Genomic DNA, 72,089 nt, shown 5'->3' with positions numbered 1-72,089 from the left:
AAACTTCTAGTTCAATCTCCTTAGCTTATAGATCATACAACTCCTAATAATTCCATTTCCTCTAATGATAGTATTTTACAATGACATTTATAATAACCTTATATTTTTTAATTGTTCTGTGATCACGGTTCCTTCGCTTTAATTTTTTAGCTGAAACTGAAGTCATGCAGAATGTTCTTAAGAACTTTGGTATAATTTTTGGTTTATGTGAGAATAGAGAAATACCAGATTTTGATTGCACAATAAAATCCTGCTTATACATTTTCTATTGGAAAGTATGTATATATGATATGTTAAACTGTTCAATTGTTTATCTATATAAATAAGTATATATATTTTAACATATATATGTCAAAGAATAGGAAGCCTCTGGCCAGACAGTCTTCATTCAAGTCCTATCTCTGTCATTTAGTAACCATGTGTGATATAAGGCAAATTATTTACTCAGTAATCCCAGATCTGTTAATATGAGTTAAAGAATACCTAACTCAAAGTAGTTCATTAATTTTAAGGCAGATCACATAGGTGAATGTGCTTAACACAGTAATTCTCTAAACGTGTCTGCTCAATAGCTACGTTTTAAATTTCTTCCTTCCACCACTTACATGTCTTCAGCATTTCATTATTTCTAAATGATGTATTAGTGCTACTTTCCTGAAAACTATAGGAAAAAAATTAAAGACCTTAACATGGATTAAAAAAATAAGTTTGAACATTTCTGTTTTTAGGGTGAAATCAAACTTTTCTATTTGAATGTTTCTTTTCTGGGAGAAAAAAAGGTTCCATGAATGAGCATTAGAATTTGAAAAAAAACTCATTCAAACCAAACTGTAGTACTTTTCTCTCTTGCTTGCCCAGGGAAAGGGGATTGTAAATAATTCATTACTCTTTCATCCTGAAGTCTAGTCAAATTAGCATCAACTTCATTTCAACTTTGGCTCTAAATCAAAGGAGGTTGGTGTGGTTAAAAATGAAGAGAAAGAATTCTAACACCTTACATGCATTCTAAAGTTTAGAAGCTGCCTTCATAGCCCACGGAGAGAAACTACACTTTGCTTTTTTAATTCTCCACAAATTCTGTGCATCTTTAAAATGAAATATTAGTAATTTATTAATATCATTATCTTGAATCAGTTTAGCCACTTTAAACTTTCTTTTTGAAGAAAAACATGGGTTTTTTTTTCGTATTTATACATTAAACTGATATTTTATCTACTTAGTGCCAGGTTCTGTGTCAGACACAAGGGATCCAAGAATCAAAAGTAATAATCCCCCAAGTCTGGTGATAAGAAAAACAAACACAATGAAAGTCTTACAAGGTGACATTGCTAAACTGAAACAATGCCTACCTTTCTGATCTCATCTTTATTACTCTCTTCTCTTGTTCACTACACTCCAGCCACATTATTTCTTGTTTTTTTTCTCTTTTTTTTTAAAATAAATTTTTATTAATGTTAATGGGATGACATTAATAAATCAGGGTACATATATTCAAATAAAACATGTCCAGGTTATTGTGTCATTAAATTATGTTGCATACCCCTCGCCCAGAGACAAATTGTCCTCCGTCACCCTCTATCTAGTTTTCTCTGTGCCCCTCCCCCACCCCCTAACTCTCTCCCTCCCTCCCTCCCATGTCCTCCCTCCCCCCACCCCTGGTAACCACCCACTCTTGTCCATGTCTCTTAGTCTCGTTTTTATGTCCCACCAATGTATGGAATCATGTAGTTCTTGTTTTTTTCTGATTTACTTATTTCACTCCGTATAATGTTATCAAGATCCCACCATTTTGCTGTAAATAATCTGATGTCATCATTTCTTATGGCTGAGTAGTATTCCATAGTGTATATGTGCCACATCTTCTTTATCCAGTCTTCTATTGAAGGGCTTTTTGGTTGTTTCCATGTCTTGGCCACTGTGAACAGTGCTGCAATGAATATGGGGCTACATGTGTCTTTATGTATCAATGTTTCTGAGGTTTTGGGGTATATACCCAGTAGAGGGATTGCTGGGTCATAAGGCAGTTCTATTTGCAGTTTTTTGAGGAACCACCATACTTTCCTTCATAATGGTTGTACTACTTTACAGTTCCACCAACAGTGTATGAGAGTTCCCTTTTCTCCGCAGCCTCTCCAACATTTGCTATTACCCGTCTTGTTGATAATAGCTAATCTAACAGGGGTGAGGTGGTATCTCATTGTAGTTTTGATTTGCATTTCTCTAATAACTAATGAAGCTGAGCATCTTTTCATAAATCTGTTGGCCATTTGTATTTCTTCCTGGGAGAAGTGTCTGTTCATGTCCTCTTCCCATTTTTTTATTGGATTGTTTGTTGTTGAGTTTTATGAGTTCTTTGTAAATTTTGGATATTAGGCCCTTATCTGAGCTGTTGTTTGAAAATATCATTTCCCATTTAGTTGGCTGTCTGTTTATTTTGATATCAGTTTCTCTTGCTGAGCAAAAACTTTTTATTCTGATGTAGTCCCATTCATTTATCTTTGCCTTCACTTCTCTTGCCATTGGAGTCAGATTCATAAAATGTTCTTTAAAACCCAGGTCCATGAGTTTAGTACCTATGTCTTCTTCTATGTACATTATTGTTTCAGGTCTTATATTTAGGTCTTTGATCCATTTTGAATTAATTTTAGTACACGGGGACAGGCTGTAGTCGAGTTTCATTCTTTTGCATGTGGCTTTCCAGTTTTCCCAACACCATTTGTTGAAGAGGCTTTCTTTTCTCCATTGTGTGTTGTTGGCCCCTTTATCAAAGATTATTTGACCATATATATGTGGTTTTATTTCTGGGCTTTCTATTCTGTTCCATTGGTCTGAGTGTCTATTTTTCTGCCAATACTATGCTGTTTTGATTATCGTGGCCCTATAATATAGTTTAAAGTCAGGTATTGTAATGCCCCTGGCTTCATTCTTTTTCTTTAGGATTGCTTTTGCTATTTGGGGTTTTTTATAGTTCCATATAAATCTGATGATTTTTTGTTCCATTTCTTTAAAAAATGTCATAGGAATTTTGATGGGAATTGCATTAAATTTATATATTGCTTTGGGTAATATGGACATTTTAATTATATTTATTCTTCCTATCCAAGAACAAGGAATATTTTTCCATCTCATTGTGTCTTTTTCTATTTCTCTTAACAATGCCTTGTAGTTTTCGTTATATAGGTCCTTTACATTCTTCATTATGTTTATTCCTAGGTATTTTATTTTTTTTGTTGCAATCATGAAGGGGATTATTTTTTTGAGTTCGTTTTCTAATATTTCATTGTTGGCATATAGAAAGGCTATGGACTTTTGTATGTTAATTTTGTATCCTGCGACCTTACTGTATTGGTTTATTGTTTCTAGTAATCTTTTTGTGGAGTCCTTCGGGTTTTCGATGTATAGGATCATATCATCAGCAAAAAGTGATACCTTTACTTCTTCTTTTCCGATATGGATGCCTTTTATTTCTTTATCTTGTCTGATTGCTCTGGACAGAACTTCTAGCACCACGTTAAATAAGAGTGGAGAGAGTGGACAACCCTGTCTTGTTCCTGATTTAAGGTGGAAAGTCCTCAGTTTTATGCCATTTAATATGATGTTGGCTGATGGTTTATCATATATGGCCTTTATCATGTTGAGATATTTTCCTTCTATACCCATTTTGTTGAGAGTCTTAAACATAAAATTGTGTTGTATTTTATCGAAAGCCTTTTCTGCGTCTATTGATAAGATCATGTGGTTTTTGTTTTTTGTTTTGTTGATATGGTGTATTACGTTAACCGTTTTACGTATGTTGAACCATCCTTGAGATTCTGGGATGAATCCCACTTGATCATGATGTATTATTTTTTTAATATGTTGTTGTATTCAATTTGCCAGTATTTTGTTTAGTATTTTAGCATCTGTATTCATTAGAGATATTGGTCTGTAGTTTTCTTTTTTTGTGCCATCCTTGCCAGGTTTTGGTATGAGGGTTATGTTGGCCTCATAAAATGTGTTTGGAAGTATTGTTTCTTCTTCAATTTTTTGGAAGACTTTGAGTAGAATAGGAACCAAGTCTTCTTTGAATGTTTGATAGAATTCACTAGTATAACCGTCTGAAGCCACATTATTTCAATCATACTCTTCCTATCCCTTGAACAGCCCCGTAGATTCAGGCTTCAGGTTCATGCCTCTGCACTTGCTTTCCCCCTTCTGATGGGAATGCCTCTCCCCCAGATTCTTCAATTGCTGGCTCCATCTCACTATTCAGGTCATAGCACAACTATCAACTCAAAGAGGGCGTTGTTGAATATCCCTCCCCTCACTCTGTCCCAGGCCCTTTTTGCCACATCCCTTTCTATAAACATTATTATTTATCCAAAAATGCCTTACTTACTAGTTTGTTTACTTGTATCTAGAATTTGTTAATGTAATTGTAGAATTAAGTTCTAGGACAGTGCCTAGGTCTATCTGGGTGGTGCTCTATCTCCAGTGCTTAGCACTTTGCCTTGAACATAGTAAGCACATACTCAATAAATACTAATTGAATGAAATCAATGGTGTCATGAGGAGTAACTAGGACCTTGACATAGGATAACCCCAACTGGGGACTGACAAAACCAAGATAAGGAAGGTTTCCACCTTGTGTGAAGGGATATGCGGGATTGTGACCGTTTGTATAAACAGAGAACAAAAGATGTTCCCAGACTTCCAAGGGAAGTTATAACTACAGTTTAGGCTAATATGAGTTTATGGTGCCTTCAGGCCATTCAGGTCAGACACTTAGACAAAGGACAGTATGTCTGTGTTAGAGACAGGGATATCTGCTACTGTTTACCTTGTAAAACCACCAATACAGTTGTCAGGGAACTAATTCTGAACAGAGATTGGTCAGGGACAACTTTAACAAATAAGTTCCTTTTTATCCTAATTTGCTGCACTTTTTGTGAAAATTACTGAAAATGTGCTGGTTAGACTTTAAAACATAAAACTAGGCTTTGAAAAGCTTAAATCTTGTTCATCTCACCTATTTGTCTCATAAAAATCTTTCTTCATATATGTTCCAAAAATATAGTTCCATCTAACCTCAGTTTGGCCTACTTCACACCGAAGTATCAAATTTCTTGACTGCTTCAATTCCTCAGGATGAGGATGTGTCTGTATATCACCAGAGGAGGCTTTGCTCATGTGCATCTTTAAATCCCTGGGGTAGGGAGACACAAAACTAAATTACACCTTATAAAAAGTGAACAAAATAATTCAAGACACTTAAAATTACAAAACCAGAAAAGTAAATTTATTGACAGAAGACACCAAGAAGTTTATAATTTTGGCAACCAATGAAGAATTAGCACCCTTACAATTTATGACAAAAAATAAAAAATTTCTCCCTTGTCAAGCTTTTCTAAAAAGAAGGCACTTACCCACCTGTATAGCCAGTAACCGTGGCCGCCATCAAAGCCACCTGGCCAACGCAAGTTCAGGTTTGATTCAGACCAATGGTAATGAAACAGTTGAGCCAAAAGCTGGCGTTCCATTGTCTTTTATTCTAGACTCGCACTCGGCAAGTGAGTAAATACACACACTGAGCTCCAAAACCCACTCATTCAGGGCTCCCAAAGCTACTGACTCATCCGAGTTTTCCTAGAATCAAAGGCTCCTACCTCACCATTCTTATTCACCTCAGTTCCCCATCTCCTTCTCCTCCACAAACTGGCTTCTCCTTCCCCATTCTGCCATTTTGGCTGCCTCCTCCACGTGGCTTCCTTTCCCTGCTCCACCACAGGATCTTCCTTTTACAAGAACATGATCACTCTCCCCCAAATGGCCTCCTAGCTCCCCCTTTTAAAATCTTTTGGTGTGAAAGCCCTCCCCCAACACACATTAGCACAACCACGCCCCTTCCCAAGCAAGAAGGACATTAATATTATTGCCTGGGTGACAGGCAGTGCCATCTTTAACAATAAGGGTGAGAAAAAATAACTTTATCTTCCCATCTTCCCAACACCACCCTTTGGCCCCTCTTCCACACCAGGACTGGAAGGAGACGAAGCTCCATGGAGGACAAATCAGTGGACTGCTAATTTGAACTCGAGGTTGTGAGAAGGAAGCAACAGAACTCCAGGAAGTTGAGAGGAGGAAGAGAGGAAGAGACAAAGCTCTGGGTGGAAGGAGACCTGAGAGGAGAGGTTTCAGATGTGCACTGGAATGAGCTCAGTCTGTGGGAGGCAGCTTGAAATGGAAAACAAAGAACCCCCTTGCATCACACTCCACCCTTGTGTTCTTGATTGCAGAACCCTAAGATTTTTCTCTCTAATGAGTAGCTAAGGCCTTTAACCCTTTTGATCCTTCAAGGCATAGATAAGGAATTACAGCTTTAAGGCACTGATCTTTTGGTGCAAAATGAGGCAAATCCATGCAAATGAAAACCTAGTAATTTTTTGTTGTTGTTGATGTTGTTTGCTTTGTTTTTCTGGAACGGTCCTGATTCAGTTTCTTCAGGTCCTCATTCTCACAATTATCAGGGAAGTCTCATGGGTCTTTCAATTCACAGAGTCAAATCTCACTGTTGTGTTATTGATGCTTTTAAGTATCAACAAAAATAAAACTTTATACAGTTTTTAAAAAATGACTAAGACATACTTTTTAAATCCAGCGAGCTGTTTAGCATGTCAGGGCTACATACAACACCAAAACCAAGATTAATGTGAATTTATGAAATCTGTGCAGTTTTAAAAGTAACTGTAATGATAGATACATAAATGAACATGTGTGTACAGACTGGGAAGAGAACCTTGGTGGTTCCGTTTTGTTTTCTGGCAGTACGTCATTACTAGTGTTTAGTGGAATAATTGGCACATGGTGTCATTCAAAACCATAAATTAATCATCTCAAAGAATCACAAGCTGTTTTACGGATAATTTAGTTGCCATTTTTACAAATTGTTTTGCCTGCAGAGCCATCTCATTTCTATAAATTTCCAGAATTTATGGGATAGAAAACAAAAGGTAAATCTATAGAAAAGTCAAAGAAGAGGCCAGAGACTAAGGCCCAGAAATAAAGGGAGTGAAGGAGTTAAGGACTGTCCACTGTCTGTCGGATTTGAATATTCCGAGGCCTCAAGGCACAGCAGCAGAGGTACAAGAGCATGGTGGCTAAGAGTGTGGTTTCTGGAATCGGAATTCCTGGGTTCAAGTCCTAGGTTTACTATTTATATTGTGTTAAATAATTGGTTGGCTTAACCTCAGTTTTTCATCTGTGAGGTCAAGATAGTGATGTCACAGAACTGATGCAAGGACTAGATAATCCAACCGCCTACACATAGGGAATGCTTGTTTCAAATGCTATTTTCTGGGAAATTGAGGGCTTTTAGTAAAAGGGAATGAAGTCTAGATAGTCCAATCAGTATGATCCTAATTGACTCCATTTCCTCATCTGATTCTTGTGGCTAACAATATATATAAATATATATTTAAATAAAAATATAAGTATTTTTACAAATTAAAAAATAAAGTACAGTGGCCCTGGCCGATTGGCTCAGCGGTAGAGCGTCGGCCTGGCGTGCTGGGGACCCGGGTTCGATTCCTGGCCAGGGCACATAGGAGAAGCGCCCATTTGCTTCTCCACCCCCCCTCCTTCCTCTCTGTCTCTCTCTTCCCCTCCCGCAGCCAAGGCTCCATTGGAGCAAGGATGGCCCGGGCGCTGGGGACGGCTCCTTGGCCTCTGCCCCAGGTGCTAGAGTGGATCTGGTCGCGGCAGAGCGACGCCCCTGGTGGGCGTGCTGGGTGGATCCCGGTCGGGCACATGCGGGAGTCTGTCTGACTGTCTCTCCCCGTTTCCAGCTTCAGAAAAATACAAAAAATAAATAAATAAATAAATAAAATAAACAAAGTACAGTAAATAGGTGTGAAATTATTATTATTGTTAGACCCACCCAGCTTCATTATTCTTTCATGTGTATTTCCATGAATTGAGGGGACCACACTCTCTACGTCTGATGTTTCTGTTAAAAATTTACCTTCTTGAGTATCTTCACAAGAAGAGGCAGTAAATTGCCCCAAACTTTTGAAATAGAGAACCTTATTCTAAAGGCAAAGAGCTGTCTCATCCACCCAACTGTTTCTCTCTTTGGTCAGCCTCCTTCCATTTCTACTGTTCAATGAGTGGTCAGGCAAGAAAGGTGCTGAAATGAACGTGCCCCAAACTGGAACCTGGATACCTCCACATCTACTGAATCTTAGAGTCTGGGGATGACAAATCCCAATGTAATGGGAAAGAACTTTGCTCAGCTGTCAAGATTCTTGAATTAATTTTAAAATTAGATTGAGTATATATAGAATTTTATTTTAACCATGACACTGAGTCAAGGGATATAAAATTCCAGAAAGCTTTTTTGTTACTCCAACATCTTGAATGATAAGACAAACACTCCCTTTATATAACAGAATAGTATATATTTTGTTAGCTCCTTGGAAAACATTCTTGCACTTCCCCAGAGTTATGGAGAATAGCTATTGATTCCTTTAATCAATTTAAAAATTCTGACTTTCCCATGAGAAAAAAAACATTCTTCTATTTTAAGGCTAATTAGCTAACACACAGAGGCACACACACACTGGGATTTTAAAATAATTTATTTTTACTTTTTTGGAACAGCATTAACTACTAGGATATTTTTGAAGTTTTGTGTCACCATTCAGATAAGTTTTAAGGCAAGCAGAAGGCTAATTTTAAAATGTGTTTCATGTGGTCTATTTTGCGTGGTCAGATAATCGAATAAACCTTCCTTTGAGACACTCCTTCCGTTTATCTCTTTGTTTCTGCAACAACCAGCTCCTTCTTCATCTCCAGGAGAGCTAACTGGACTTTTCCAGGGATTTTCAATTATTTCCAGATGTTGGAAAAAATGCAACATTGAGAGTACCATAATTTTCAAAAGTTTCTCACCTCTTATATTTGTCCTTTATTATTTTTTAAATGCTGTGTTCGTCATTATGTTTTATAGGGAAACATAAGTGATATATCATTCTATATTCACATTTACATTCAGATTTCACAGTTTGCTAAATTTACTGCCATTTTTCCTCCTTTCATTACCCACGTCCCCAGCATCGGTGGCTCAGTTCTTGGTGTTTTGTCTTCCTTTCTGAGACTTACTGAATTTCTCAAATAGGAAGGCACTTTTCTGAACCTATTCTCAGTGTGGGTTTCTCAGTGGTGAAGTGGAGAATCCTTCTCATCTGTGCTGCCTTCAGCAGCTGTGTAAATACAGCTGGAAACTTGTAAGTGGACAGGCTCGATTGTAAATAGGTGTCCTTATGTGTTTTGGAATGCTGTTCTGAGAGCCACAACCATGAATTTCAAATAAGCCTCCATGACTACAGCTTTCATCCAAATACGGAATGTGACTTTCTGGGTTGGGACAAAACCTTTTTCTTTATAATTTTTTTTTAATATTTTATTTATTCATGTTAGAGAGGAGAGGGAGAGACAGAGAGAGAAGGGGGGAGGAGCTGGAAGCATCAACTCCCATATGTGCCTTGACCAGGCAAGCCCAGGGTTTCGAACCGGTGACCTCAGCATTTCCAGGTCGACACTTTATCCACTGCACCACCACAGGTCAGGCAAAACCTTTTTCTTGGTGGACATATTACTTCTTTAGCTTCCGGATCTTTCTTGACCTTTCCATTTTATGATATCCAAAAAAGTCATAGCCAACAGAAATTTTACATATTCTTTAGTTTTCTGAATGTTTCATGTAAGAGAGGTATATTAGTTTGCTAGGGCTGCCATAACAAAACACCACAGACCAGAAGGTTTAAAGAACAGGCATTTATTTTCTTACAGCCGGGAGATCGGTGTTGGTGTCTTTTGAGGCCTCTCTCTTTGGCTGATAGACGGCCTGTATCTTCACTCTTGGCCTTCTTTCTGTGTGTGCCTGTGTCCTAACTGCCTCTTTTTATAGGGTGTATATTAGGGCCCACCCTCATGACCTCATTTGACCTTAATTACCTCTTTAAAGATCTTATATGCAAATACAGTCACATTCTGAGGTGCTGGGGATTAGGACTTCAATATAGGAGTTTTGGAAGAGCCACAATCCAGCCTATCATTGGAGGAAAGCAAGAGGAAAAGGGAGATGGTGATAAGAAAATTACTCAAGACTTGCTGTTGTGATATTGAACAAGTGAGTTCTACACTTAACAGATATAAAACTAAACTCATTATCACCTCCTTCTCCCAAAACCACTGTTCTTCCTGTATTCTCCTGTTTCAGGGAAAACCAACATCATGTAAGCAGTCACAAAGCCAGAAACCTGGGATCATCTTGGACACTTTTCTCCTCCGGCTAATCTTCAGTCCTATTGAGCCCCTGGCGAGTCATGCAATTCTACCTCCGTGATGTAACTTAACTCCTTCCCTCTTCTCTTTTCCCATGGTCTTTACCTTAATTCGAGCCATTTTTAGTTAATTACCTGGATTATTATAAAATTCCCTTAATGGCTCCACTTCCTCAATTCTGCCCCTTCTCTCTTCCTGAAACCATCCTTCAAATTGCTCTAAAAATAATCTTTTTAGGGAAAAAGGTCACTTTCAGAATAAATTTCTTCAAAAAGTTTTGTTTTGCTTTAAGCTTAGAATTGAATTTCTAATCTGAAGCACGCAATAAAATTATTTCCCTTCAGTCTGATTGGTTGAACTTAGGCCACATGCTAATTTCTAGCCCATTATCAGACCCAAACACTTCAATACACTGATTGGCTAAAATGATTAGGATCTACTCCTTGGGGTCCCCTTCCCTGGAACTTGTGGGCAACAAAGAGAAAGGATGGAGACCAGCACAAAATCGGGGTTTAATTAAGAAAGAGCAGGAGGAAAGAGACAATCAGTGTTTGGCAGATAACAAAGTCTACTACAATCTGTTCCTTTTGACATTTACAATCTATTGGTGAAGACAGAAAAATGAAGCCAAAGTTACGGTGCAGTGTGGTAAGGACAATTTTAGAGCCCTGCACAGGGCACACTGTGAGCACAAGGACTCCTTTCCAAAGATCAGAGCAGGGTTTCAGAGAAAGTTTCCTAAAGAAGGGGATGCAAAATCTCCATTTATGAAGAATGAGTGAGAGTTAACACACTGAAGAAGGGGAAAGGAACATTCTGGCAGCAACAGTAGCAAGTGAAAAGGTCCACAATTCATGAAACACAATGACTCAGTGGAAAACTCATCATTCAGGCTGACCAGAGAGGGACTAAAGATGAGGCTGTAATGAGAGGCAGGGGCAGGTCATGATACATCACGTAAGTTTTATTCTACCAAGTTCTATTCTAGAATAGCCATTGCCACCATGTATGTAACGCTACCTAAAATGCCAAACACTGTACACAGTTTACATAATACAGCACTCTAGTACTATGGCATGAAGACCACTTGAAAGATGAAGAAATTGAGACTAAAAGGTTAAGTAACTTCTCCAGGATCACATAGACCTGGCTCTAACCACTTCTATACACAGCCTTTCGCCTGGAGCTCAAACTCATGGAACTTGGTACTTCAAGCAGAGACACAGGATGAAAATAAAGATAACTGTGTGAATATGTATCTGAGATGCAATTGGATTATGAAGATATATTTGAGAATGACATCTATAAGGGATCCTGAAGGAAAAGCCTATAGCTGGCATACATCTCTCCTTTTGACCAAATTTTATGATAGACTATGGTACTCATGTCAGGGATGGCAAATAAGGGTCAAATTCTGGCCCAGAGTTCTTTGATCAAATTTCCTAGCTTATGATCTGTCCTTGCCTGTGCCCAGAATATGTCCTTCTCCTTTCTTCAATCTTCTGACTTTTTTTCATTCTTCATAAATTTATTTTAAGCATCTCCTCTTTAGGAAACTTTCTTCGAAACCCTGGTCTGATTTGGAAAGGAGACTCATGTTCCCAGTATGCCATGTGCAAAGCTCTACAACTCTCCTTATCACACTGCACCATAACTTTGGCTTTGATTGTTTCTCCAAGCTATCATCCCAGACCATACATTTTATGAAGATAAGGATATTGCCTACTTCTTCCTCTTCCCTAAGAAAACTTGGCTTTTGTTCAGGTCTCTGTCACTCCTGCATTCAGTCCACATGGCTCAAGGGAGATCATCTCTTTCCCATCTCAAGGAATGGATCTGATTGTTTAAACCAGTGGTTTTCAATCAGTGGTGAATTTGCCCTCCGAGGAACATCTGACAATGTCTGGACACATACTTGGATGTCACAGCTTGGGTTTACTACTGGCATTCAGTTGGTAGAGGCCAAAGATGTTGCTAAATAACCTACAATGAACAGTACAATCCCCACCCTCCTCTACATTCTCCTACCCCATCCCTTGAGACAGCCTGGTTTAAGTCAGCGTTTCCATGACTTTGCTTCCTGACTGTTAATGTTCTAAGGATGAAGATATTCCCTAAGTAACCACTCTGACTGCAGCAAAGGATGATATTCTGTGATTGGGAAAGAGATGATAGACATGGACAGTAAAGCTAGAGAGTTAAATTGTGGTCACATTGTGGTGAGTTCTGAGTGGAAGGCTAAGTGTGGTCTTTATGCTGTAACGGAACAGTGGGTACCATGATTTGAAAGGTATTTCAGGAGAGTGGGTATCCCACACAGCCTACAGGAGAGATGGGAGGTGGCAGAGCGTGACAGCAAGGAACATTGTAAGGTAGCTATTGCTACAGCTCCTGAGTGACATGGTGTGAGTTTCTTTATGTCCCTAGTAGCTAGCAGTTTCCTACACACAGAAAGATTCAAGAATTCTCTCAGATAGGTGGATTGCAACTGTTTTTTTGGATCACAGCAGTAAATAGACTGTGATTCTGATCCAGTGTTCTTAAACAATTGATGTCATCTGTATGTCTGTGGTTACAATGAAGAAATATTAATATATAATAAATCCCACATTTCCCTGTTTTGAAAAGACATCTTAGGTAAGTTTTATATAAACACCGTTATAAAAACATGTATGTGTATGTATGTTTTATTGTAGAAGCAACTTTTAAACATATGTTCCCAGGATAGATTTTTCGTCGATATGGCAGCGTCCTCTTGGGTTTCTTTTCAAGCCTGACTGAGGTAAAAGATGAAGATCTCAAAGTTTAGGTGTACTTGACCAGCTAGCTGAGGCTTCGGACTTGCAGAAGCAGCGCCAGCCTTCTGCCCTCTCCACCACCCTACTTACTACCCAGACCTTTCTTCATCACTTCCCCGCAGATGAGCTCTGGCCCTGAAGGCATTAGGGAAGTTTAAGTTTTCTTTCTTTCCTCTGTTTCTAGCAATGGCTCCAAGGTAAGTTTTTTGTTTTGTTTTTTTGTTTTGTTTTGTTTTCAGGAAAATAACTGTTATGTTTTAGATTAATTCAGGGAAGCTCTACTGGGCCCCTTAAACAGAACACCCATTGGCAGTCTAATAAGTATTTGTTGATGTAGTGGCTTTCCTAGTGTGAGAGATCTGTGTGGTCCTAGCAACATGAGTATAGAGATTTTATTCTTTAGAATTAAGAGTGTAAAATATTGTTTTTTAAAGATGTGCTATTTCTGTACCTCCAAAATAATAAAATCTAAAAAATAAGATGTTCTATAAACATGTTTTTGTACATTTTCCTCCCCCCTTTTCTTCTGTTACAATAGAAAACATTGCTTTTAGTGATTAGAAGTAAAATGTGGATGGCAAATTTAGAAGACATTATGATCCTTTATATATTCTTTCTTGGCAAATTAATTTAATTAGAAAATGATCTTCCTGTAACATCTGATACTATAAAATGCTATTGTTTTGTTGACAAAAAAATCAGTTCGAGTTCATCAGAAAATTTTGAGCTATTACATTACTATAAAAAGATATTTTAAATAAGCAGGGTGACTTTTTAAAAAATCAGAAATGCAAAGCACTTTTTAAAAAAAGCAATCTCCTATTTTAAAAAGTACTATTTCAGTGGGACTGGAAGGGGGAGTATGCTAAATCCTTCAGGGAAGAAGAGATTACCAGGGAAGCCTGTCTTGGGCTGATCACACCAGTCTCAGCTCTTGCTGTCTGTGCACGAGTGTGTCCAAGTGTGTTTACGTGTGTGTGTGTGTGTGTGTGTGTGTATGTGTGTGTGCGCGCGCGCGCACTAGTGTGTGGCCAAGTGTGTGGGCGCAGCCACAGGGCCTCGGGCCGGCCTTCGGGCGGCTTCGCCCCTGGCTTCCCGGGAGGGAGCGGGGCGCGCGTCCCCGGTGGGACCCACCCGGGGCTGTGCGCAGACGTGTGCGGCGCCGGCTCAGTGTGTCTGTGTGTCGCTGCCGCCGCCAGCACCATTTTCTGCTTGGTTCGGGACAGGCACATAAAAGGGAAGGCGGCTGCCGCCCGTCGCCGTCCTCTTTCCCTCAGATGCCCTCTGCCGCAGGTTTATTATTACAGTACGGGCCGCGCCGCCTCTCCCCGGCCTGGCTGGCCGCCGGGCTGTGCAGCGCCCTGGCCGCCCTCACGCTTGGCGCTCCCCCAAACCGCCTCCTCCACCTCCTTATTTGTCTGAAAAGCAACCGCACGTCGAGGCGGAGAAGCCCGCCGGGGGCAGGAGAGACGGGGCCGGGTGTGTGCGCGCCGTGCTCGGAGGCGGGGCCGGGGCCAGGGCCGGTGCGGCGCGCCGAGCCGCGAGCCCCTTTGTCCCCCGGGGGCCGGCGGGCGCAGTGGGTCGGCGCGGCGCGGGGCGCGGGGGCCGGGGTGTGGGGGGCCCGGGCGCGTGGAACCCGGCCTCGCGCGCGCGCGCGCTCGGGCGCTGGCCGCCCGCCGACGGGGCCCCGAGTCGCCGATTCCTGCCGAGTAAGCAGTCTGGCTCCGCCGCGGCAGCACGGTGGCAGCGAGGCTGGGGCGCTGGCGCAGCGCCAGCCCCATCAGAATTAGCTCATTGTTCACTAGCACACTAGCCGCAGAGAGAGGGAGAGAGAGAGGGAAAGGGAGGGATACGGAGAGAGAGAGAGAGAGAGAGAGAGAGAGAGAGAGAGAGAGAGAGAGAGAGAGAGAGAGACTCTCTTAGAGAAAGACACACACACACTCTTGAAGACAGAGCACGAGGCAGGGAGACCTTCCCCTCCTTCTTTTTCCAAGGCTGCACTTCTTGGAAGTGAAGCTGGTTTGGGTTTTGTTTCCCCTTCCCCCTACTCCCTTCTCTTCCTCCACCCCTTCCCCCTCCCCCCTCCCCCAGCTGTCTTTCTAGCATGATGCCCTTTTTCATCCACATTTGTGTTTCAGGTGTAGAGAGGAGAGAGTGAACAGGGAGCGGGGCTTTTGTCTGTAAGTATATGCCATTCCCATCCTCGGCCGGGAGCGCTGCTTTCTCTTTTGTGTCCATTTCTTGCCTTTGCTCTTAGCTGGACCCTTCAACCCTGCAGAGTTCATGCTTCTTCCCTCGAAATTTTAAAAAGCTGAAGCGTGTACCTTGGGGAAATTCTGGCATTTTGGTCCTGCTGCATTAAGGCTGGAATTTAACTTGGGGGATATATATATATATATATATATATGTATATGTATATATGTATATATATATATTTAAATGCACAAGTTAAGAGGGAGAATTCTTTGGGGAAGGGATGGGGTTTTTTTTCTTTTTCTTTCTTTCTGTCTCTTTTTTTGCTTGTTGGTGTGGTTAATTTTTGTTCTTGCTCATAGAGCATTCTTAGGGACTATTTTGTTTCTTTGCATTAAGTGCACTTCGGTGCATGTACCCCCCTCCCCTTTTCTGAGATGATTTTGTGTCCTTACCTCCTTACACTTGATTACTTTTTCAACACTGCTGTTGCTGCCAAGGGTCTTTTCAGGCATTCCGTCTTGCAGCACTTTTTTTTCCTGCATTTTCTTATAAAGCAGTTGAACTTTGAGGGAAGGAGGGAGGGCTCAAAAATTAAATGATTGCTTTTTGCTTGATGATGATAATAATCTGGTTTGCATTTATATGTATGTAGAATAACATTATAAGGAAACTCTAAGAGCTTAATATACCTTTTTGGAGAACTTTTAGTTTCTCCATTCATCTTAATTTTTGCCATAACTTCTGTTAACAAAAGAATTGTATTCTGATGACATAAAGGTTCAGCAGAAAATCTTTGCAGCATGGACATTAATGTTGATTTGGTTTAAGGAGAAGGGCATAATGGTGTATATTCCTGACAACCCCCCCCCCCTTGTAGTTTTTTTTTTTTTTTTTAAACACGGAAGGTTATGTAATGCAGTGCCATTTCCAAAAATATCCACTCTGAGGCATTACACTACACGGTGCAAGGCTGATTCCTATTCTGCTGTCTTGATTGCAAATATACTGCCAGTAGTACGTCTGGGAACAAAGAGCAGCCAGAAAACAATCTATTTTTATCACTTAGTTCTACTTTTAAGTTGCTAAACCTTTTGAACTGCAATTTAAAAATGAACCAAACACTAAAAATAGCCCAGGACTCTCTACAAAGCCAGGTACCAAGGATTCCTTTGTCCCCCTTTTTAGCTTATAGACTATTTGGAAAGCTCTTTCAGAAGCCTCAGTTTTAACAATAATTTGCATGTAATTTAACCGCAGAAAATGGTTGGTTATTTGTCTGTAACCTCTAAAGAGGCATTTTTCATTTGCTGACCTGCGGTGAGGCAATTTGTCTACTGTATTTAAACATATTTTGCAGGTTGGTCTCCCTGGACTGAAGAGAAGGGAGGGCGCAAGGCCAAGACTGTTATGATTCTCAAAATGGTAAGAATTGGTCATCAGAGGAGATTCTCAGTCTTCTTCTGTCTTTATTCCATATAAAGATCAACCACCCACCTTCATCCCACCGCAGCCCTTCATTGTTCCTACCCCATCTGACCTTTCAAAGGTTCTATCTCCAGCATGTGGGAGCTCTGCAGTACAGTCATTTATGTGAATTGGATGTGGTGAGTTAGATCTTTTAATATTCAATCATTTTGAGTAGAAAACTGAAATTGCTTCTTTCAGAAACGAAGATTTACTGAACTTGAACAACAGATACCATTCTCTTCTTTAAGAAGAGTGATGTGTTTTGACATGCATGGAAAGGGTGGCAGCACGAGGGCTCAGACAAAGCAATGGGTCTGGGATTAGAGATAGCCAGAACTCACCCAGAAAGTATGGTGGCCAGCTAATCAAATTGCTATAGTATCTGCTATCCTTAAAGGCAATATATATGAGTAATATGAACTTTTACATTTATACACTCCGTCTACTGTATCTCAAATATAATTAGCATTATTTTTGGTTGATTTATAACCTTCATTTATGAAAGGCATCCATTCAGTTTTGGAAGTCAAGCGTGTTATCCTCTAAATGAAAGTGTGACCATTTCCGACAAGCATTATGATCCACAGAGAAGGCAGTTGAGTGTTTGATGGCTGGTTAAATAATTAGGTAAAATACACATTAAATATAGCTGAATAAGTATATTAATTTTCTATGATAATTTCCTCTTTGGAAAAAAAGTTGAACTGAAAAAAAAAATAGAAATGTCATGAAACTTTTCAAATAAGTACAGCATATCCTATTGCAGATGTTTATACTCTTTAAAACACCTCTTTGCCACTTAGAATGTGTGATTTCCAAATTCAGTTTTAGTTTTTCCTTTTAGACGAGAGTGGAATTTAATGAATCAAAATGGAATCTGATGTACCTGATGTTTTCTTGGAGGGCAACCCAAGTATAAGCTTCTATGGAGAAAAATGAGTCAGAAGCAATTAAATGAGTTCAGTTTGAATTCTGTTATCAAATAGGCTATTTTTTGTATATGCTTCACCTGTCGTTTCAATGGGTGGATTTCGAAGCACCAAATAAAATAGCTCTTGCTGGAACTTTGATAATGATCAAATTGAGAAACTTGAGGTAGAAGAGCAAAAGGGTGAACAGAAAATTAAACTGATCAAGGGTTTTGTGCGAATGGTTCCTAACTTAATATCACATTCCTAATTAGCCATTGTCCCAGAGTATCAGGATGGTAATAAAATGAGCTGCTGCAAAGTATTTTTATTTTTTTTAATTATCTTTTACTGTGACTGGCCACATCACCTTGCCTTTTAGCTCTTTATTCCAGATCCTTACTCTCTGTGTCACTATAGATGGTTGTAATATGTCAGGTGATAAGTTTGGTTAAACATAAATTTGACCACTGACCCTGCCAAAACCAGCCGTATAGATCAAGTTCAGAGAGTAAATATCATGTTTCTGTAGTAGTGAGTGGAATGAGCTTTGCAAAAAGCAAGCATATGTGCCAAAGCTGAGAATGAAAGTTGGAATGATTTGAATCCCGAAGAGCAAATTTGAATTATTATTACACGTTGTTAATTTCTTACAGTTGTCGTTTATGTATGGTGGCAGAGTGAGAAATCACAGTTTGTTGCTCTTGGAAGGATTTTTACTCATGGAGAAATTCACACAACTTTTTGGTGATCCTTTCATCAAGATGTCAGTCCCTTTTGGCACAAGCCCATTGCCTGAAATGAAACCACCGACCGTTATTGTCTGTGGGTGATTCCAAGTAACTTTCTAGCAATTCTCTTATTCTGGACAGTCTGAGCTCTTAAAAATCTTTCTACATATTAATGTAAAAAGAAAAAAAAAGTTTCAATTGTGTTTTTTTTTAAATTGGTATTAGTGGTGTTTTGTACCTCCACTTTTTCCTTTTTGGCAAAATGAAGTTATTTTCTTTCCTCAATTAAAAATGAAATTATTTTTGCTGATCTGTAACTGGTTTACTTAAAAAAACTTATCTCATATACAATAGAAACCACCTCTGGGAAGCAGATTTGCAGACTTAATTAACACCTGGCGATTTCTAGAAAATACATAAACTCCTTTTCTGTTAAACATGTTATTTCATTTATATAATTTAAAACACTAAAGAGGATCTAATTAATGTCAGTATATTTAGCCTGTTTAGTAATGGCTTAATCCAAATACAAGTTTATAATTGACTCATTCCAGTAAAAGAAATTAACTGGTAGACTCCAAAATTCAAAATAGAGTGATTCAATATCAAGACATTTTATATATCCTAAAATGATAATATTTCACAGCAGTAGTTTGAAGATTCACTCATGAATCCTAAAGTGCCTTTTGCCTTATGAAAAAAATTCAACCACTTTATGTACTCTAAGAGGCACTAATCACCTTGTATGCTGTGTATGGGACTCTTGAAACACAACTCCAGAGTACACCATTCACATAGATTACAGTGCACCTGGGATTATGCAGATCAGGAGTGCTGTGAAAAGTTTTAATTTTGAGTATAGTTTGTCATGTCTTGGTTGAAGAGAACATTCTTTTCAGTAACTCATTTCCCAGCTTTTTAAGTTTTTCAGTAAACATGCCTTTTTCCAGATGCCCAGTTGTTAAAAATGCAATTAATAAGGTATTGTGAGTCTTACAGAGATCTTCAGCATTTCTTTAATTTATATTTGGCTTTTTACTACATTTTAATTTCTGAGATGACATTTTGTATGGGTCCTTGGTATTTACTTGGGTGTTTTAAAGTTACTTGCCTTGGATAGGTCAGTGAGAAGAAAATACTTCAGAATACACAGATGTTCTTATTGACTAGTTTGAAACAATAAATTATTTAATCCAACGTCAAGGTTCAATTCTCATTTCCAACCTGCCTCCTTTCTGTGCAGTAAACTTGCCTCTGAATATGTGTGTGCCATGAACTCACAGTAGCATAAACCATGGGTTCATTATGTTTTAACAAAAACCTAGGAATTGGAACAATTTAAGTTCTCTTTAAGGCTGATGCTGAGCTTTTAAAAAAGATGAGTTGACTCCATTGTACAGTTCATAGAGCTCTGCTTTCTGTAGTCTGTGAAGTGGCATTCATGGGTTTACAAGGAGACTCTTTGAATAATCTCTCCATTAACATAAGGTTTTTCTGTTTAAAGAAAAAAAAACAGAGATTGAGGAGGGATGTGGTCCTATTGTTAGCTGTGCCATTGGGCTTTAGAATGTCAGTTTGCAAGTTGCTCACAGTGATTCTTGATTGCGGAGATGCTGAAGAGTGCCTTGGAGGGTAATTTTATATGGTGCTATCTTCTCCTTCACCAGGCCTTTCAGCACACTGTACGAGGGAGAATTGGGAATTGTTTGGGGAATTAGGACAGTAGGGATGGTCTATCTGGGTTTAACCTCAATCCAGCTTCCTTTTGAGCTATATAGATAATTCAGTCAGGAGAAGGTATATTAGCAGTAATCTTGGAATAAACAGCTATTCAAAGTATCATTCTGTTTAACCTGATACAAGTCTTAAAAACGTGTGTATAAATCAGATCATCATAAATACACTGAAGGAATTTACTTTATTTTAAATCCTAAAATGAATAATTCTAAAATAGGAAAATAGACTTCTAAGATATGAATATTTTACTAAACTAAATGAGTAACTTCCAAATTTCTAGTTTCATACATTAAATATTCATCTACATTGGACTGACAAGTGAGCCTTGGAGTGAAATACTGTGACTTCCTTGGCCTCGCACTTATTTTACTTAGTGCTGTTTCTGACGGAAACATCTTTTAAGGCCTTATCCTTACAGGCAAAGTGAAATGGAGGGTTGGGATAATTATCTGAACAATTCTGCTTTAAAAAAAACCAAACAAATACTTGATTTAATCTGATTCATTTTGGTTTTTTAAAATGTTGCTGGAGTGTATAGGAATGGAAAGAATCTGTCTGGATTATTTGAATAATTCCTTTGTTCTACAAGAAAAAACTAGGGACAAAGAAATGTTATCAGCAAATCCAATTAAAATACACCAGAGCAAAATATATTTAATATACTTGGACTGTGTCATTTTGGTTGATCAAGATTTATTAAAAGATCCAATTTTAAACTTCTCCATTGCTTTGAACTGCAAAACAGGTTAACCATAAATCTCAACCCACAACTGTAGAAATTATGGCTGCTGAAAATATCACTTATTGGGTCTAAATTTATCTAAAATAGGTATTTCTAGACATATTTTGCACCTAGGGGTAGCTTCAAGAATTTCTCATCTTAGTGATTTAAAAAATAACAGTAGTACTGAAATTGATCTTCTAGTGACAAGTATTAGCAGCTGTAATGATTTAGGATTTAAACATTAACAAGGCTCTCAACTAAATTCTAAGTATCAATTCAATTATTAGCAGCAATGACTTGGTATTAACCTGGGTATGACACTAGATTATACTCTCCTGCATTATTTGTTGGTTGGATCATATGCATTTCTTTGATTGAGCAGCTAAATTATAGGGGGTTAATAACATTCATGTGCAGTACTTAATAAAATATATTAAATGTATGTTAGAAGGTCAGTAACTATTTGGTCTATGCATGCTAATATATATCAAGTTGGACTTATTTTATTTATTGTTAATGGCTTAATGATGTTTAGGTGAATGAGAAATTGTGCGTATTGAGGAAGTTGATGTGAATGCACTTGAGTTTTCACAACAAATTATTTTTCATAATTTATAACAGGAAAAAACTGTGGTTATGCCATAAAGCCACCTGCCCTAAAAGAGTGGTTTGCAATTGCTTACCTTTACCAGCTTTTAATGCCACACTCTGAGCAACCTGGTGAGATAGTAGCTTTTCCTATCCAAGGCAAGTTGGTTTGATCCAGCTGTGGTGCTCAACGCTCGCAGCAGCTTTTCCTGCAGCCATAAAAGTCCCATCTAGGATCCAGAAGGAGCTTTGCTCCCAATATTGGGAATTTATAGCCCTGATTTATTTCTAGTATGATCTGATTCTGTGATATTTTGATGATGATCCCAGGAACACAAAGATGCCATGTCTGAAAGTATTGAAGAGACAGAAGAGTTAGCTCTAGAATTATGCATCTGTTTCCATATTAATTGAACAAGGATTTTTGTTTCTTTTCAAGCATTTTATTTGCGCTTAGTTCTTTGCATTATATAAAGCACACACTTGCCATGTGTCCTCAGTGGATTTATATTTTAGTAGTGGAAGGAAGAATAACAAGCATGACAAACTTAACAATGAAATGCAGTATCATCTAGAAGAGTGCCTGAGGACTGGGGTCTGGGGATTGTAGAGGAACACTTTTTCTAAGGTAGAAATTAAGCTAGACCCAGAGATGGCAAATATATGACATACATGCCAACACTGACTCCTGCTCTACCTGTGGTAGACATTGCTACTTAACCTTGAGAGTTGTTATTATTATTATTATTTAGCCTTAATATGATTTAAAAATCTTTAGCATAGTGTACCATTAACAATGGATTGGAGTTGGCACAAAATTTGAAACCTCGAAGTGGACTGTTTACTCCCTGAGAGCAGGCACTCTGCCTTCTTCAGCTTTTTAATCCTTGGGGCTTAGCACCTGTCTTTAATAAATAGTGAGTGAATGAACAATTGAGAATATCTGGGTAGATTTAGGTAAGAGAGAAGCATATTCTAGAAAAGGGGAATACCTCTAGGTACACTCGCAAGGGTGAGCATAGTGCATTTTTCCTGCAGTAGGGAACGTCCTTGTCCACTTTGAGCCTCTTTGCTATCAAGGACAGAGCTCCCAAGCTAGACCTGGAACCCAAGGCCCTGATGTGCTGAGCCGGAAGAAGCCAGGGAGCAGGCATCTTAGAGGTGGCCTGCGGCTCTCACTTAGGCTCCAGACTGGGGCAGGTTCTTTGCCTTTTGATTGTGCCCAACAGAAAAAAAAGCACACACACTCAAACATATTTTCTAGTTGAATGTAAGCTTACTTTGTTGCTGCCTCTCACTCCCCTTGGGCTTTGGAGGTGTGGTGGAGAGAAGGAAGACCCCGAGCAAGGAGGACTTGGGAAGGAAGGAGCACACTTAATCTTTCATTTGAGAAAGTGGCAGCACTTCTTTTGGCAAATCCCAGCAGTTCAGAGGTGTGGCGCGAGCAGAGGGTTTTGCCGCTGTGCCAGCTGCCCCGGGGGAAGCACCATGCTTCCCTCCTGTGAGGCTGGCTGGTGTAGCCATGTGCTAATCAGTTGTAACCACATGTATCCCGCTGCTTCTTCCTTATTAGCCAGACATACTTACTCAGACTTCAAGCCAACACTTACATCATCATAATAAAATTGTTTACAATTTGAGACCTGCAGGCTGTTACTAATTTAGTCAATAGTCTGGTGGCCATTTAGAGGGAATCTCATATGATATGCAAAAGTTCGAGAAAGCCAAGAAGAAGGAATCTCATATGATATGCAAAAATTCGGGAAAGCCAAGAACCAGAAGGATTTTTCTGGAATTTCTGAATATAGCATATATACTCCTACTTTAGAATGCATCAGATGCCAGATTTTCACCAGGAAAGGATTTTGCTAACTCCATTAGCCCCTTCAGATGAAGTTGACTTATCACCGAGTCTCTCGATAAAAGTGACATAGGGCATTTCTCCTTGAATTCTTTCTGTCTACTCCCACTTCATACTTTCAAATAATATTTTTCCAACTGCTGTGTTTAGACCTTCATAAATTTAATTTTTGTGCCTGGACTGCCACACCAGGAATTATGTGAACTAATACTTAATTTCTGCCCATGATGGAATATATTTTCTTAGAGGAAGAGGCCACTTGTTACCCACTTGTTATTCCCATGTGCCCCAGGGGCCCCTCCTGTGCCTCTGCTCACTCACTCCGAGAAAGAATGTTCCTTTTGATGAAATACAGCTATTCTTCCAGACTGAATTTAAATGACAACTTCTCTATGAAACTCACCCCAGTTCATCCAGCAGGAACAATCTCATGCTCCTCCGTGTACTCATCACTTACAACATTCTACCTGTAGCTGCTTTCTTTTTTCTGCAGCTTTTTTTCTATCCTTCAAGATTGGAAAGTTGAACCAAGAAAACTGACCCATAGTAACTGAGCATCAGTCCTCCCTTTGGTAGCTGGTGAGGCTGTGATGCCTCACTTTTTTTTTTCCTTTTCCTTTACCAGCAGGATGGTGAATTTAAGTGTGGAAAAGTTTCATTATTGAGAGGAAACTCCAGAACAGCTAGTGAAGTTGACTGGCCTTTTCTTTCTACAAAGTGGAAGGAAATCCTAGCCTTCAGTGACATTCTCTCATGGGACCTTGGAACAGATCCTGTATCCATGGACTGGTCTGATAGCTGCTCCAATACCTACCCAGGAGGCGGCACATCCTTTGGGATCAATAAGTGTCTGTGGAATAAATGTATGAGTTAATGCTCGTGGATACATGGGGATTGGGGTTTTTTCTTAGCAGAACCAGATTGCTCACCTTGAAATTTATAACTAGTAACCACCCAACACTTTACAGAGTTGTGACAGTGTAGATTTTAAATATATAAAAACACACCAATTATGAACCTGCCATTGAAAAGCCCCTCTCCCTGAACATTTCAGAAGGCTCAATGTTAGAGGGGCTGGTGGGGGGAGAGTTAAGTGAAACTGAAGCATTTTACTAAAACAACTGCTAAATTCTGGGCTCCCTTCTTGTACACTTGTTTAGGCAGAAGAGGTCCCGAGAAAGTCCACACAGTTTGGTTTGGTCTGACAAAAGAGGAATCTCACTTTAGAGTAGATTCACACATCCAAAACGATGGCTATGGAACACCATTATGAGCGGGGTTTTTAATGGTGTTTTCCCAATAGTTCTGCACTTTGTCTCAGCAATCTGATTGAGAAATTCATGACGGTACAGCATAATCTGCTCTGGTAATGAAATCTTCATAAATAAAAGTATTGCCTGTTATTTACCTTAGAATGGTTTCCAATCTAAGTTTTTTGCCTTTGAAATGTTAGGATTATCAGGCTGGAAAGAGTTTTTAAACCCTTGGTTTTAGCCTGCTTTTTCAGTGTTCATCCTTACTTTCAAGACTAAAATACAAGTAGAACTCGTGTTTAGAAAGGAGATGGAGTAGATACATAGGAGACTGGAACCAATGAAAGGAAGGTCTGTTTGCCCCTTTTAAGCTGAAATGGGGAGCCAGAGCCATTGATTGGGAAGAAAGGGAGAATAGCTGAATAGTCGTTGCCAGTAAAAAGACAAGCCAAAGACTCATACCAATAAGTAATTAAAACAAGAGGGAGATTCATAGTGGGCACGGAAGCTTTGGTGTGGTTGCCCATTTCTAGCTCTTCCCCCTTCCCCACTCCAGCCCCTACTCAGATCACCATCACACACCACTGTCCTTTGATGACTGGGGCAGGTAACAGCCTTCCTGTCTGAACTGTATTTGATACCATTCCAGCAGGGAAAAGTACTGCAGTCCAGTAGCTGAACGGGGAGAAATGGACAAAAGTGCTTAAAATGGATCCAGGCGTTTTGAGAACTGTTGAATAAAGTTGGTGTCAGACACAAAACCAGTTCTTGGACAGGAGAGAGTAGAAATTAGGAGAAGACGTTGCATCTTTGGCAGTCAACATTCAGAACTGTCAAGGAAAAACGAGAGCCAGTAGTTAAATGGATAAAATGTATTAAGATACTCATAAACATGATCCCAAGTACGGATTGTTACTATGTACTTTCCCAAGACCTACTGTTTCCTGCCCTTCATGATGTCATGGTAGAGAAAGTTACCCCAAAACAGTTTTTTGGGGAGGACTGTGACCTCAAAACTTGTTCTTTGCACATTTGCCAGGCAGTTGCTGAATCTCAGTGTGATGTGTGGGGGTGCAGCAGCACATGGTTGAACACTTAAAGGCCTAGTGCCTGCTGCACTGTAGGGACTTCGTACTGGCTGCAAGAATGAAGACTGTGCAGGAGGAAGTGGACACACTATTTAAAACAAGCCGTATCAGGGTCTTCAGTTGTATGGTTAAGAGGGTTAGAATTAGAAAAGATGAATGAACTAACCCACTACTTTCCAGAATAGATGTCCTGGGAATTGGTGTCTTAATCCTAAAAAATATTTATTGTAAAAAAATGTGTCTTCTTTGCTACTTTAGTACTTCCTGCCCAAACTAATGTGACATACTCTTTGATAAGATGTTCATTGTATAGCTATCTACCAGATATTCACTATGTCTCAGAAAGTAAGTACTAAGTAAATATTTCTAGTTGATTAATCAATTTGGCTAATTGATTGGATAATTGAGATTATATACCCAACCAATTCAGTTAATCCAGCATCAGAAATCCTGCCCACATATTCTCCGAGCCCTTCTCGTCTTCATAATTTTGATCCTTAATTACCAAGATTTGACCGTTTTTGAAGCCTGGATGCTCTGGACCATAACTCAGTCTCTGTTTCATGCTGCGCTGTGGAGACTTGTGTCTAATTATACGTTGTGAAACGCCCCTGGCCTTGGATGTTTTGCTCACTTCTTGATAATAGAATCTTAAATTGTTCTGATCTTGTTATCAAGGTCTGGGGGCCCAGTCTCCCTCTGTATCTCTTCATTTCATCTCTATTAAGCCTATTTCCTTCTCTCTCTCTCTTTCTTTCTTTTTCCTTCCTTCATCCTCCCTCCCTCCCTTCCTCCCTCCCTCCCTCTCTCCCTCCCTCCCTTCCTCCCTCCCTTCCTTCCTTCCTTTCTTCCTTCCTTTCTCTCTCTTTCACTTTTTCTCTCTCTCTTCCCTCCCTCCCTCCCTCCCTCCCTCCCTCCCTCCCTCCCTTCCTCCCTTCCTTCCTTTCCTTCCTTCCTTCCCTCTCTCCCTCCCTTCCTTCTTCCCTCCCTCCCTTCCTTTTTTATGAGGACTACTTTTCTTTAAACTTTAATTTTATTATATGAAGCTTAACTGTCTACCAATTCAATCAGAAATTCAGTTAAATTTGTTCTTTGGTGTCATAGAAATAATTCATCTGATAATTAATATGAATTTTTACTAAATTGGTCAACTGTTCTTCTGTTGTTTGGACAAAACCAGAGGGACATCACAGTTTTGTGATCGAATGTCATACTGTACCTGTAATCTGAGGATCATATATGACTTACCTTATTTTCTATTTGGTACTTTCATGATAGTAATAATGAATAATTGGCTTTTTATCTCCATTTTTCCATTTTTCTGTCTTTAGAACTATCTGCATTTCTACTACATTAATTGAAAACTTCCAAAGGGAGTTAGTTTAAGTTTGTTTTTTGTTCTGAATTACCATTCTTAGTAGTTTACACACTGCCTCTCTGGTCTAATGAGTTTTTATGTTCTTCCTCTTCAACATGCATCACTTTATATTTTTCTGTAGTGTGTGGTTTGTATATCTGCAGGTCGTTGATGAAGATAAGATTTTAAGTGTCCTCTAAGCAGTTTGTTTTTGAGTTGGAATTTTGAAAAGCAGATTTACAGTCAACATGATTTCAAATGCATCTGATGAAAGAAGGATATTCTGAACTAGATTGTCCATGGCTAGGCCATCTGAGAGGTTGTTTGAGAGTTCATTTGGGGGTCATGTTAAAACAATTTGGTTTCTTAGCAAATGTCCTTTATAATTAACTGCAGTGATTTGTAGATATATGTATTGTGCTGAACATTTTCTTTCTGGGAAAACTGAAAGAAAAAAAAAAAAAGATGAAACTCTGATGACTAATACTGCTTGGGTTTGACTAGGCCCAAAGCCCCTGATGTGGCCGCACCGAGCGGCTGCTCTCCCCTCAGCTACTGGGAAACAGGCCCTGGGAGTGAGCCTCTGTGCTTGCAGACGGCGCTGCCTTCTCTAAGGGATGGTAGTTCTGAAGGGCAGCTAGTTATCAGAAACACAGGCAGCAGGGCAACGTGTTCTTGGGAAAATGACTCTTTGACAGTAGATGTCAGAAATCCATCTAAATTTCAACAAAAAGGCACTAAGCGGAGATGCTTAACACCTGCTTGGGGGGTTGAAAACGGGCCCCAGCACTCAGGTGGCCTCCTGGCGTCACTCCTGATGGCCGTGGGGAAACGGCAGAGACGTGGATGTTGATGGACTGTGTCCTGTGAGAGGAGGGGCTGGGGCTGCATCCTGTCTTTCCCATTGCTCGGTCCTGTGACCTGATAGAATGGGGAGGGTAGTGATAGTGACAGTTAACACAGATCCGATTGCTTGTGCCTGACACCGTTGCTAGCACTTTACATATATTGATGCATTCCATCCTTGAAATGGCCCTGTGAGGATTAAATGAGTGCAACTGAGAAACAGGCCTAAAATTAAAAAACAAAACATTATAATGAACTTTATATGCATTTCCACAAGAAACTGTGGGTCCCAAACTTACATACTCTGCCTATTGGGTTCTAACAAATCCTGTGTATTGTTCATAGTTCTCTTCCTTTGGAGTATAGTTTAGATGGTTGGTTTATGAAGGAAAAAAGACAAAAACATGAGGTCAAAGTATTCTGGAGAATGCAGTCAAGACTCGGAATAAAGGTCTGAGTTTCCATTTCTTTTTCTTGTCAGTTGGAGTAGGTGAGCCCTTTCCCAGAGAACTTTGCCTCCCTTTTTGGCATGTCTTTTGCATTTATCTTCACTACTCTTGAGGTATTTGTTTCTTCCATGACTTCCAGCCCAGGAACATCTTTCTGATTGGGGTTGGTGGCCACTGCTCAGCTCTTCTCTGCTTCCCACAGTACTGCCTGGCTGAGCCCGCATCAGCGAGAAAGAGCCTTCTGCTGAATCGGACCGTGCTCTACCCATTGGGGTTGAAAATCCAGGTTGGTGTACCGGGGCACGTATCCTAATCTTATTTGACTCCTCTTGTACGTTTAGTTTTTGCTACTTTTCTTAGAGGACAGGTTGTTGGACACCTTGTAGTGACCTCTTTGTGACCTGAGTACTTAACAGCATGGGGATACAGATCTGGTAGTATTTTTCCTTTTCTTAAAGTCAAACTTCTTAGGAGACAACTAACTAGACTCTAGTTTAAACAAATTTTATGGAGTTAAACATTTTTTGATTAATTTTTAGAGAGAGAGGAAGGTGGTGGAGAATGAGAGAAACTTTGATTCATTGCTCCACTCATTCATGCTGTCACTGGTTGATTCTTGTATGTGCCCTGACCAGAGATTGAACCTGCAACCTTGGTGTATCAGGCCAATGCTCTAAACAACTGAGCTGCCCAGCCAGGCCTAAACCAATTTTAAATACGTCTTCCCACAATAGAAACCACTTTCCCTCCAAATTCAGTTATCTGTTATGGTGCTATTTGTGGTTGAAGAAATATCTGTCTTTAAATGACCGAGACAATGCAAGAGGCACGTTGAACTGTGAACTGTGAAATGATTTTGCTGAATGATGAGGGGTTTGCAGCTGCTATCAGAAGGGGGTGCAGTGAGGGAGGGAATGAGCACTTTGGGAGAGTATGCACACTCTCTAGAAAGCTCAGTCTTGCGAATGTCAGCAAGAGGAATGTTTTGAAATGTCCACAAACTTTTCAAAAGCAACTGGCTAGATCATCATTCACCCAGGCCAAGAAAAATTCAAAATCCTTATGTCTAGATAAATAAATACATATCTCACTAACCCTTGATTAAGGGCTTTAACAAAAGAAGTCTAATTTGTGTGTGTGTGTGTGTATTTTTCTGAAGTGAGAAGTGGGGAGGCAGACAGACTCTCGCATGTGCCCAACTGGGATCCACCTGGCATGCCCACTAGGGGGCGATGCTCTGCCCATCTGGGGTGTTGTTCCTTTGTGGTCAGAGCCATTCTAGCGCCTGAGGCGGAGGCCATGGAGCCATCCTCAGCACCTGGGCCAACTTGGCTCCAGTGGAGCCTTGGCTGTAGGAGGGGAAGAGGGAGACAAAGAGAAAGGAGAGGGGAAGGGTGAAGAAGCAGATGGGCACTTCTCCTGTGTGCCTGGCCAGGAATCAAACCCGGGACACCCACACACTGGGCTGACACTCTACCACTGAGCCAACCGGTCAGGGCCAAGAAGTCTAATTTTTGAAGAAGTATTCTTCCATGTTGTTGGTGAAAGTTTTATAATATTTTAATGGATAATACAGTAATTTTAGGACAAGAGGAAAGAAAAAAACAGTATTCTTGATGAGTAGAAATCAGACTTACAGTTATTTGTAGGTGAAACCCACCATACCTAAAATTATTCAAACCAGCTAAGAAAAGCAAGTCTAGATGTTTCCTATTAACCTTGGAATGTGCTTGGAAAAAGTCCTGCTAACTCCAGATGTCTAGTATTGGAAAGCATAGCAACAGCATTACTCTCATTTGTGGCAAAGAATTTACAATTCAAAAATTCAAAGTGCAGTTTGGTGTAGGAGGGCACAATATAGTTTTCTTTCTTCCTTCTTTTCCCCTTCTTTTATCTTAAAAGTAGGGGAAACATCACAAAAATATATGTTGTTAGTTTCTTGATTGCAAATGAAAACCAATTTATATAAGGGAATAAGGTGGTCCAGACTTAGAACTCAGATGTGTTAAGTAAATATTTACTCTGGTTCCACTCCAGGGAGGTAGAAGATTTTATTAACATATTTGTTGAGGTCATGAAGGCAAGGAAATGCTTATGCTGTGCTTAAATGCCCGAGGGGCCTTTTTTCCTTTATTTTTTTTTCTTTTCTGCTAGTTAACAAAGGCCAGTATTTATTTTATTTTTTCTACTGAAAAGAGCCAATGTCTTCTCTTATTGCCTTTACTTTTTATTGTTCATTCACAAACTGCTTAATCTCAAACTAGGGCTTTAAAAAGCTGCTTTATTGTTTTCTCTTTATTTGAAAAAAATCTTTTCGTAGATATTCCTTATGAGGTTTGCTTCCAAGCTTTATTCTTGTGCTTTTTCGCCTGGTTTACTTTGGGCTGTTATCAGCTCTTTGTACTTTGTTTTGGCTTCATCACTGAAAAAAAAAAAAATTCACCCATTAAAAGTCAAGATTTGAAGTGCTGAACTTGATTCCTTGAGTCCAGTCCACAGTTTGGCTCTGATTACTGTACCAGGCTGACCTCCAGCCCAGGGGAGGGTGTCTTGGCAGAAATCTGAGAATTCCTCGATCAGTTACTCCCTTTTTTGGATTTATGGAGTCTTTAGGTGGATTGCTTTGTGCTAAGCATGTTCCTCTTGGAAAGGAATGAGTCTGGGATGAGAGGAGGAGTTTGCTCCACACGAATGCTTTTGCGCTAACCTCTGTTCACTGTGCTCCACTCACCCCCCTGCTGCTGCACCCTGCCTTGAACCCCATACCATCAAAGCTCTGAAAACTCACTGAATGAACTGGTTTAAATAGTGGTGAGAAAGCAAAGTTGGCTAATATTCTTAACCTTTTGTGGCTTGCTCTTGACTTGATCCATTGCCCTTCATGAGAGTTTTTGCTATTATTCTTAGAAATCAAATTTTAAAAGATCCAGGGCCAAACAAGCAGAATATTATATTGTGGAGCAGAGTGACTGAAAGCTCTTTGTACTGACAATTAATTTTACATATAAAAAACTTTCGTTTTGTTGCCAGGAGATTTCTTTTTCCTTTCTCTGCCTAGTTGAAATTTAGACATAAAATTGCACAGCTGTCCCATTCCCACGTATTTATCAGTGGCTTTTCAATATGGCCTCACAATGAGCAGCATGAATTTAGAGGATTCCACCGTTTTAGTATACACCGCTTGTTGCAGACACCCACATCTGACATGTAATGTTGGGCAGTATCATAATCTGCTGTGTAATATTTATAAAATATGGACATTTTCTGTGCCCATAGTGGACATAAGCCCCCAAAGCAAAGCTAATGCCAATGGGCTAAACCCCTGGTCAGCAAATTGTGGCTCGCGAGCCACATGCGGCTCTTTGGCCCCTTGAGTGTGGCTCTTCCACAAAATACCACGTGCGGGTGCTACCTCAATAAAGAATGTACCTACCTGTATAGTTTAAGTTTAAAAAATTTGGCTCTCAAAAGAAATTTCAATCATTGTACTGTTGATTTTGGCTCTGTTGACTAATGAGTTTGCAGACCACTGGGCTAAACCAACTGGTGACCTATCATCATCTTCCCGCTGAACTTTGTTGTTTCCCTACCCTATCCCCATTTCCTTTTATTTATTTATTTATCTATTTTTAGTGTTTTATTTATTGATTTTAGAGAGAGAGGAAGGGAGAGATAAACAATGATTTGTTGCTCCACTTACTCATTCATTCACTGGTTGATTCCTCCATGTGCCCTGAGCAGGGATTGAATCTGCAACCTTGGTGAATGGGGACGACGCTCTAACTAACTGAGCTACCCGGCCAGGACCCCTACCCCTATTTTTACAGGTCAAGAACGTGTCAGGTCATGAGGTCATGGAAAAGCAGAGAGTGTCCGCAGGTGTTGTAATACAGCACTGCACTAACAGGCCATCCTTTCTTTTTTGACAGGAGGACATTATGGCTGAGAATGTTTTGTAGTGTTTTCTCTGTAATTATCCATTCTTACCAGGCCAGCTCCTGTGTGTGTGTGTGTGTGTGTGTGTGTGTGTGTGTGTGTGTGTGTGTGTGTGGAGAGGTACTTAAATTAGGTCTCTCTGCATGTTTCATTTAGTTTCCAAATCAGAATGTTTGACAACTTAGGCTCCAAGTAACACTGTCATTCTGCTTTCCAATGTATCCAGAAAGGCTCCCTGCTCTGCCTGTTCACCCTTTGTCTTCTAGTTGTCACACACTTCCGCTGGTGTGTGCTCCATCTTCGTGCAGCATTCACAAGGTTAGGCAGAGCTCTAAGGCTGTCTCTAGAGAGACAGTGTATCATCTTTGGTACCGTCTAATCATTGATGTAATGCTGTTCAGAGAAAATGATCCTTGTGGCTCATTTATGGTTTCAGTTTACATTCTGCCTTCTCATGTGACCAGTAACACCTGGGAGCAGCGTGGCTTTTGAGGGAGATTCTTAATAACACCACTTCAAAGGGCATTTAAGAAATGAGGTGCGCATATATGCATGTAAATTCCCCGTGTTACAGTACTAGGTTCCACAGCCTTCCAGCCAATTAGGCCGAATAGAACATGTACACATGCAATCACACACACTGTATAATTGGCAGATTATGAAATATACTCCTTTGCTGCTCAAAGAATTAATTATGCAAGTTGGACACCTGCTGCCCTAGTTCACTTTCCTAATTACACAGGGTGGGCACCTCTCCTTGTTAAAATATAAAAGGGCCGTGTGTGTGCATTCTTAAGCACATAGAACTCCATCGAGGATAGCAAGTATAATTATGGTTGTTAACAACCAAGCCATGCAACATCTTCATAGTGGGTTTCTGAGGCAGTATGCTAACCAATTAAGTAAGAAACATATGCATGTGGTATATTTAAGCTCTGAGTAAAGCCATGACCCTTCCTTTGAGGATCAATTTCATATAAGAGTCTCCCCAAAGAAATAGAGAGTAAATAGAGAAAAAGACAAATGTAAAAACAGGTAATAAACATAATTCAAATTTTACTTGCAGTATAGAAATGATAGGATACCTCAGATTGATTCTGCGAGTGGACCATATTATTGGAAAATAAATAGCAAATTTTGAAGTGAAAAGCTTAAAAGAGATTTAAAAAATAAAATTTAAGGGATAATCTAGTTTGTATTTTTTTAGAACCTTGCAGGAGTGATCCCTGCATTTTATTTTTCTAATTTGGATACCAAGTAATAGTCATTGCCAAGCTAATTACCTTATAGGCTTAAAAAGAAGTTATTTTTCATGATGCATTGTTCAGAGAGTAAAACAAGCCTTGAAAGAAAGACTAAATGGCAAAAACCACGATCATTATATTCTCAACTGACAATGGAAACTTAAGTACTCAACCATCAAATACATTTAAGAGAGTCAGTAAGAAATAGTACTTTTTCACCATTAAACTGTATTTAATATCGCGGCTTTAAATATGTCAAATATACTTGAAAGCAAAAATTGCTTTTACCTAAGAGTTGGATATTTAAATACATATGTGTCATGATTAGTGTATATAAATCAATGTGATTTTTCATGTCAGTTTTGTTGCTTTTAAATGTAGTCATCAGTGACATAAATGGAGTATTGTAGCAAAAGGCACATTAACTAGTACATATATTCAGGCACAAGCATGAACACTCACCCTTTCCCAGAATTTAAGCAAAACTTTTGCATGTGCTGCAATTTAAAACATTTTCCTTCCCCTCTGTATTTTCACAATGTTTTCTTAATTGTTGAGGGTATAGCTTGCTTTTCTGATTTCTGACTTCTGGAAGAACAGTCTTCTAGAGTAGCAATTTTGAACCTTTTCCATCTCATGGAACACATAAACTAATTACTAAAATTCTGCAGCACACCAAAAACAATATTTTCAAAGATCTGCCCCCCCCAAATAGGTATAATTTTGATTCATTCACACTGGACAGCTATTGTGTTGGCTGTTGCTATTCGTTTTCTTTGACAGTCTAAAGGAAAAGAGGTCAGTGTCCCTGACTAAATATTCAGGTATTGCACGTTTTAAAAATTCTTGTGACACACTGGTTGAAAATCACTGATCTAGAAGGTTTTGAGGATTTTACTCGAACAAGAGCAAACACTTACTTATTTTATAAGTGGAAGACCCTTTTAGAAGGACACGTGTTTCCCTGGTGAAGATCAAGGTACACTTCGGCTCACTTACTTAATAAAACAACAGTTCTGAGGTATTTGCATGTTGATTACCCAGATCGCTTACATTTCTCAGAGGCACACCACCATCATAAAGAGAAAGTTCAGGGAAGTTAACCAAAGGAAAATGTTAGTTTAATGGCTCCTCATGAAAAATACAAACTTGAAGCCAGAAAACTGAATGAATGGAATACAGTTTAAGCCTTGTGTCCATCTTCAGAGCGTCGGTTGACTGGTACCAAGAAGAATGAGCAGCTTTAGGATCCAGCACGAACAGAAGGACTCCAGGAAGATAGATCAACTTATCTCTGTTTTCTGAACCACATATTAGCAATACTCAGCAGCCTCCATCACAGGGTGGTTGTCAGCTCCTAGTATTCTGAACGAGGTAAAAGACGGGACCCAGCAGCCTGTAGAGTCGCTTCCAGGTCAGCTCTGTGCCACCCACATTTCCTCTGTTGACAGTGCTACTGGATGTTTGGCTAAATACTGGTTTTGTTTGTTTGTAGTCTATTGATATATGTTGCAACATTTGACAGAACCTATATATATATATTTTAATTGCACTTAAAGCATGGTATTAGTTTGCTAGTGCTGTCAAAACAAAGTGCCATAGAGTGGCTGGCTTAAACAACAGAAGTTTATTTTCTCACAATTCTGGAGTCCAGATGTCTGAAGTCAAGGTGTTGGCAGGGTTAGTTTCTTCTGAGACTTCTCTCCTTAGCTTGTAGATGGTCCTGTTCTCCCTGTTTCTTCATATCTTCCCTCTTTGTGTGTCTGTGTCCTCATTCTTTCCTTATAAGGATACCAGTGTTTGGATTAGGACTATTGTAATGACCTCTTTAAAGACTCTATCTCCAATTATAGTCACATTCTGAGGTACTGGGGGGTAGGACTTCAATGTGTAAATTTGGGGTGGGAGTATGCAATTTATAGCACACACTGTAGAAATGATATTTTAGAAGGTCTGTCACCTCTGCTGCCCATTTGAGTACAAGGTAAGAACTAGATTCTCTTCTTGCAATGCCCAGAGCATTGCAGGTGACTCACAAACTGATGGTGAATGCATGCATGCACAAAGGTATTTTAAGTTATTTGAGAGCAAGGGTAATAATTGTCATAGATCTTTCCTCCTAAATCCTTCATTTAGAGTCTTAAAACACTACAGGAATAAGAAAGAACAAAGTTGTAATGTAGATAACATATATTTCCAATAATCTACCATCTTTTTCTAAAATAAAAAAGGGAAGTTAAGTTATCTAAAGTTATCTTCTTTAGATACCACATCCCAGTGATATGCTGAGTTCTTAGAGACCAGCCAGGCATGTTTTAAGAAGGTAACAGACTCCTCTGTCCCTGCCATTTCGGGTTTGAAGTTCTGATTCTGAAGGAGACAAAGAATTTACCGAAAGGCCAAAGTGGCACTTATTTTTCCTAAAGTATGCAATGATTATAATTCAAACACTAAAAAAAAAAATTAATTAGAAATGACTTTGGCAAAACTGTGGCTACATTAATGTTTCAAAAACATAAACAAATTTGAGGTAGGTGGGGAAGTTTCCTGAATCATAGGTTTTGTTATCAGATACTTGTGTTCCTGAGTTCTTTGGCAAAATATCACTGACTGTTTTACTTTAAAAAATAAATAAATAAAAAGGAAATTCTTGGAAAAATAATTTGTCAGAGTAATAATTTCTGAGAGGCAAACTATTTTTTCCCTATAAATCAGAGTTGGACAGCTTTAATATTGATGCTTTGAACCTAGAAATTAAATGCTAAAGCAGTGTGATTTTGTTAAGATAGAACGTTGCAGAAAATCACAAGAACACAGACGTAACATTTACTTACGTCTGTGTAAGTAAATGCTTTTCATTGCATCCATGTGCCTACTAATTTTTTACTTGTATTTTCATCAATATTTTGGTTTACAAGGAAACTTTATTTCTTATTAATATGTATAGTGATTTCAGTGGTACTTAAAGCATGCTTTTAAAAGTAATCATGTAGAAATGTAATTCTTTTTTATCGGTTTATAACAAGTGAATTTACGGTTAATCCCAATTTAGTATCTCCTAATATTCAGTCCAAACTGGGATCTTGTGTGCTGAGATTTTTGTTTTAAGCCTTAAAAAAAAGCATGTGTGTTTTAGATTGCAATTTTGTTTTCTTCACCCATTCCTGCCTGGTTAAAGGGCGCATCAGGGGTGGCTCTTTGTCCCAAACAAGGCAGACAGTGGAATTCTCCCAGCGGGAGCTGGTCAAAGACGGGGAAGCTGAGCGAGAGGAAGGAGGTTGGTCTGGGGGAAGCACATGTCCCGGAAAGCAGACCCAGTACAAAGTCAGAAAGCAGGTCTGTTTATTACAGGATGAGCTGTCCACTATTTAAGACCTAAATATATGTGTTGGCTGTGGACTGTAATTTTTGGAAGAGAAGTGTTAGGCAGTTAGCGTTCTGAGGTTATTCCAGAGCATTGGTATAATGGGAAGAACTGCAGTTTAGAATCTGGAAGTCAGCTTTGAGTATAAGTCCTACTCTACACTGATTGTGTGACTTTGGACAAGTTATGTGACTTTTTTGAGTTTCTGTTTTCCCATCTCTGTAATAATAAGACCTATTCACAGGCTTATTATGAATTAGCGATGAATTAGGGAATGTAAGCAGAATTACTTTGTGAATGGGATGTGCCATAAATGTTACGTTACTGGAGTAGAGCAAAGTTGTTGTTAGACTATAAGGAACCACACAACCCTCCACATTTCCTACTCAGAGCAAATGGATGGTTTGGGGCATTGCAAACATAGCAGTTAGCCCAGTGGTTAGGCTACCACCCCTGGGGCTTTCCATGCCAAAAACAACATGTAGGTCTGTTAACCTATTAATGAAGTGTGATTCTTAATACTAGTTAATAATGTGAGGCTTATTGACAGCATTTAGAGAATTGGAGCTGGAGGAAATCTTACCTCATTTCCTCCCCTCTCTTTAAGAAGGACCCGTATCAGCTGTGAATTAGCCCTGAATTAGGTTGTTAAATTCTGTTTCTCAATTTCTTCAAGTAGATTTCACATGTTTTCTCTCTAAATTGTTTTAGAAATTTAACAGTTCTTCTGCCAAGCTCTTTCTTATAGCTGACCTAAATCTGTAATTATAATTTAAGTCCTAATCCCCAACTCCGGTCTTTTTTGGAGATGGGGAACAGCTGGTCAGCAAACTTGTGATGATACACGTAGCCCTTCGCACATGTATTTAAAGAAGAGCTTCTCAGTTCGCTTTCCTCTCCACCTCATCCCACCCCTGCCCTCACCCCCAGATGGAGCAGCGAGTAATGGGAATCGTCTGTGGCGGAGCTGCCTGTCTCTCTGCCCCTCGCTTGGACACTGCTGCTTTCGGCAGCGGGGCAGTGTGTTCTCAGTGGCCACGTGGGCCTGGGAGAACGGAGGCTGCCCCTGCCCTCACCCCCGGATGGATCAGCGAGTAATGGGAATCGCCTGTGGCGGAGCTGCCTGTCTCTCTGCCCCTCGCTTGGACACTGCTGCTTTCAGCAGCGGGGCAGTGTGTTCTCAGTGGCCACATGGGCCTGGGAGAATGGATGCTGCTCCTTCCTTTCCTCCTTATTCTTAGGACATAATCTTAAGCCTTCTGAGAAATGATCAGGATAACCCCTTAAAGTGTTGGACAGGTGCATGGCACATTAATCTCACAAACGTGGGGTTTTGCAAGGATTTTTATCAAAGGCAGGCCTCCCCAGTGCCTTAGTTTGCTCAGCCAGTCATGCCATGAAGCTGCCACTTGGCCTACTACAGAGAACATTGATATCTCTGCTCTCCTGGACTTAGTCTTGGAAGACATTGAGCTAAAACTCTCCTAAGTACAGCAAACATTTGATGGGCCTCCCCAGCACACTGAAGTTGCAGGTGGGAAGTATATGATCGTTAAGGATGATTGAAGTGGATCCTGTTTTTAATCTAAATGTGTGTGCTCTTATGTCTCTTATAGGTTTATTGCCCAGAGCGCTCTGTCTGGGTCGGTGAAGAACCATTTCCAACTAAGGAAATGGAGGGAAGGCTTTCTAAGGTGAGATCCTTAGCTGCTATGTTGTTATTTTTTAAAAAAGTTTAGAAACAGTTTAAAAAAAAATCAGTAAATAAATGAAAAATTATTTTTCATTTTAATATCTATTATAGTCCACTATAATAATTCATTTATCTTATACTATTATGACCTTGGAGATAACATATACTAAAAAAATAAGTCATATCCTAAAGTCCTGTGACTCTTTTTTTTTTTTTTTTTTTTCCTTTTTGTATTTTTCTGAAGCTGGAAACGGGGAGAGACAGTCAGACAGACTCCCGCATGCGCCCAACCGGGATCCACCCGGCACGCCCACCAGGGGCGACACTCTGCCCACCAGAGGGCGATGCTCTGCCCCTCCAGGGCGTCGCTCTGCCGCAACCAGAGCCACTCTAGCGCCTGGGGCAGAGGCCAAGGAGCCATCCCCAGCGCCCGGGCCATCTCTGCTCCAATGGAGCCTTGGCAGCAGGAGGGGAAGAGAGAGACAGAGAGGAAGGAGGGGGTGGGGGGTGGAGAAGCAAATGGGCGCTTCTCCTATGTGCCCTGGCCGGGAATCGAACCCGGGTCCCCCGCATGCCAGGCCGACGCTCTACCGCTGAGCCAACCGGCCAGGGCCCTGTGACTCTTAAAAGTTCACATTATTTTCCTTTCTTCACAAATCCAAGTCTAATTTTCATTTAATAATCACAGAGTCATGGTAAATTTTACAGGTTTTTAATTTGTTTGTTTTGTTCCTGAGTAGATAAAGTAAAATATTATGCTCAAACTAAAAGATATCTGAAAAGTATAAGATAATGACAGTTTTGTCTGGTAATAATGCCTGAATGTTTGATAAGCTTACCCATGAATCAAAACAGAAAGAACATTAAAAAACTGTTATTTCTTTTTATTTTTAGGCCTAAAATATTTTCTGTTAACATATTTTCATTGTGCTGACATCTTAGATGTGACAATTCTCTGCCTTAAAAAAAAAATTTTGTAAAATTTACATTTTAGATTTTAGTACCATTTCTGAAAAAAGTCCAACAAAAACATTTAAAAATCATTTACCAGTTTTTACTATAGGTACCTTTGGATTTTGCCTGTTAGGGTAAACATCATTTGATTAAGTAGGAGGATTGTACTTTTTACCACTGACCTGCTGATTTTGAAATTAATGAAGAAAAATGGAGCCCATTGAAAGTAAAAATTAACATGTAAAAGTTTGCTATGTGTAACTGACCAATCATAGGTCTTCCAGCTAGTACTGCCATTTCAGTGTTTGAAAATCTCTCTTATTTGCACTAAATGGTTCCAGCAATTCTCTATCTTTTACTGGCAGGCAGAATTTGAAGAGATCGTGTCAATGGGCAGTTTGCACTGAAAGAAAGCAATTCTAAGTCACTTTTAACTTTTCAGAAAATTTCTGAAGGTCAAGGTTGAAGTCATTGGCAAAAAAGTAGGTGAACAAAATGCTTTTGCCTCTGCCTAAGCGAGACTTGCCCTGCTCTTGTGGCGTTGGAGTGGAAGTGAGCTAAAATACCAGGGCTTTACTTAAAGCACACCTCCACCCCGTCGTCTCACCACCAAGTGTCACCAGCATGAGCAGTGTCACTGCAGAAGTTCTTTACAGGGCCAGTGCAGGGCAGAATTCCCCGGAGCAGCTGAGGGTAAGACATGATAATAGAAGAGATGAGAGAGAGAGCATAGTTTTTCCATTAGTTCCTGCCCCAGACAGGCACCCAGAGGTCCCGCCTTTGATACTGGTGACAGCAAACAGAGAGGCAGGCGGAGGCAGGTTTCTCAATGAGGTCAATAGTGCCTCCCTTTCCTCTTGGAAAGCCAGTTCAGGTCCCAGGCCTTGCTTACGATGACATGTGCTTCAGGGGGTTGACATATTGAATCCTGTGATTCAGGTCTTCATTTTAAGTTCTGTCTTCTTTAAATATGTGAATAGTATCTTAAGCATATTATATTTGTCCTATGTCCAGCAGTTTCCTTCTGGAAATAGCACATCTTTGCATAACTATAAGAGATGTAATCTTGACTTACTTGGTCCAAGACACATTATTGACTAACTGGGGATTCATGCACTAAGAGTGAGTGTCAGAGAGGGCCATCCGGCCAGAGGTAGACCAGCTGCAGGGTCCGTGGACACATCCTTCCCCTCCTCCAGCTTTCTGGACTATAAAGTTCCTCAGGCCTCTGGGAATCATTAGATAGATGCTAGATAGTAGAAGAAGATATGATTATTTTGGCCTGAATTTTTATAAGGCCTGACTTCTGGAGAAATAAGACATCATTGTATCCCCTCTTCAAAACTCCTTCCCTTGCTATAGAAGCCTAAAATTCCTTTAGTGGGGGCAAAAAGGCTGTAATCTTGTCTTTTTTTTTAAATGAAGGACCAGAGGTAACAATTGAAATCCTGTCAATTTTGGTCTCCAAAGGGAGGCTGCACATAACTTGATCTTTCTGGGAGCTCTCTCCCCACCGGTGGGCTGGGTTGTGGCCCGTGGCCGCTTCAGGAGCGCAGCCCCGGCATGGGTCACACCCCTGCCTTACCAGGGCCAGCTGTACTTGGCAGTCTCCCGCACAGCAAGATAATTAAGGGCGGGGACTGGGCTGTGGCCCCGTGGCCGCTTCAGGAGCGCGGCCCCCGCGTGGGTCACACCACTGCCTTACCGGGGCCAGTTGTACTTGGCAGTCTCCCATACAGCAAGATAATTAAGGGCGGGGACTGGGCTGTGGCCCCCGTGGCCGCTTCAGGAGCGCGGCCCCCGCGTGGGTCACACCACTGCCTTACCGGGGCCAGCTGTACTTGGCAGTCTCCCGTACAGCAAGATAATTAAGGGCAGGGACTGGTTTTTGTCTGTTTTAATCTTTGTAGGCTTAAAATCTAATAGAGTACTCCAGCCATAATAGGTACTCAGAACATGAGTAATAAGTGAAGACATGAATGTTTGGGAGCCTCGAAAGAGAGGAAAATAGTAAAAGTGTAGATTCCCTCCTGAAATAATCTCCTTCCCATTTCTTTTTCCTGGAAATAACCTCTCTCCTAATTATCCAGATCTCACTCAACTCTTCATTCCATTTTGTGGTGTATTTTCCATGGAGGTAAAGATTAGTAAAACTGATACTTACATAGAGATATACTCATGTCCTGTATAATACTTTTGAACAGAGTCAGAACTCAAGTTAGCAGTTGGAAGCCCAGCCATGTGCAGAGGGCAGTTGTTTAGTGAAATAATACTTGGGAACTTTCGGTTTTCCTTCCTGGACCAGGACAGTTAAGGGTCATTGAATTCTTCACTTGTTTAAACCTAAGTTTCTCATCTTGAACCATGCATGCTAACTGGTAGATGGGAGAAGAGGAACAAATATTATTTTAAAGGCACCAGGATTATGGTAGATTTCTCTTTCTTTTTTTGAAAATCTTGGGACTGCATACCAAAATTTCAAGATTGAAATTATTTTCAGGTTGATGCTTTATCCACTGCGCCACCACAGGTCAGGCACTAAGATTGAAATTATTTTCACAATGCAAAGCAACTGCCTGATATAATGCTTTTGGAAACTTAGCTAAGTCCTTAAGTGTGTGTGAGTGATGAATTATATTTTAATTTAATTTTCTGCTTTGGTTTCATTGATATTTATCAATACCAAAACAACCTCTGACTCACTTCCTAAGACTGGAACATTAAAATACATACTGAGTGAACACACATCTTAAAAATGTTGTATGCGCCCAATGTCTGAGATTTCTATATGCAAAATTTAGGCACACCATATATTTAACATGAATAATCTATACAGTAAATAAAACTTCTTGAAGTTGAATTATTTGTGACATTTACTTCACCCTGGGGCTGCTAAAAAATGTATTCAGTTTCAAGTTGTTAAGAAGTTCCTAATGTCTGAATTCTTCTTAAAAAGAAATTTAAATGTAATCATTCTAATCACAAAGCAAGATTATTACTTTAATCCAAGTTCTTATATCCAAATTAGCTTATTATAAATGTTCTGTTAGAGCAGTGGTTCTCAACCTGTGGGTCGCGACCCCGGCGGGGGTCGAATGACCAAAACACAGGGGTTGCCTAAAGCCATATGGTTGAAAACCTCTGTGTTAGAGCATATGACTGATCAAAAAGGGAAAAAAAGAGACAAAAGACTTTTTTTTTTTTTTTTGTATTTTTCTGAAGTTGGAAACGGGGAGGCAGTCAGACAGACTCCCGCGTGTGCCCGACCAGGATCCACCGGCATGCCCACCAGGGGGTGATGCTCTGCTCATCTGGGGCATTGCTCTGTTGCAACCAGAGCCATTCTAGTTTCTGAGGCAGAGGCCACAGAGCCATCCTCAGCACCGGGCCACCTTTGCTCCAACGGAGCCTCGGCTGCAGGAGAGGAAGAGAGAGACAGAAAGGAAGGAGAGGGGGAGGGGTGGAGAAGCAGATGGGCACTTCTCCTGTGTACCCTGGCTGGGAATCGAACCCAGGACTCCTGCACGCCAGGCCGACACTCTACCACTGAGCCAACAGGCCAGGGCCGAGACAAAAGACCTTTTAAAACCACAATGGGCAATTTTTTTTTTCAAAGAAACTCCAGTAATTAATGGTTTGTCTAAAGGAGAAACTTGTTGATCACTATTTTCATCTCTGATCAGGGCATACAATTTATTTGTAGCAAAGTAAGACCTTGATATTGCATCACCCAATGGCAAATGGGGTTCATTTCCTCTCTCTTGCTGTTTGGTTACCGTGGAGAGCTTCTTTCCATTGGTGTTCAATGGATCATCAGTCACATTGAGGCTGGATTATTCTAGTCAGAAACACAAAAACATCACTCGTCAGGAATGTGAAGAGAGACTTCAAGCTGCCCCAGTCAGTCCACACTAGCTAATTCTCTCTTCTGGCCTTGGTTTCCCACTGTCTTCTTTATTCCTGTAACTTCCTCTGCCCCCACCCCACCATCAACCCCACAATATCTCCCTCCCAACCCTTGGTTCCACTTCTGATTCTGATTCTAAGGCCCACATGAATTGTGCCAGGGCTTATAGAAGAAGCCGAATGTAAATTATGTTGATGCAAGTTGTGACATACTTTTAAATATATTTTTTAAGATTTTATTTATTCATTTTAGAGAGGGGGGAGAGAGAGAGAGAGAAAGAGAAAGAAGGAGGGAGGAACAGGAAACATCAACTCCCATATGTGCCTTGACCAGGCAAGTCCAAGGTTTTGAACTAGTGACCAAAGCTCCAGATCGATGCCTTATCCACCACATCACCACAGGCCAGGCTAGATATTTTTAATACATAGTGGAAAATAGATAATCACTCTACTCCACTGCAGCCGTGGGACCCTTTTTTAATTTAATTTAATTTTATTTTATTTATTCATTTTTAGAGGGGAGAGAGACAGAGAGAGAGAGAGAGAGACAGAGAGAGGAGAGAGAGAGAGAGACAGAGAGAAAGAAGGGGGGAGGAGCTAGAAGCATCAACTCCCATATGTGCCTTGACCAGGCAAGCCCAGGGTTTTGAACCGGCGACCTCAGCATTTCCAGGTCGACGCTTTATCCACTGCACCACCACAGGTCAGGCCCGTGGGACCCTTTTTAAAAAAATATGTATTAATCCTCCTGTGAGCACCTTTCACCCAGGTTTGTGTCAGGTCCTATCTGATACTGGAAACTCCTCAGAAACCTGACTCCTGGGGAATGTGGACTCCCACGTGGCTGGGCACAGCCTTTGGAGAAGTGCTTGATTCTACTGAAGCCAAGGCAGCTAGTGTTTAATTACTTCACGCCCCCACAGACCTAATATTTACATTCAGGTGAACTGTATTTAAGGTGTAAACTGTTTGCAGAACATCAGGAGTTCAAGGATAAAAGGCAAAATTTTTCAAATGGTTTCCGAAGCATGACTAAGTGTGCCTCTCTTTTGTGTTTGTCTGTGTCTGGGTCCACCTGCTTTTCAGGGAAGGCTTCCTGTCCCAAAGGAAGTGAACCGCAAGAAGGACGATGAGCCTGAGGCTGCCTCCCCGACTCCACGTGGCAGCCATGAACTCCGCTCCCCGAGAATCAGTTACCTCTACTCTTTTTAATTGTAACACCTCCATTTGTATTCCTTATGGTGTATGGGTATTGATGAGGTCATGGTATCATATATGGGATTTTTTTCTGTGTAAATCATCAAGTATAAGAAGAAACTATGGGACTCTGAGCCTTGCTTTAGAGAATTTTACAGTGGACAAATAGGTATCATCAAACCAGTTTTTAATCATTCTGACTCAAGTGAAAACGCTCAGAATTTCACACTGTGAATCCACGTTTACAACCCTTACAGGTGGGCCTTCAGGCCTGGTTCGCTCCGGTGACATCTTCCACAACTCAAAGCCCCCCTGCTCTCACACAACCGGTCCACTCCTGCCTTCACTCACACAGCTGCCGACTGCTTCTTGCAGAGGCTGAGAGTCCCCATTTTTTTTTTTTTATTTAGATGTAACAAGCCTAGTAGTTTATGTTCATCAATTGTCTGTATAACTCTATATTTTATCCATGTACTCTTTTGATGTATAGAAGTAGTTTGAAACTCATTGTTTCCTTGTGGTAAGTGCCCGAGATGCTGCCACAGGACCTGAGACACTGATGAATGGTGCTATTTTGGACTTTCAACATGCTCCTTGGCGAGGTAGCTCTGACGGAGTTATTTTTTATTTCCATGTTCTACGAAGGTGTTGGTACTCTGTTTCCCTGAATGTTGTTCTCTAGACTGGATCGACTTGTTTCCCTCGTGTCTTCAGTGTGGCTTTCTTCTTCAGCATTGGAGGTTGAGTGAATGCTACCAGAGAGAGTTCAGGAGGCCATGTCTCCTCGGCCGGCACTCATGGACCCACAGTCACTGTAACGGGAGCAATCACAAAACTGTAATTTACTTACCAAATCTTGTCCTTTTGGTAGCCTCGCCTGCCTAACCTAGAGAAAGAAAAGCAATAATTGGACAGGCATTTTTAGGTGTCTCTTTTGGTTCTTTGTGTTGGAAAAATTGGGGTGGGGGGGGACTCTTTTTTTAATAAATGCCCTCTAAAAACTATCCAAAAAACTGGCATTTGAGTAGGGATAGGAAAATAACACCTTTCCCAAAAATTAGGTCAGAAAATAGTGTCTTTTCAAAATTAAAACAAAAACAAGGCAGAACATTTTTGGGGTGGTTTTGATAAGCAAGGTGTAAATTTTACATTTTTGTCCTTGCTCCCAATGGAATGGATAAAAAACAAACAAACAAACAAAAATCAGAAATACCATCTACTCATGGAATGTTGTTGCGTTAGCCAGTCTGAAAGCCCACCTTAATTTTTATATAACTGTCTTTTAGCTCCTCCTTCGGCAGCGCAGGCTGTCCTGCCCTGCCCTGCTTCCGACTGCTCAGCATTGACGATGCATGCACTGCACTCTGCTTCCCGTCCTGCTCCCCGCGGGCCTGAGTCTCCCGCGCATCCCCCTCTCCCGCCTTTGTTAGACTAGGTCTATCCGCTGTGTAAATAGAGCAAGAACAGTATCGTGCATCTGTGGCATTTCTGTAGGGTTGCAGTTGTGTGCTGCTGAAAACGCTGGCTTTTGTAACTGTGTGATCTTTACTGATGCACTCATGACAAGTACCCAATGTATTTTAGCTATTTTAGTAGCATTTGTTCAATAAATATACAAGCGGTAAGGTTAACTGGCTTGACTCGTCATTGGAAAGGCCTGTTCTGGAATGCTTTCACTGGTGTCTGTTCATTCCTGTGTTCTCAGGGCCCCCAAAGTTGGCCCCAGGGCACAAATCAGAAAGGGATCGTATCAGCGCGGCCTCTCGAGTGTTTTCCCTTTGGAGGGTTTATGAGGTTAGGAGCCGGGCACCTCATTAGGTTGGATTGCAGAGGTACCTCTGTATACAAAGAAGAATTAAACCAAAACCCTTCTATTTCTACACTGCTTTTTCCCTTTTCAGGGTAGTCCTGCACAGCTCAAAACTTTCTCTCTCTCACCACTTACCATTAAGACCTACTCAGTGGTATTCTTGATCTCTGCTGAAAGATACCTGACCTCACTTATAAATAGACAAAAGGCTTATGCTTATAAGGCGATAAAAATTTTGAGATAACACTTTAAATAATTAATTCCTATCTACCCAGCTATCTGGAATCTAGCAGGTGGTAAGATGGCATCGCCAGAACCTCTGGAGGTCTCGTGTGACCCTGAAACCCTGCCATCCAGGGGAATCCTGACCTCCCTGTGCATGAGAAATGCCCGCCGAGCTCTCCTCGTCCACTAGGAGAGTGAGATTCAACTGGACTTACACAAAAGTCACTAACTTGGCTGGTTGGGTTCAGATATTTGAGCTTCACCTGAACAAAGGCTAAGGAACGGGCCCTGAGACAAGAGGGAGTGAGAGAAGGGAGAGGAGCAAACTGTGCTGTCCCGAACTGGGGCTCAGTCTCTGCGGGGTGGGGGTCACATATTCTCCGGGAGCTTGGGTCTGGACCTCTGTGTATGTCGGGAGGGAGATGTAAACGGGAGACTGCACATTTCAGATTTGGGTTAACTTTCCTATTTATCCTGAACTTTTAACCTAATTAAGAGAAAGAAGCCACAGGACAGAACTGAATCCTAAGTGCCTACCAGATAATCAAGAATTTGTTGAATCTGAAAGAAAATTCTTAAATGGAGTGACCACTACCTCTTTTGGTAATCCCACCCAGAGATTAGTACTTGTGAGTGTAATGGAAGTCTTCAACAAACTTCATACCTTTCATCTTATACACAAGCACCATTTCCTTCCACCTGTTGCTGTCACAGCTGTGCCGGCATGTGTCTCGAGGAGGGCAGGCCTTGGGGTAGTTTGGCCTGGATTGCTTCATGCCCATCTCTATTGGTTCTCTATTGCCACATGACACATTACCCACACTGCATCGAAAGAACAAACTTTACCTGTGTCACAGTCTGGTCAGGAATCAGGAGCAGCTTAGCTGTTGGTACTGACTCAGGATCTCATGAGTTTGTAGTAAAGGTGTCAACAGCCTGCATTCATCTGAAGGCTTGACCAGGGCTGAAGAATCTGCTCCCAATATGGTTCACTCACATGACTGTTGGCAGAACTCAGTTCTTCCACTTAAGGGCCTCTCTATAGGGCTACTTAAGTGTCTTCATGACCTCTGGCTGCCTTCAGAACAAGTAATTCAAGAGAAAACTGGGAGCAAAGCCACAATGCCTGTGACCTGTTCTCAGATGTCGCCGTCATCCATCATAGTCTAATCATGAGAAGCAAGTCACTAAGTATAGCCCACACTCGCTGGGAGGAAATTAAGCCCTTATCTCCTCAAGGGAAGAGTATCAAAGAATTTCTGGACACATTTTCAAACCAGTACACCATCTGAAGTTGAAGCGCTCATGGTAATTGCAGGCCAGGGCTGGACACGAGAAGGGCTAAAACCAGAATCGTAGCTACTTCTTTCATTGAAGAAGATTTTACAGTCCTTGGAGCTCCAGAGACTGAGGTGTATAAGGAGAGCATCCAGACACTATCATATTGGGGCTGCATAGCCTTCATTTACAAATAGAAGTGCTCTTAGCCCCAAAAGGAATATTTAGAGAAGCCATAAAAACGGGAAAGTGGGAATAAATGGTGTTTAAAGTTCAGTCCAACTCTTTGTACTTGTGTTCGCTGATGCAACTCCCTTGGCCTCCATGAAACTTGACCCTACACCTCACTTTTAACTTGCAGGACCCATGTGTGAAGGATCGGCTAAAGTTAATATTAAAGGTAATAACTGCTGAGGCAGAGCTGAGAAATCGAGGCTTTAGATGGAGTCAGAGTGGGAGACACAGATGTTGTTTAAACACTGCTTTAGTCTCTCTGCAGAGGCAAAAATATTGCCTTATTGCCTTTGGGCAGAGATGGCTAACCAGCAGCCATGGACCAGGTATGACCTGTAGACTGGTCTTGCCTGCTGTGTGTTTTATAAAAGTGTTGATTTAATTGCCAACATTTTCACATTGAAAGATTTCACATGAACATGGAGGTCTGAGCATCCCTTGAAAAGAGGAAGATCTAGCAATAGTGGCTTGGTAGCTGAGCAGCAGCCTCCGTGTTGGTGAGGCATGTCCCCACCCCAATCCTGTCCTTACACTTTTTATTTTCGTATAAACTGTCTGCTTCATTCATTTACGTTACCTTCCTTCCTCTGTTGGCACGTGACTTTGCAACACTAGTCCTCTGGTTTCAGGGGATGGTGTTGTGCTTATTCACCAACAAAGGGCCAGGGGGCCTTCTGGGATCTTGATGTTTGATAGCATGGTGCACATGCCCATGGATGGTCACAAGGCTGGAAACAGGATCCTCATGACTATCCCCAAAGCAGGGGCTGCTGCAGGTCCATCTCTACTCCTAGGCCCTCTTAAACTCTTCAATTACCAACCCCTCAGGGAGGGGGCTCCCCATGGTAAAAAAATTTCAGACTGGGTCAGGTTAGGCTATATAGGAGTCTGATAAACTCATTTTCTAACTGGGGTACGTGTTCCTCGGGGTTACATGACGTCTTTTCCTAAAATTGATCTGCTGAGAATGAGTCTGTGTTCATCATAGGCCTTTCCCCAATTTATAAAAATATACCTACAGTTTTCACCTATCTCAAATTTTAATGACACATTGCCCTTAATATGCATGAAAACCCCAAATGTGGCAAACAAAGAGAAAATTTCCTTTAATGATTAAACATAAGTCCATGAAATGTTGGTATTTTTCTTCTTTTTTAATTTTTATACATTTATTTATTGATTTGAGAGAAAGAGAGCCATCTGCTTCTATATGTTCCCTGACCAAGGATCGAACTGGCAACTTTCGTGCATCAGGACAATGCTCCACCCACTGAGCCCCATGGCCAGGGCTAGGCTTTTCCTTCTTACACACACATTAAAAGTGATGTATTAGAATACATAAAAATAAAGTATTTGGACTCATATATCCATTTTCAGAATTCAGATATATGGTAAAGTGGATTGATGGAAATAATGACAATTTTTATTTAAAGACTTTTTTTCTACCTCTCAATGCTTGTCAAAGAATGCCCTGCTCTTTACGGAGAGTCCTAAAAGAGTGAATCAAAGTGAAAATCAGTAGGAGATGTTAAGTACCCAAAATGCATTCATGTAATTGTATGCAAATTATTTTCCACTATATTCCCTACTCACATCTAGGATATATCTTAACTGGGAAGAAAAGTAACTTAGAAAAGCTTAAACAATATTGGTTTCCAATGCTGATTATTTTAAATGTAATTAAATGCCTTTTGAGAATACTAAATATTTACAAGATAAGATGGATAAAACCCAAGGATAAACTTTCATGTGGGTTCTTTCAAATTTGATGGGAATTAGTTAATAAAGTTGTCAAAACCTGTTGTATCAAATCATAGTATGAAATATTTATTTCAAATATAGTAAATTATCATCATATCCTATCTTATAAAACTAATATCCTTTTCATAATAACAAGAAAAATTATGTGCTGCTAGACTGATTAGCAGCCTAGAAGCTTTGTATTTTTAGTGGCATTTCTTATTTTTACACTAGTTCTATTTATTCTCCAACACCAGTCAGCAATTTTCAATGGTCTCATCCAGTTTTACCAAATATTTACTATGCTCTTGTTACTTTTTATGAGAAAGAGTGTATTGATCATTTTGGTTTTATAACTTATTTAAGCATGGAATAATTACATTAGGCCTACATCATTTTAATTTTAATTGTTTATAAGGATCGATTTCATAAAATGTGCTTTAATTCTCATGTTTCTAGCAAGCAGTGTCACAAGATATGCTTTTAGTTCTTATTAATTTTTATAATAATCTTCAAAATAGTTATTGAAATTAAAGAATGAAGTTAAAGTGTTTTTTTTTCTGAAAGAAGGTATACTTGACTTGGCTAATTGATTTGTCAGTGAAGATTAGCTAATCTGAAATGAGATTATGGTAGGTATTGTCCATAAATGAGTTAAATCTGCACCTTCTGAGTAATGGTGATATATTTAAAACAAGAATTAAGTTCAAAGCATTTTATCAACAAGCATTATTTTGGCAAAATGTAATGAAACTAATATATCTGTTTTTTCAATCATTTTTGAAGATCTGAGATTTTAAAAGGTGATTCGAAGTGAAAGTGTTCCCGCATAATTAACAATAATTTGATAGGTCTTACTCGAGCTTGTTTTGGTATACTTCCAGAAATTGAGAAAGTGAATTATTCCAATGATGAGAATAAATCTCTTTGTAAGTCAGGTGCTTTCCAACTCACTGCTTATAATAAAAATGAAGAAGGACCTAATGAAGTTGTCAGGTGCCAGAAAATTAAAAATATTTTTCGATAAGAGATTATTATATGAATTTTGGCATACAACATAGAAGGAGTTCATTGAGTTGCATTACATCACTGTAATAAAACCCTTACTTCTTAGAGCTTGCATCTATAAAAACAAAAAATGGAAATAGAATTGATGCTGAGCCCTCTCTCATTTTAGCAATAAGTAATATTTATCTACAGATACATGAACTAACTGAAAAAAAGTCATCTAATTAAGAAATGAATTTGCAATATTTCGCTCTTTGCATTTAATTAGCATAATGTGTTCATGTTGTTTTAATCAGTAGTATATTGCCAATAATAATTCAATCACAGTTTTTTTTAATGTTTAGAGACTTACGGAAATAAAAAATAAAAGTTTTAAAAATTTAATTTACATTTAAGATACATTTTTATTGAAGATAAACGTGATAGCATAATCAAAGTCTTTTCAAGCAAAAATTATATACATTAAGGAAAAATTCTTTGGGGGAAGTGGAACAAAAAGTTAAGTTCAAAGAGATGAGAAAAGTCAAGTTTCTGCAAGTTAAAGAAGTGTTTGTTTTTAAAAATAAAGTTGATAGATAATCAATTGTTAATAGTTTTTAGAGTCTATTGCATATATTTATAAAAGAAACAACTTTCATTTTAAAATGGAAATATTTACAACGTGATCCAAATTATAGTCTTTGAAAATAATTAACTTACGATGAAAAAATTTGTTACTAACTTAAAAATTGCAGAATGGTACATACTTTATTAAGATTCCTTTAGAGGGTATAATACCCAAAAAGCTTGAAGACCTCTGAGCTAGACAAGCAGCTATTGCTGTGTTGTATTTCTTGGCCAGAAATACTTTCCACCCAGACACAATGTCTGAATTTTCCCCATTATTCTTCTGGTTGAGGCCTTGAAACTTGCCGGTCATGAACCGAGGACACTGCAGGGGAAAAGACCCTGAGAGAACACAGCATCAAGGAATTTTCCGGGGAGGGCCCGCTGATGCACCGACCACATGGGGAAGAGCTGAGGACGATCTCAGAGCTCAGTCTTCCTGGACTGTACATTCGACGAGTCTGTAAAAGAGTAGCAAATCTTCTTAGAGCCTTTATTTCATTCCCTTACAACATACATCAAATTCCTTTCATGATAATATCCTTTTCCTCCAGATTCTTCCAGACACTTCATTATCTTTCTATCCAGCCTATCCAAAAAGGCTGGGCCAAGGGTCACAGGAGAAAGCAGCTCAGGTCACAGAGAAAAATAGGATTTATACAGCAGGCTCCCAACTTTTTAGTCCTGGAGAACCCAGCACCCCCAAGGAAAAGCCCTTAGAGCAGCAAGCAGCTTGTGAATCAGAGCAGAAAAAGGGGTCATTTTTTCTTCTATAGCGTGTGCCCATTAGGGTTACCTCTGAGCATAATGACAGAAGCCATATGAAATTAATCCATTCCCTCACACAATACACTGCCACTAATGCACAGCTTAGCTATTTCACTGGGAGACCCAGGGGCTACATGAAAGCCTCACGGAATAGAAAATTTTAAGAATGTATTAATTTGCTGATTCCTGCAAGTTGGCGGCTTTAATTAGTTGGGGCCTTCTTGAGCCCAATGCCTGTATTACTTTCCACCCACCCTTGGTCCTAGCTGAGTTCTCGGAGCTGCAGAGTGGGCAGGCTTTAACTTTCACATGACAGCCTTTCACATCTGCTACCCTGGCCTTTTCCTCCACTGGGCCAAACTGCCTCCGTTCCTTGAGGCTGTTTCCCTGTGACCCATTTTCTGGAACTGTCACCACCCCTATTACCCTCTTACAAGAACCCTGCTTGTGGCTGACCTGGCACACAATGCAGTATACATATGACGTATCATAGAATTGTACACTTGAAACCTATATAATTTTATTAACCAAGGTCACCCCAATAAATTTAATTTCAAACATTAAATAAAATAACGGTAGCCGTGGTCTGGGAAAGATCAATGTCAGAGCTTTCATAAAGGACCCACTCTGTGGGGTGCTGGCCGTCAGAATGACCTATAACACAGTTCAGTTGAGAGAGTGAGGGTCCAAGTTGCTGTCTGGAGAGCTGCACGCGCTCTGCTCGCCAACACTTGGGGCAGCCACAGTGCTGAGTGAAGTCTGCACTCTGCTCCTCGCCATCGTCCTGCTCCCGGGGCCCCTGAGAAGGAGGGAGACAGTGATTTCCTCTCTCAGAGGCCCTAGACCACCTCCTGTTCTCTGCTGTCCCCGGGTGTTGGTGCCAGTGGTGCTGGATACTGGGGCGGAGAGCGGGCTTCACCAAGGCTATCTCCCTGACGGCTCCTTCCTTCACGCCCAAGGACTGCTTCTCAAGAGCAGAGGCTGCCTGCACAGCTGAGGGGCACTGCTAGGGTCTGCTTTGTCAGATGTGATAATGAGGGAGTATTTGATGCGAGTTCTTGAGGAGGAGGATTAGCTCAGGGGGATGTTTAAAAGGCGTGGTAACAGCCCCCAGAAGAGTGCAAAAAATAGCCACTTAATCAGAGCATGTGTGGGATACTTGAGGGGCTGTCACTTCCATCTCTTCAATACGTCCCTTTGCACCACTGTCAGGTCAAAATCATTAGCTCAGTTGAGAGATAATTAACTGCCCAGAGTGAAATAGCTTGTCTAAGATGGCAGAGCCTTCTTCTGAAGTCTTTACTTTTCCCTGTGCTCTAACTTCCCTGGTGGGAATGTAAAGTGGTGCAGCAGTGTTGCACAATAGTTGGGCAATTCCTTAAACACTTAAACACAGAGTTAGCATATGGCTCTGAATGCCACTCCTAGGTATATACCCAAAGAATTGGGAATAAGTGAATACAATAACGTGTATACAAATGTACATAGCGGCATTATTCATAGTAGCCAAATAGTGGAAACAACTTAAATGTCCATCAACTGGTAGACAGCTAAATAAAATGTGGTGAATCTACACAATGGAATTATATGCAGCCATAAGAAAAAAAAAATGAAGCTCTGGTAGATGCTACAACATAGACGGGCCTTGAAAAGATGCCACACAAAAGAAGCCAGCCACAAAAGGTCACCTATTGCATGATTTCATTTATATTAAAATTCCAGCATAGGCAAATCTATAGAAATAGGAAGTAGATTACAAGTTGCTCAGGGCTGAGGAAGGAAAGAATTGAGAATGATTGCTAATGGATGTGGGCTTTCCTTTGGGGGTGATTAACATGGGCTGGAATTAAATAAAATGTGATGGTCACACAATCTCTTTACTATACTGAAAACTACTGAATTGTACACCTTAAGAAGATGAATTTCATGATGTTAATTACATCGCAATTTTTAAAAATTCAACAGTAAAAAACAAACAGTTCCATAAGAAAATGGCAAAAGACCTGAATAGACAAAACAACATAGGGAAGATACACATGGCATACAAGCACATGACCATATTCAACATAATTAGCCATTGGAGAAATGCAAGTGAAAACCACAATGAGATAGCCCACAAATTTATCAGAGTAACTAAAATAAAAAATAATGACAACACCAACTGCTAATGAAGATGAAGAGAAACTGGCTCACTTGTAGATCGCTGGTGGGGATGGAAAAGCTACGGACCCTCTGGAAGACAGTTTGTCAGTGTCTTAAGAAACCAAACGTGCTGCTGACATATGACCGAGAAATTGCATTTCTGGGTATTTATCCCAGAGAAAAAGAAAAAAAATATGTTCATGTAAAAGCCTATGTGTGAATGTTTATAGCAGCTTGATTCATAGTAGCTCCAAACTGAAACAGCCCAGATGTCTTTCAGTGGGTTGTTTACATCCACATCATGGAATATCACCAAGCAATAAAAAGAAAGGAATTATGGATACATGCAACAGACTGGATGAATCGCCAGAGAACTATGTCTAGTCAAAAAAGGTCAACCCCAAAAGGTTACATACTGTATCGTACTATTAATTTAACTTTTTTGAAGTGACAAAAGTATACAAGTAGAGAACACATTTGTGGTTGCTTGGGGCTAAAGACGGGTGCAGGCAGGGGGAGCATGTGAGAGCCAACATGGAGGGTACTTGCAGGGAAGGGGCTGCTCTGCTTATTGCTGATATCAACGTCGATCCTGATTGAGATACTGTGCAACAGTTTTGCAAGATGTTATTCCTGGGAAAACTGAGCAAAGAATAAAAGGAATCCCTCTATATTATTTTTTTACAACTGCATTTAACTCTATGATTATCATAAAATCAAAAGTTTAATTTTAAAAATAGAGGAAGAAAAAACATTGAATGTCTGCAAAATATGCAATTGTAGCAAACTTCCTTATCTATTTCTTACACTGGACATTTAAATTCTTATTTTTCACTCTCTACATAATGCCATGATTAATCTCTATGCCCCCAAAGCATTATATGTATCTGTCATGTTGCCTTTTTTATTTTTCCAAACTGCTTTCCGACAAGTTTGTTTGCAGTTGCACTCCTGTCGATCTGGTAGACACGGACACCTGTCCCAGGGCACCCTCACCAGGCTTGTGATGCACACCTGGTTTCTAACCACTGCTAATTTTGTAGGTAAAAAATTGTACCTCATTGCCTTATTAACTTTTCCTGTGGTTGTGAGGATAAACATTTTTTAGATGTTTATAAATAATTTATATCATTTTATGATTAGTCTATTCATCAAGGACCAAGGGATACCTCTGGCTCTTCATGCATGAAGTGGTGGGAACAGGAAACATTATAAACTGGTTAAAATTGATTTTATAATTTGTTAAAAGTTACCGTAAAAGGAAGACAGGTTTGGATGTTGGGGGAATTCTAAGGTGAAATATAACCAAGAAGTGGGGAGACTGAACAGACATAACCAGAGCGAGGTCAAAGGTGGGGACATCATCTCAGCCTGGGGGAAGTCAAGAAATGATTTCAGTGAATATAGCTAAATTATAGCAGGGACATCATGAATAAAGAACGGGGTTTAGTCTTTCCTGGTGAAAGAAAGGGACAGAGGGGCAGGTAAATATACAAAAATTGTGCAAGAATCAAATGGCATAAAAATACAAATGGCAGAAATCTGGAGAGGTAGCCCAGGGCATAATTGTAATCCCAGAAACAAGGTCCTGTTGTTTCAGTAGAGACCCAGCCTTGAAAAGGAACGTGGCATATGGGATGAGGGTTGCCTGAACACGGGCGTGACTCGATATAAACCGAGGAATGGGAACTGTCAGCTCTGTGAATGGGTATGCGCCAGAAGGAAGCGTAAAAGCAGAAAATCATTCACAATGCCTAGAACAAAACGCAACGGAAGAGCTTTGGACTGTTTTTCAGGAAAAGGGCATAGAGTTAGAAAGAAAGAAAAAGTAATTTCTATAGACCAACATTCTCAATCTGTAAATCTGTAAATCTCTACCAGACTGGAGCACTCCTTTGTGACTACACATGGGTAATCGCATCTAAATTACACCTCACAGAAAAGAAAATGGGTCAATATTACAGAATCTCTGTGTTGGAGAGAAATAAAGAGACGTTCCTACATCTAATTTTCTACCCTCTGTCGGAATTGCCTCAGAAACCTTAGATAAACCTCTGAAAAGATTTAGACAGTTTCTTCTTGGTACCCCCTTGATATAAATTTATTCAGCAAAAGATAGCTTAATCTACTTTAATAATACTATGATTGTCAGAAACTTCTTTGAAATGACTCACTATTTTTCTATTTCTGATTCACACCCATAAAATCAATTTCTCCCCTGGACCCACACAAACCCATGACAGTAACAGATTATACCTAACGAGTGCTGACTATTAGATACTATGTGCATCATTCCTTTCAGTTCCCACAACCTTAAAAATAGGTAGTTTTTTATTATCCCTGCTTTATAGGTGAAGAGATGGAAGGCAAAAGAGATTATGTAACATTCCCAAGTTAGGGTATGGGGCAGCCACTATTTGAGCCCAGGTCTGTCCATATCTCAAGCCTTTTTCTCTCATTTTCTTAGGTTCTTCTAAGCTGCCTCACAAGCCTAAGCCTGCACCCTTGTGCTAGTCCTGTAAGTTTTGGAAGCCAGCTTTTCCATAAGAGTTACAGATTTCTGCCATTAAAATAGTGTCACACCTGCTTCTAGAGACTTCTCGTTGAAAAGTATGGTCAGATTACACAAAAGTACAGGGAGCTGGTATTTCAGGTTGCCTGAACTGTTTTGTGTCTATGTATTAATAGATGCTTGTTTAGTAAATGTCTGGTAGACATGAGACAGTTTAGTTGAAGACTTATTTTCATTATCACTTGTTAGTGACTTCGTGGTAAGTAAGAAATCTCACCCGCTTCTATTATCTATCAAAACATCCACAAAAATAAACAAGAAAAACCTCAGAGTCAGTGAATCATCAAACTGGCACAGGACAGTTTGGAACAATTGAGCTTAATGACAGGTTTCCATGTGTGAACATAATATGCCAAGGGGTCTGGTTAGGGTAGAATGAAAAGGGGTGGTCAGCTTCCTCTCTGACACGCTCCTTTCGGCTCAGCCTAAAACTGCAGCGCCTAATGCAGGCTCCGTAATCCTGAGAACTCCAGTGGACTTTGAGGACTCAAAATCTAGCCCTAGTCACTTTCACATTTGTTGCTGGTCCATCCTGACCTTGTACAAGCTGACATGTGATTTTTGGTTCACTCAAGGATTGCTTTTCTATGTCAAAAAGACTACTCAGTTGTTTACTTTGTTCTCAAAAACTGATGTTCACTTTCTTAAAGTTATCTATCTATCTATCTATCTATCTATCTATCTATCTATCTATCTATCTATCTATCTATATTTTTCTGAAGTGAGAAGCAGGGAGGCAGAGAGACAGACTCCCGCATGAGCCCAACCACGATCCATCCAGCATGCCCACCAGTAGGCAATGCTTTGTTCATCTGGACCGTTGCTCCGTTGCAACCGGAGCCATTCTAGAGCCTGAGATGGAGGCCATAGAGCCATCCTCAGTGCCTAGGGCTAACTTTGCTCCAATGGAGCCATGGCTGCAGGAGAGGAAGAGAGAGATAGAGAGAAAGGAGAGGGGGAAGGGTGGAGAAGCAGATGGGTGCTTTTCCTGTGTGCCCTGGCCGGAAATCCAACCTGGGACTTCCACATGCTGGGCCGATGCTCTACCGCTGAGCTAGCTGGCCAGGGCCAGTCATTGATATTTAATCGCCTCATTCTTCCTAGGCTATAAATTCAATTTATAAATCCTGTTATTCTAGATCTCCCTAGAAATTTTAGCAATCATTCCAATGGCCTTTGAACAATACTTGATCCCTTTTACAACTAGTTAATTAAACACATTCACATATTATACCCTGCACTGATAAGTTTAATGTATTTTATTACCTTTTAGAGTAATTCAATTGCCTGACTGGCCAACTTCACCAAGTACTAAGTAATTCATATAAATGTAATAAATTAAGTTTATAAATATCATGAACCCTGAGTTCTCTTAAGTGTTACAATATTGTTTTATATAGTTACTAAGAATTCCAGTGTGAACTACAAATCTGAATCAATTACTTAATTAGATATTTTAAATTGATGTTACAGACCTATTACTCAAATGCAATTTCCAAACATTAGAAGTACATAAAATGTTGAATTTTAGGTGTCTTTAATTCAAAAGTATTAATATTATTGGGTTTTAGTTTTCTAAGTTATTTCTTTACTCAATCCACAATTCAGAGATTGAAAGATACCTACCATTAAGGAGGTCAAATACCATCCTAGCTAACGAAGGCTCTAAAGAAGGGGTCAGGAACCTTTTTGGCTGAGAGAGCCATGAATGTCACATATTTTAAAATGTAATTCTGTGAGAGCCATACAACAACCTGTGTATGTTACGCATTATCCAATAAAAATTTGGTGTTGTCCTGGAGGACAGCTGTGATTGGCTCTAGCCACCCGCAACCATGAACATGAGCGGTAGGAAATGAATGGATTGTAATATATGAGAATGTTTTATATTTTTAATGTTATTATTATTTTTATTAAAGATTTGTCTGCGAGCCAGATGCAGCCATCAAAAGAGCCACATCTGGCTCACGAGTCATGGGTTCCCAACCCCTGCTCTAAAGACTAGAGTTTTTAGCCCAGATCTTGATGGGATGCGGTAAACTTTTTTTTATACTTGACTGCATAACTTCAGGGAAGGTGTGTCGTGTGACCTACGTCTTTGGATTTAAGCCATACAGATTACCTATTTCTTCCTAAACCTAAACCCACTTATAGAAATCTGCAACTGCTGGCTCCTGCCATCAAAAGATCACATGATATTGGCCTCTCAAAGTATGTAACTGTCTGCCCAACCGGGCCCAGAGACCTTTCACCATGGCCAGATCTCTATTCTTTTTAAATGACTTTTAATGACTTTCTAATGTTACAAATAAAAAAATAACTTTGATGTCTTCATGCCATGTGGTTTAAAGCCATAGTCGATATGAAAATTCTATTGAGAGCACTCCCCCCCCTCCCATCTTTGGCCTTTATCTGGTTAGACTTACTATGCTGAGAGGACTGGATTCTCATCCTGCCACCCCTACAGGTTTGGGTTTTCCTTGAATCTGATAAACGCCTCATCCTTATCTGAGGCGCTGGCAGTATTGGCTGCCACAGAACCTGGAATGGCACTTTGGGAAGTCTCTCTTCAGTCTGTCTTCAGTCTGTAAGTCAGCTTCCTGCGATGTCACACTGCCTGCTCATGGGCATCATTTGGGAAGCTTATGACTTGACTTCTGCAATTCTCTCCATCGCCTAGAGGGCTGTGACACTGGCATCTTGGACCATTTAAAAAACTTCCCAGGAGTCCTAAGCAACAGTTTTGGCACTACTGCAAGAACTAGTTTTTGAAACTGCTGCCTCTGTTTCTTTGTCTTGACCACAAGGACGGAGCTCTGATTTTGTCATGTGCCTTGCTTAAGTCTAGATCCACTGGGTCCGAAGCACCCCGTCTACCTGTAGAGTAATATAACCATACAGGAAACTAGAGCCTGGTATGATGTTTCTTTGTGACATAGATGGATTCTAAAGGGTTACCCTTACCCCACCATGTGCTCAGGGAAATTCCCTGTGTTAGATGTTAAATCCACTGGTGTTTAGTCTTCACTATTTACCTTATTTTCTCTTGAAATGTTGTCATTTTTTCCCTTTGTGTCACCTCCTTCCCCTACCAGGTCTTCTTCTAGCAGTGTCCCAGGTCTCCATGGCTGGCTTCTCAATAACCGTCTCTGGTAAATCAGTAATTGTCCGCTTTATTTTAGCCATGACTGCAAGCTGACGAGGCCTGAAGAAACAGACATAGACAAAGTAGCCATATGCTGGAATTCTTTTTTGTTTAAATACATATAATTTATTTTTTACATATTCTTATTTATATATACAAAATATAGTTTACTTATATATATATATATTATAGACCTTCTTAAAAACTTCTAATTCCAATTGGGAAAAATATTTGCTAATATGCCTCACTCTGATTAAAAACTCTCTTCTGTATTTTAGAGCAATATTTAAAGCTATTGACCATAGGTGGGTTTCTGATTAAGGTGCTTCATATGCTAATTAACACTCCTAGAGTTTATTTACATATGTACCTACAAAGCTATGTTTTATAGAACAACAGAAAGGGTAACCTCCTCATAGAAGGTGGTCTCTCGGTCCCTTTCCTGATCCCGCCCCCGCAGTGACGTAGTGATGGCGAAACGTACTCCCTGCTCAGGGCTCCTCTCCTCCGCCCTCCCACTCTCTTCCTTCCCAGCCTCCCTAAGTTTACTCCCACTTCTGCTGTATCCAAAAGCTCAGTTTTCTTCATTGCTTCTCACAAAAGGTCTCAATGGCCCAATCAGTAAGAGACTTGGGTACACTTTAAACACAAACCCAAATCTTCAACATCAAAATAAGAGTCTGGCATGTTTCTTTATGACACAGATGGGTTCTCTTCCCCTGTGCAAGTGCTAAGGAAGCTAAGGAAGCACAACCACGTTACCCACGGCCCGGGGTGTGTTCCTTCCTGGGAAATGTCATTTTATTTCTTGGGATGTATCAAGAAATAAAGAATGGTTTGAGATTTTTATCCTCCAACATTCATACCCTGAATCATGTGTAATCAACGCACTTATTTATAGGGGAGTATCGGGACAAGAAGTAAGAGGGTGAGTGGGCAGGAGGTGGGAAAGTGCCCGGATCAGAGGAGGGCGCTGTTTGGGTCGGACGTTTGAGGTTGTGGGAGTAGGAGGTGGGAGCTTGCTGGGTGGTACCCTGCGAGGCTAGGCCTGCCTAGAACCAGGAAGACACTTGCAGTATTCCAAACCTCTTAAAAACCTCTTTGCCTCATGATATCATATAACGCAACCACTTGAATTCCTTTCTTCCTTCTTTTCTTCCTTGAGCTTGAAGTCTTCGCTGGGTACCCTGACTCCTGATAAGAATTCTGTGATTCTGGAGCAAAGGAGGCCATTCTAAGTAGAAATGAATAGCACCATGTTTTTGTAAATTCTTATTACGACACTAAGAAAAGCCTTTCGCAAGGTTTTGAAATTCTAGTCTTATTACAGCACAAGACATTGTCTGCAGAGAAGACTGCCAAAGATGGAACTAAAACTCAGAAAAATAGCGTTGGTTTTGATTATGGAATTAAATTAAAATTCTGAATAAACAGAAAATCAGATTTATTATTCTGTAATAGAGGACTTATGTTACCAGACAGGGTATAAAGGTGTCATCTTGTTGTCCTCAGCCCGGAGATGACAGTGGGAGTATTGTTGACTAAATTAAATAGAATTACGTTTGTTAATATGTACAAAAACCAGTCAGTTAGAAAATCATTACTGGAAACCCACTGAATACATCTTCCTGGTCTCATGGAGGATTTGATTTTTAGCAACTTTAAGAAAGACAGTGAGGTTGGTGCCCACCCTCCACCAACCACACACATGCCTCCCACCTGGTTTCAGAACACCTTCAACCACCCATGAGGTCTGGTTTCAAGTAAAGAAAAAAAATTCTTTTCTCATTTAAAAACAGTTCTAGAATATTTTTCTAGCATATATTTGGGTGTTGGTTTATAAAATGTATGCAATCATATATAAAAATAAACTTGATAGCATCCTGTAGTTTGGGTGGCCAAACTCAGTTTAAAGAATCATCATGTGTAAAAAATTTAAAATTGATTAAATCCTAGAGTATAGAAGGTGAAAAAAACATAAAGAGCCCTGGCCGGTTGGCTCAGCGGTAGAGCGTCGGCCTAGCGTGCGGAGGACCCGGGTTCGATTCCCGGCCAGGGCACACAGGAGAAGCGCCCATTTGCTTCTCCACCCCTCTGCCGCGCCTTCCTCTCTGTCTCTCTCTTCCCCTCCCGCAGCCAAGGCTCCACTGGAGCAAAGATGCCCCGGGCGCTGGGGATGGCTCCTTGGCCTCTGCCCCAGGCGCTAGAGTGGCTCTGGTCGCAACAGAGCGATGCCCCGGAGGGGCAGAGCATCGCCCCCTGGTGGGCAGAGCGGTGCCCCTGGTGGGCGTGCCGGGTGGATCCCGGTCGGGTGCATGCGGGAGTCTGTCAGACTGTCTCTCCCTGTTTCCAGCTTCAGAAAAATGAAAAAAAAAGAAAAAAAAAAAAAAACATAAAGGGACACAGAAATTTACCGTATTTTTCACTCCATAAGATGTACCTGACCATAAGACACACCTAGAGTTTTAGGGAGGGAAATAAGAAAAAAAAATATTCTGAACCAAATGGTGTGTTAAAATATTTAATAAAGTACTGTATTTTTCACTCCGTAAGACACATGGGCATTTTCCCCCTCCACTTTTAGGAGAGAAAAAGTACATCTTATGGAGCGAAAAATGCGGTAAGTGAAAAAGAGAAGTCATTAAATAACCCTCTAAAATTCGCAAGTGGAACCATTTAAAACCATAAACAGTCTAATTAAATCTACTTTCAAAATGCTCTTTTATTAATATTACCTGTAATCCTGTATTCATCCATAGCAAAAGGTAATTTTTCTCCCTCCTCACCCTGGGAATTCTGGAAGATTTCTGCAAGGTTTTTTTTCAAGCTGCAGAAGCACCTGAAAAGAGTCAGAGGTAGAGTTGTTGAATCTTGACATCTGATGTCTTTGAGAAACGCTTTTGGTGACTCCCGCATCTCTGTGGAGAAGAAGGTAAGTGTGAAGCAGTCGATTTCACGGTTCCCACGGGGGTGCAGCCGCTTCTGGGTGTGGAGCGTCCTCTGGAAGAAGAATGCCTTGTGCTTTGGTCTCTTACCAAGTAACCATGATTGCCGCCTCTTTTTACCAGAATTTACCTAGCATCTGTTGCTATTTTATTCAGAAATAGGTTCTTTTTTTCCAACTATAAAACCACAACATAACTGTAAAATCAAATTCAAATGTTCAAAGAAGATAAAAAGTTCCAAAATTACATACTCCCCAAATAATCTCTTTATCTTTCAGATCTTTCTGTTTGCATATAGTAACTTAATATACATATATTTTACACATATAATATAATGATATAGTATAATTTTGTTTCCAAAAGTCAAATTACTTTAGAGGCACTGCAACATACTTTTTTTTTTTTAACTTAGCGTATTGTGAACATTTTTCTTGCCAGTTTATACATCTCTCTTGTTTTGAATATCTGCTTAGTATTTTGGGTTTTTATTATCATTTAATAGCTAATACCATACTGATAGAGTTTTGTTTCCAATTATTCATTATTATAGATATTTCTGAAATGAATATACTTATATAAATTATCTTTGTGCCCATATTGGGCATTGTAGTAGGGGAGAAAGGTTAGAATGTTCCTAGAAATATAATTGTAAGGAAAAAGGATATGCACAATTAATATTTTCAATATTTTGCTAAACTACTCCTGGAAAAAATTGCACTAATTTACACAGCTACTCACAGAAAATATGAGGGTTCAAGTATATTTTATGGAAGTGCATTGTGCTTAGTCATTGTATATGCTAAGATGCTATGTCACAGGTACACCATACCACATGGAGCTACACCCTTACCCCACGGAGTTCACAGGGCAGCATGTGCAACCTGACTGTTCTGAAACACAAATCAGTCAGCTACAAAGAAGGCAAATACTTCTATCGTCCGGCTTTCAGGCCAATGAGGTGATTCTCAGTAGTGGAGTTTTGACTCAGACACTCTGGACCCATTTAGAAGTGGCTGGTGAAATATCAAGCCTGAAGTCTCAGGAAGCTATTGTTTCTAGGCAGGAAGGGGGCCAGAAGAGAGGGGGGTGTTTACCTAGGTGAACACAGAAGCTTACGATCTGGTCCTAGTTTTCTCCATCATTGAGCCTATTGAGGAGGACCAAAAACCAGCATAGCTTCATTGCTTTCAAACTTTGAATACTTTGACCTAATGCCTTCCCCACACACAGGACCTAGAAAGCATATTTATTCATTTACTGATTCCAAGTTGTCCAGCAAATACTCTCTAACTTAGCTGCTACGTGCCAGACACTGTGCTGGATGAAGTGGGGGGGATGGAGTAGTGAACAAGGCTTGTTCCCAAACATGCTATGTTCAAGGCATCAAACTTAATATTGTAGGAACATAAAGTCAAGTAAGACATGGCTCTTGCTCTCAAAGAATTTATCCTGCTGGAGAGATTCAGACAGGCTCACGACAGTCTCTGTTAAACCCTGAATTATAGCTACACAAACACAATGCTATAAGGCATTTAAAAATATGGATTTTCCGATGGCTTTAGGTGACCCCTGTGTTTTGGTAGTTCGACCCCCGCCGGGGTCACGACCCACAGGTTGAGAACCGCTGCTATAAGGTATTAGAAATGAAAAGTGGCCCTGGCCAGTGGATAGAGTGTCAATCTGTATGTAGTATGGATGTCCTGGGTTTGATTCCCGGTCAGGGCACACAGGTGAAGCAACCGTCTGCTTCTTCCCCCACTTCTTCTCCCTGGCAGCCAGTGGCTCTATTGGTTAAAGCATGGCCCTGGGCGCTGATGATAGTTTGGTTGGTCCAAGTGAGTCAGCCTCAGGCAGTAAAAATAGCCAGTACTCGAGTATTGACCCTGGTGCTCAGGGTTGCCAGGTAGATACTGGTCATGGCACATGTGGGAATCTGCCTCACTATCTCTACCCTTCTCACCTAAAAAGGAAAGATTTAAAAAGAAGAATATGAAGAAATGAAAAATATTAGTCCTGGTCAGGTAGCTCAGTTGGTTAGAGCACCATCCCCATATGCCAAAGTTGTGGGTTCAATCCCTGGTCAGGGCACATACAGAAATCAACCAATGAATGAATAAATAAGTGGAAAAACAAACTGATGTCTCTCTCAAATCAATAACTAAATTAAAAAAAATTTTTTTTAAATATTAAAAATATTTTTATTAGGGAATTTATTAACAATTTCCTGAGAATATGTTACTTTACATAGTAAAAAGGGCCTTTGTAAATGTCATAAAATTAAGAATTTTGAGGTGGGAGGTTTCATGGAATATTCAGGCGGTCACATGGAATATCCAAAGCAATCACAAGGGTCCTCATAAGAAACCTCTTATGCGGTATCTTAAGATACCTTTGTCAAGAGGACAAAGAAGGCAGTATTGTTTTAAGCTACTGGTTTGTGGTAATTTGTTACAGTGCCAGGAAAAGACAATAGTGCCAATAGAGTAAGTTGAATGGCGGGTAGTAGCTCAGGTGAACTCCGATACACAGGTAACATTCTAATAGGCAGAAATGAAGAGTGGAATTCCAAGGAGAGAACAGCATGGCCAAAGGTGCAGAGGTGAGAAGGTGCAAGGTATGTTCATTGGATACGAAAAAGCACAGGAGCCTTTGGGAGAGGAGAAACCTGGGCAACACATGCACAGGAAACAATGCCTGGCCCTGTCTACTCAGCGTTGAGGGAGGGCTTAGATGCCGTCAGTGGAAAGGGAAAGGGGACCCATCTTGAACAAGGTCTCGGAAAATGAATTTGAGTCTTGGAGGCTTAGCTAGAATTAAGTGAAGAGAGTGTGGGAGGGTCCCTTTGGTCAAGGGGAAAAGGGCAACAAAGGCAATAATACAGCAATGCAAGCCAGGACAAGCAGGGGGCAGCTGGGGAGGAAGGAAGCGGGAGGTTTAGCATAAGCTAAGGAATGCCTCTAATATTAAGCCGAGGAGTCTGAACTTCTGTCAGGAAACATGGAAGGAATTTGAGGATACCAGCAATAAGATTTATTTGCATTCCTTTGTTCTCTGTAGAATGAGCATGCAAAGGCACCATAGTGCCTTTTAGCTGCTTTGGGGGACTGGCTGAGGAGGGAAATGGATAATTCCTGAGGTAGGGAGAAAAGAGTACCCTCACCTCAGGCTATGGCTGCACAGCTCTTGTACTCAGACCTGTTATTTTGTTTGGTATGCAGAGGGCTGACACATATGGTTTGAGGCTAAGGTGGCATTGTAGGGTGGGTGGAATGATTAAGAAGCCCTCAAGAGACACACAGTACAAGGTCATGAACCTTGAGCTGGAAGTCAGGGAACCTGAGTTATACACACATCTTTCCAGCAATGAGCTACGCAAACTTGAGCAAATGAACATAAGTCTCTGGGACTCAGAGTCTTCCCACCTGTGAAATAAGGGTCTGAGCGGCACTCTATTTGGCCGTGTTGGGGGATGCGGTTCGACTATGCCAGTGACTCCTGAAGCATTTCCACTTTGACTCTATGTCCAGAAATGCTCCCGGGCTGAGAATGATGCTTTTCTGGTGCTCAATTCTGACTCTAGCCACTTGTTACTAAATGACTTACCTGAGGTTTATTTTTGTTGTTGTTTGTTTGTTTGCAAACATCAGGTCACTGAGAAAAATCTCACTTCCTATTAGGCCAATAGCACAAGCTGGGAGTCCAGAGCCAGGACTGGCTGGTCCCATTGCTGAGTTATCGTGCGAAAGGCAAAGGGCACCGTTGGGTGGGTGCTGCTCTTAAAAATATGAAGACTGGAAGGAAGAAAGAGTTGAAGGGAACAAAGTGTGCTTTTATTATCCACGATGAGGCACGAATAGCTTAAAGTAAGAAACCAGTCTAATTTCTGACATATTTTGAGAAAAAAGACAACACTTAAAAAAAAATTACAGAGGGTTCCCCCTGAAAAGTTACATTTATGACCAGAATTAACCTCCAGATTTCAAGGGATTGACCGTATGAGTCATTCATTAAGGAAGAATTTTTGAATCAACCGTGGGCTAAACTCCCTTCTAGCTGTGTCTGTGACTAATGCCGGAAATCAAGATTTGAAGGGTAAGCCAGGTCACTGTTCAGGGTTCAGATTGTGTATTTTCTTTAAAAATGTTGGAATAGTAGGCCTCCTTCTGAGTCCAGATATCAGGCAGGGGATCTGGTAAGATTTAGAGTTAATTCAGGTTCAGTCACTGGAAGGGGAGTGACTTTGACATGAGGAAACCTTTCCGACAGCTAACAATACAGGAAATACTGCTTTTCTGCCCTGGAAAACTTTGAAGGTGTTAATGCATTGAAGTTTACCTGGCAGACTTAACTAAATGATTTCTGTGGTCCTATCTGGCTTTATGATTTGATGAATCAAATAGGTCTCCTTAGATGTTAACTTCAGTCAAGGAAACTAAAGGAGAACTTGTGGCAATGCCAGGTGATGTTCAAGAGCTGAGGGTGATGACTCAATAGAAACATGTACATTTTTACGCTTTGTTGTTGTTGTTGTTGAATCACTAAATTAGAGTAAATAAGCCTGTGCCAACTAACCTGACTACTATTTGGCCATTAATTGTTAATTGCTAAGCAGACATTACTACTGACTTAAATATCCAGAACTTGCTCCCTACTGCCATTGAGAGTAACTGCAAGGGCATGTTTGATGCTTTCACCAGCAGTATCTGTTCTAGGAAGCAAAATTCAGAAAACTCCATAGAGACTTTGGAGTAAACTGTGAGGCAAGTAGCATATCAACATCCGGGACACCTTGTATAATTTTTGTCTGTCATGTTAAGAAGAAGAATGAAGTGCTGGAAACTTGACAGAGAAATGTTCAGCAAGCATTTGAGTTCTTTGGCTTGAGTGTGTCTGAATGGAGTACTGGATGCCCCAAAACTAGTTGGGAAGTCAAATGCAGAAAGCAGATTTGTGTGTAGCATTCTTGTCTCCTAACCAAGCTCTCACCGCTGGGCCTAGAGACAAGAGGCTTCCTGCATTTCCTGATTATAACTTTGCAGTCCTTTCTATCACTCCATTTCATTGATCCCCAATGGAGACCGCTCTATTAAAATCTTCTAGAGAGCTAGCATCTAGGACAGTGGTAGTCAACCTGGTCCCTACCGCTCACTAGTGGGCATTCCAGCTTCCATGGTGGGTGGTAGTGGAGCAACCAAAGTATAAATAAAAAGATAGATTTAACTATAGTAAGTTGTTTTATAAAGATTTATTCTGCCAAACTTAGCAAAAATTTGACATAAAGTACTTGGTAAGTAATTATTATTATATGCTTTAACTTGCTATAACTCTGCTTTATAAATTTTATAAAGTAAAGTGACTTCCCTACTTTATAAATCACCATTACTGTGGAACTGGTGGGCAGTTAGAAAATTTTACTACTAACAGAGATACAATAGTGGGCAGTAGGTATAAAAAGGTTGACTACCCCTGATCTAGGAGATAACCTGGGTTTCCAGAAAGACAACCAGTTAAAATAATGCTGTGCTTTCCAGACAAGAGAGGATCAGAATAAAAAGGAGAAATGTTAGCCTGACATTGAGGTCACATTGTCACCTGTCTCTCCTTGTTTTACTTTGCTAGATGTGAGGGCCGAGATGTTATTCTGACATCTGTATTAATCCCTGAATTGTGTCCCTCCCAAATTCTTTTTGAAGCCCTGGCCCCACCATATACCCCAGATGTGAAAGTATGGAGATAAGGTCTCTAAAGCAGTGATTATGAGGTCAGTAGGGTGGGCCCTAATCCAATAGAACTGATGTCCTTATAAGAACAGGCAGAGACACCAGGGATATGGGGACACAGAGAAAAGGCCATGTGGGGACATAGCAAGAAGGCAGCCATCTGCTAGGCAAGAAGAGAGGCCTCAGGAGAAACCTGTCCTGCCAACACCTTGATCTCAGACCCCTAGCCTCCAGGTGTGAGAAAATACATTTCTGCTCTTTAATCCCACCCAGTCTGCAGCAGTTGGTATGGCATTCCTAGCAAACTGGTGTAACCCCAGTGTTGGCAAACTCTTCAGCTTTGAGGGTAATTCTTCCTTTTAATCCAAACGGCAATGCTGTAAACAAACAAACACAACAAAAGTCTGGAATCCCATTCTGAGTGAGGTGGAGATATATCTTACCCGAGTCTTCTCTGTCCTCTCATCACCCCTTGTGAAATTTTGAGAATTTTCTTAAGAATGCTTTCATGCCCCATTAAATGACTTCATCATTCATCCCTGCACCCCTAAGCCAGCTTTCTTGCTCTAATAGTCCTTCTTTACTAGTCATTCATCTTTTGCCATCTTATAACTTGCTGCCTCCCTTAGTTAAAGCCATTGGATCTTCCCATATGGACATTTGGCAATTGCTTCAAGCACTAGCTGAAACTATGCAGCAAGGTTTAACAAGGAGTATTGAAATATTGAGTGTAAGGCAATACCAGTGAAAAAGGAGAAAATTAAAAACTAGCTTCTAGACAGAATGTCTTTTAGACTTTCCTAGGAACTTCCTAAGGCTGGCTGGGTCCTTGGTTTTCTAAATGTTTTTATGAAAATACCAACTTACTTCTGGATGGGAGAACTGACCTTAGTCTCTGTGAGCCAGCATATAGGCCTCCAACTTCATCTCAGTCCCAAGAAAAGGGAAGCATCCTCTTTTTTAAAGACAGGAACACAGTGTGACTCATTTTCTGCACTGGATATGTGATTAGCAGGAGAAAATGCCACCCTTCAGAGGACAACCTCTCATAGGGTATTGCAATTCTCTGATTTGTATGTCATTTCTCAAAGTCTGGGACACATGCGCAACTAAAGAAAATAGTAGTAACATGGGAGTCAGTTCATTAAATTCATTAATTTTAAATTAATTTTAAAAATCACAAAATGTCTCTGGTGTGCAAGAGATTCCAATACTTGATTTAGTAGAAACAAGTTATTGCTTTCCCAAAGATTTGAATCACCATGGTTGAAAATTGTATACTAAGAGGAAAAAAATCTTTCCCCATGAAAGAAGAACATCCAGGGATAAGGAGAGATGTCACTCGAGAGTACATGCTTGGTGAAAGGGGTCAAAAGGTACAAACTTCCAGTTATACGATAAATAGACCATTGGCATGTAATGAATAGCATGGAGCCTATGGTTAGTAGTACTAGATTGCATACTTGAAAATTATTAAGAAAGTAGATCTTAAAAGTCCTCATCACAAGAAATAAAACATTTTTAAAAATTGTAAATATGTGGTGATAGATGGTAGCTAGACGTGCTGTGATATTCATTTTGCAATGGATACAAATATTGAATCATTATGTTGTACACCAAAACTAATATAATGTTATGTCAATTATACCTCAATAAAACAATTTTTAAAAGAGTACCTGGTTTCCTCGTGTTCTTTTTTCCCAATTGTGATCTTCTAAACCCCTACTACAGCAATGACAACCATAAAATCCATTTTCTGATCTAACCTGGTACTGCACTTCACTGTAAAAATAACAACAGCAACAATAGTAATAACAATAATATTGATACTATCTATTGGGTTCTTTAAATGTGACAGGCACTACGTTATTGCTTTGCATAGATTACCTTGATTAGTCTTCATCACCAGCACTCAAAAGTAGGTAATAAGTTCCCTATTTTCTAGATGCAAAAACTGTGTTTAGAAAGTAAAGCAATTTTAAGCGAAATAAACCAGGCAGAGAAAGAAAAATATCATATGACTTCACTCATATGAGGAATCCAATGAACAATGTGAACTGAGGAATGGAAGAGAGGCAGAGAAGGGGTCAAAGAGTCCAGAGGGAAAGGGGAAGAGAGGAGGAGACCAAAGAAAGGAAAGACATTAGTGAAAGTATATACACATAACACAGAGAGTTTGAGGGCAGGATAGTAAATCATGGAGGAAAGGGGGGAAGGCGGTGAGGGGAGGGGATTAAGGGGGTATCAAGGAGAATGCAGGGGGGAGGAAGATATATTCGGGGGTACACTTGTAACTATATATGTAACACAACAAATTAAAATCAATAACCCCCCCCAAAAAAAGAATCACCTATTACAGCCTGGCCTGTGGTGACAGAGTGGATAAAGTTTTGACCTAGAATGCTAAGATTACCAGTTCGAAACCCTGAGCCCACCTGGTCAAGGCACATACGATAAGCAATCAATAAACAACTAAAGTGAAGCAACTATGAGTTGATACTTCTCGCTCTATGCCACCCCCCTCTCTCTGTGAAATCAATAAATCATAAAAAAAAGTAAAGCAATTTACTCATTAACTTCACCTTTCAGAAAGCTAGCTTTCTTTTTTCTTCTTTTTAAATTAAATTTATTGAATATACAGTGATGGAAAATGATTTGACTTTGAGTGATGGGCAAACAACACAAACAACAGTTCAAATGCAATGAAAATGTTTACCTGAAACCTGTGTACTCTTATCGATCAATGTCACTCCATTAAATTTAATTTCTAAAAATATTAAAAAATCAAATAAAAAATTTAATTTATTGGGGTGATACTGGTTAATAAAACCATACAGGTTTCAAGTGCACAACTCAATAACACATCATCTGCACACTGCATCGTGCGCCCATTACCCAAGTAATCTCTCTCCAGCCCTATTTCTCCCCTTTGCCCACCTCCACCCTGCCCACCCCCTTGCCCTCGCCCCCTGGCTATCACACACTGTTCTCTGTGTCTATGTGTCATATATATATTTTTAACTCCCTCTCTCCCTTCCTTCCTTTTTTCATTTCTTTCTTTCTTTCTCTTTCTTTCTTTCTTTCTCTCTCTCTCTTTATTTCTCTTTCTCTTTACTCTCTGTTTTCTAAAGCTGATTTTAGGGGTATCCTTTTTTTTGTCTAAGAGAACATGATGCTGATAACGTTATATTTAATTAGATACTGGCATTCCTCTTAGCCAGGATCATAAACAATGACAGTTTGTTTTTCCCAGGAAAACCTAATATCCTCAATTGG

The 72,089-nt window shown here is 40.2% G+C and overlaps 1 protein-coding gene across 9 annotated transcripts; it reads left to right on the top strand.

Moving 5' to 3' along the window:
- The first annotated feature begins 14,395 nt into the window (after window positions 1–14,395).
- On the top strand, window positions 14,396–46,251 carry NREP (neuronal regeneration related protein). 9 transcript variants are annotated; one of them, XM_066381992.1, is made up of 6 exons: window positions 14,396–14,414; window positions 15,260–15,301; window positions 16,675–16,739; window positions 28,466–28,612; window positions 38,487–38,564; window positions 44,510–46,251. In XM_066381992.1, the coding sequence occupies exons 3-6, from the start codon at window positions 16,725–16,727 to the stop codon at window positions 44,633–44,635; spliced, it is 366 nt and encodes a 121-aa protein (XP_066238089.1). In that variant the 5' UTR covers window positions 14,396–14,414; window positions 15,260–15,301; window positions 16,675–16,724; the 3' UTR covers window positions 44,636–46,251. The 9 variants fall into 9 exon arrangements, with proteins under 9 accessions (XP_066238089.1, XP_066238088.1, XP_066238087.1 ...); XM_066381991.1 differs by having other exon boundaries at window positions 14,409–14,427; XM_066381990.1 differs by lacking the exon at window positions 14,396–14,414 and adding an exon at window positions 14,460–14,600.
- Window positions 46,252–72,089: the final 25,838 nt, after the last annotated feature.

The sequence above is a fragment of the Saccopteryx leptura genome, chromosome 4 (assembly GCF_036850995.1).
Source record: "Saccopteryx leptura isolate mSacLep1 chromosome 4, mSacLep1_pri_phased_curated, whole genome shotgun sequence".
Taxonomy (NCBI): Eukaryota; Metazoa; Chordata; class Mammalia; order Chiroptera; family Emballonuridae; genus Saccopteryx; species Saccopteryx leptura.
This window is presented reverse-complemented; position numbering and strand designations above follow the sequence as displayed.

Excerpts from the sequence above, each read along its gene's own strand:
- NREP (XM_066381992.1), top strand. Across the intron at positions 28,613-38,486 it reads CATTGGGGTTGAAAATCCAG|GTTTATTGCCCAGAGCGCTC; the intron begins GTTGGTGTACCG and ends TGTCTCTTATAG. Across the intron at positions 38,565-44,509 it reads TGGAGGGAAGGCTTTCTAAG|GGAAGGCTTCCTGTCCCAAA; the intron begins GTGAGATCCTTA and ends CCTGCTTTTCAG.